Source organism: Sesamum indicum, linkage group LG3 (assembly GCF_026168435.1).
Source record: "Sesamum indicum cultivar Baizhima isolate 11 linkage group LG3, ASM2616843v1, whole genome shotgun sequence".
Lineage (NCBI taxonomy): Eukaryota > Viridiplantae > Streptophyta > Magnoliopsida > Lamiales > Pedaliaceae > Sesamum > Sesamum indicum.
Window position 1 is genome coordinate 4,732,383 of NC_142659.1, and position 72,089 is coordinate 4,804,471.

General features: G+C 31.2%; 4 protein-coding genes and 1 pseudogene across 5 annotated transcripts; 3 read left to right on the top strand and 2 right to left on the bottom strand.

Moving 5' to 3' along the window:
* Positions 1–812: 812 nt before the first annotated feature.
* On the top strand, positions 813–2,228 carry LOC148788609 (putative late blight resistance protein homolog R1B-11). Its single transcript, XM_088878055.1, has 3 exons — positions 813–1,033; positions 1,149–1,272; positions 1,674–2,228. The coding sequence occupies exons 1-3, from the start codon at positions 813–815 to the stop codon at positions 2,226–2,228; spliced, it is 900 nt and encodes a 299-aa protein (XP_088734181.1).
* A 15,762-nt stretch (positions 2,229–17,990) lies between these two features.
* Positions 17,991–24,233, top strand: LOC105157434 (uncharacterized; annotated as a pseudogene). The gene is made up of 2 exons (XR_016064940.1): positions 17,991–19,878; positions 20,275–24,233. The product of XR_016064940.1 is annotated as an uncharacterized LOC105157434 (transcript).
* On the bottom strand, positions 21,281–24,062 carry LOC105157435 (putative late blight resistance protein homolog R1A-10). The gene has a single exon (XM_011073844.3). The coding sequence runs from the start codon at positions 24,060–24,062 to the stop codon at positions 21,417–21,419; it is 2,646 nt and encodes an 881-aa protein (XP_011072146.1). The 3' UTR covers positions 21,281–21,416.
* Positions 24,234–33,956: 9,723 nt separating the features above from the next.
* Positions 33,957–36,774, top strand: LOC105157437 (putative late blight resistance protein homolog R1A-3). The gene has a single exon (XM_011073845.3). It carries the CDS (start codon positions 34,047–34,049, stop codon positions 36,663–36,665), a length of 2,619 nt encoding a protein of 872 aa, XP_011072147.1. The 5' UTR covers positions 33,957–34,046; the 3' UTR covers positions 36,666–36,774.
* Positions 36,775–62,622: 25,848 nt separating this feature from the next.
* Positions 62,623–65,484, bottom strand: LOC148788610 (late blight resistance protein R1-A-like). The gene has a single exon (XM_088878244.1). The coding sequence runs from the start codon at positions 65,365–65,367 to the stop codon at positions 62,791–62,793; it is 2,577 nt and encodes an 858-aa protein (XP_088734370.1). The 5' UTR covers positions 65,368–65,484; the 3' UTR covers positions 62,623–62,790.
* Positions 65,485–72,089: the final 6,605 nt, after the last annotated feature.

Below are 72,089 nucleotides of genomic sequence, written 5' to 3' on the forward strand. Positions count from 1 at the left end.
TACATCACTTACTAGATCAAAATACTCTGATGATGTAATATCACTAGAAACATTTATGAAAATTCAAAGATTTAACGTATTGAGAAATTTCCTAACTTACATATAAATAAGAATTAGTTAGATCAATTCTTATGTTAAAATAGTATCGAAAAACTTAAAACTCGATTAGAGTCTGATGCAAGCGATTTTAGCACGGATCCAATGAGCTTGGGTTTTAAGCAACGGGCTTAGACCAACTAATAAAGAATTCGAGAAATAGAAAATACAAAAGAACATGTTAGCACTCTAACGCCCAAATTAGTATTAGTTTTAAAAAAAAAAGTAAAGTTAAATGATAATACATGATGAAAGATTGAAGTGTAATGAGTGAAGGTAAGAGTGAAATTTGTGTTCAGCAGTGCAGAAATAATGTAGCAGAGTATAGCCAAAGTTCAGTTATATCCATATATCCCTTAAAAAGAATATAGAATTGAAATAATTTTGTAAATATTTTAGCATACAAACTTATTTCAATGGAATTTTACCAATCTCTTTGTTTATATTATAAAATGTGATGCGTACCAGATTTTTTACGACACTATAACGGTCGAAGAATTTTCAAGAAAATTCTAAAATTATTAGAAGACCATCCTTTGGCAATTGTTGTAATTGGTGGGCTTCTAGCAAAATCTAATAATACTCGAGAATATTGGGAGTTTGTTGCAAAGAATGTAACCTCATTTGTCAATTCTGGAGATGATGAGTATTGTTTAAATATATTGTCATTGAGTTACAACAGCTTACCAATTCATCTTAAACCATGTTTTCTTTATATGAGAGTTTTTCCTGAAGATGCTGGGATTGAAGCCTTTGAACTGATAAAATTATGGATTTGTGAGGGGTTTCTAAAACCAAGACAAGGTGAAAGCTTGAAAGAAGCTGCAAAGGAATACATGAAGGATCTTGCTGACAGAAATCTGATTTTGATCCATGAATGGACGCATACTGGGAAAATAAAAAGCATGTGGCATTCACGATATTCTAAGAGAGCTATGTTTTAGAGAATCTAAGAAAGAATATCTTATCCGTGTCCCTAAAGCACAAAAGATTCATGTTTCAGTATCGAATGACGGTGATGTCCGCTTTCTGTGTGGTCATTGGGTGAACAGACATAATAAGATACAACTTCAAGAAGTTGGTGTTGCCTCGCGATCATCAACAGTTGCGAGTCCATCAGTGTGCGAGGCGTGTAGTAATATGTATCAAAATCTTAATAAATTAAGATGGGTGAAGGTATTCAAATTGGTACATGATGAATTCTATGTAACATCTCTACTACACACAAAATTACGGTACCTTAAGGTTGAAGGATATCATGAGCATATCAAGGAGAATCCAAAAGTTATAGTTCCCGGTACAATTTCCTTACTTTAGAATCTACAGATTTTGGATCTAAATTATTTAGAAACAACATCGTTGTCTGAAGTTTGGGAGATGACAAAACTTAGGGATCTCAGGGTTTATAATGGCAGCTTTCTGATCCAGTGGAGGGGCAAGATTCCACTATTTTGGAAAACCTAAGTACAGTTTCGATACGTGAGTTTTTTTGTAGCGAGGAGATTGTTAAAAGAATTCCAAATTTTGAGAAATTAAGTGTTGATTGGTCATGCTCTGGTGATTATTCTCTCGTGCAGCTCAATAAGCTTGAATCACTCTCTTTATGCTTCGGTATTTCTGGTTTGGAGGACATAGGCTTCCCAACTTCACTGAAGAAGTTGAGTTTGTGGAGTTGCAATTTTCCTTGGGAAAAGATGACGATAATTGGCTCTACATTTCCCAATCTTGAAGTACTTAAATTGTATAATGCATTCGAAGGGGCAGTGTGGAGTCCAATCGAAGGGGAATTTCTTCGGCTCAAAGTGTTGATCATTAAGAATAGTTATTTGGAGCAGTGGGGAGCAGAGGATATCCATTTTCTAAATCTGCATAGGTTGAATCTAGAATTCATGGATGAACTGAAAGAGATCCCTTTAAGCATTGGAGATAGATATACACTACAATTCATTCATTTGATAGGGTGCAGTGTCTCTGCCATGAATTCGGCGGTAGAAATAGTGAAGGACCAAAAGGAGAAAGGAAATAAGAGTCTTCAAGTTTATGTAAATGGAAAACAAGTCGACGAAGAACAAGTTTTTTTAGACTCCGATGAAGAACAAGTTTTCTCCGACTCCGATGAAGAACAAAGTTAAAAATTTTCTTATAGCCACTAGAAATCAAATATGGCGTTGTCCTATTGTCCATGACATTTGAGTTGTAATGAAATTACTTTAGGATTTCTTTTCGCATTTTATTTTTAATTACAAAGCTTGTACAATTAACTATATTTGTCGTCGTATTGTATTGTATGTGACATTTGAGTTGTGATGAAATTGCTCCACAATTGAAGTTTTTGTAATTTTTTTTTAACTATATTCTACATTTATATTTTGTCACCCTTATATACTGGATAGTTAATGAAGTTAAGTCAAAAATAAATTATTATTTATTCGAATCTTAATAGATATTTATATCCAAATGTCTACTCAAATATTAATCTAAAGAAAAAATCTAATTAATTTAATCAAAAAAATATATTTGAAAAAATGTTACCACAAGAAATATTATCATAATGAAAAGGATAAATTTATTCCTACTTAAAGAATATTTCTGATTTATTTGTTTATCAGCTTTTATTAATATATAAATTCAATATAGTTAACTCATTAATTATTTATTATGTTTTTGTTACTGAGTTGAACTCCCCCAATTTGTTAATTTGTTAGTTTATTCATACAAAAAAAAAATTATTTCTGGTTTAATCTATCGTTAATATGCACTACAAAAAAAAAAAAAAAAACAGACCTATAGCAATGGCTTTTTACAATGAATTTCATGAAAAATTTGTGGCAAAACAAATTTACTACGGACTTTTGCAATGGATTCATCCATTGCTATAGGTACCACTTCTATATAGCAATGATTTTTTTCGGCCATTGCAAAAATTTTTTCTCGGTTGTTAAAAAGTTTGACTTTTCATATTTTGCAACGATTTTTGTAATGGTATATTCGTAGCAAAATTGATGGTCATTTCCTTGCAAAATTATTTTTTGTTTGCAACAATAAAGTCAATGTAATATTGCAACGCATTTTTCCTAACAACAGTCTGTTGCAAATGTTATTTTGACATAATCCATTGCACAATAATTTTCATTTACAATGACATTTGCAACATAAGCCGTTCCAATATCGCAATGATTTTTTGCAACGACATTCCATAACAAATTTTGCGACAAAATATTATTTGCAATAGAAGTCATCACAAAATTGCAATGTATTTTTTTTTAATGACAATCCGATGCAAATCTTTTTTCTTTGCAACGATATTTGCAATGAAAGTCATTGTATTTATTTTCGCAAATATGATAAATATTTAAGCAAAACTAAATATATTAAAATAATTCAACATGATTCACAAAATAAAAGTGTTAAATGTTAAAGTATACATAACTAAAGAGAGAGATCATATTCATTTTTATAATCCCAACGCATGGTCATGTTTTGCCGAAGCACAAGTGGACTTTCTTACTCCTCCAATAGCCTTCCACCATAGCTGTTGGTTGTTAATCGATGTGCTCGATGATGACTTCAGGAGACTTTGAGAAGCAATGTTGCGATCATCACTCAACTTTTGAAATTTTTCCTATACAATTTAAAAAATAATATAATTTTAACAAATAAATTGACAACAATATAAACTATTTACTTGAAGGTTGAACAAGTGGTGGGGTAGATGATGATGTAACTCTATGACCTCTACCTCCCCCGATGCTCCTCGTACCATATCTACATGAACATAGTTAACTAAATTAAATTAATTTACTTGAAAATTTTACACCGAGAGTTAACTAAGAAAAGAAATGAATTAAAAGAAAATTTTAAGTATTAAAAAATTGGTAGAACAAAAAGTTTCTTCAATAATACTAGAGATAAATCATAAATTAATTTCTAGTTTAAATTCGATTTGATTAGACATTATAGTAATTTTTTTAATTAAAATGATGAATTATTATTCTTTTTCAATCAATCAATTACAATCATCAAATACCAAATATTTATATCTAATCAATAATTGCTATTAAAGTATAATTTTGTAAAATTAAAATGATAAATTAATAAAAAAATATTTAAATAAAAAAATATAAAAATAGATATAATTCTGATCACAAAATATAATTTAGGCCGAAAAGACATAAGTAGTCAAAGTTTAACAATCAACCATATAATTGTCCCAAAAGAAAATCAGACTTTGAAGCTGTGGCGTAGAGAAGACCAACAAATTCATTCAGCTGTGTGTGGGTTCTCAGCTTGTGCAATCATTGTCCTTCTGTCGGATATTACATTTTTAATTTGATTTTGATCCTCCAACTTTCAATTATTATTTATTATGCATTAGACAATTTTTATTATTATTTTTATTTTTTTTATTATAGGTTGGTGAAATAATACCTTCAAGATCTGAAAATAAACAAAATACAGGACAAAGTGAAGGTATTGTATCACATGGACATCGACATAGACCCAATAGCGGAGCTCAGATCCCAGATCATCCAAGTAAAAGGACAAAAGTGACAGTGGTGAACAATCGATAATTTCAAAGCTTTTAAAATTGAGCTTAATATATTCATAAATAATGTTAGCTCTATTTCTTAGTTTTATATATTTTTTAAACTTATTCCGTCAAAATAGATTTATTGAAAGTGGTGTTACACGAAACCTCACAAATTATATTAAAGGCATTTTCACTGAGGCATGACCAAGATGACACGCAGTGCCAAAAGCATCTAAAGATTTATTGTGGGAGAACTTCAAGGTAATAAATACTATTTATAGTTAATCCAATTTATTCATTGTTAAATTATATGGACATACTTTTGTAATTATTTAATGTGATTCACTGTTTTGAAATGTGATAGTTGAGGTATTGGTGGGATAATCCAACCGACGAGGAAATGAGGAAGGTGTAGAATGAAAATGCGAGTAATCGATTCAAAGAAATGATGTACAAAGCTAAGCAAAAAGCATTGAATGATGCTCATAAACAGTTAGGTAGAGAACCAGAGATGAGTGATATGATTGATAGAGGTCCTTATTGGTTGAATAATCAATTATGAAATGATCTAGTTCAGAAGTATTAGGCCTCAGAAGATTATTTAGGAAAATGGCGAACTGCTAGAAAAAATCGTTTGACTGAAAAAGATGGTTCGATACCAAAACACACTGGTAATTCTATTCCTGTAGGGGCACATAGGCAAAAAGTGGTAAGTTTTAAGTATAAAATTTTTAGATATCTTTTATGCAATTTATTGACATGTGAATTAATATTGTTTTGTAAACTATAGGAAAAGGAACTTGGTAGAGAAGTGACTGATCTTGAGCTATTTCAAAGATGTCATAGAAAGAACAAAGGAATTGGGAAGTTCATTGACAACAAATCCAAAAGAATTAGTGTACGTATAATATTTCATTGGATTTAAATATTGGTTAGTATATATGTTGAGAAATTTTGTTACACTTTATTGACATATATGTTCCTTTATATCTAATGTACTTGCACATGAAGAATACCTTGCAAAAACGAGTTGTACTGATGTTTCTTCACAGTCTTCATTCGATATCTCAACTTGATATGATATCACTAGAGGTCCTTCTGACACTTATATGGATTTGGATGTAGCTCCTCATCTACAAGTTCAAGTTCAGTCAGTTCTACTCTTAAAACATCTGACGAGAAGATTAATGAGTTAACAAAAGCTGTGGAGGACATGCGCTCTAATGCTACAAAGATGGAAGAAGAATTTTCAAGACAAGAAGAAAAAAATATAAAATTGCTTAAAATTGCTCTTGAAGAAGCTCGAAAGAGGGAGGAAGAGGCTCGGAAGAGGGAGGCAGACCTACAAGAATTAGTACGAAAATTACTTCAAGATGTGGGATACACAAACCATCAATTTGCTAGTGGGTCTGGACAATAGGAGCAACAACATTTCAGGAAAGATAATTAGTTTATTTTTTTTGTTGGTTGATTATGACTTAGTTTATGTTGATTTGGGTTATACTTTGACTTATGTTTGTTGACTTGGGAGTGCAATACATTCATATTATTTTGTAGTATTTGGATGAAACAATAACATCAATTACAGTAAAACCTCTATAAATTAATAAACTTGGGACCATGAAATTTTATTAATTTAGAGAGATATTAAATTATCGATAAATTAATATTTTATTAATTAAAAGAGAGACTTTTTAAATTCAGCAAATTTAGTACATATGTATTGAAAATAAATAAATTCATATATGTTTCATTGATTATATTCATGCAACAATGAACTATTATATTCATAGACACATGTATCAATTCATTGGAATTACTTAAATATACATGTTTATATTAATTCATTGCACTTAAATAACTATTATAACCAATTAAATATATTCATGAATGATGAATGAAACATATACTACATAAATCTCAATATGATAATAAAATAGTTCATAACACCCAACCATGTCTTCTCATCTAAAAGGCATCGCAAAATCATCCATGAATGATCAAATGCATAAAGCATTACAAATTTCATATTTTAGTAAATTATCATAATATTTATAATTGTAATATTTATGAATTATTAATTTAGAGTTTTAATGGGACCTAATATTTATAAAGGAATTTTCTGAAAAATTATTATTTTATTATCTTATCGAATTTGATGATTTTTTACAAAGGCCCAAGTCGGGACCGGAGGATTTTATTATTTTAGAGAGTTTATTAATTTATAGAGTATTAATTTATAGAGGTTTTACTGTATATTAGTGTTGTTGTATTATGAGTATCCTTTTTGTTAATATTTATTGTTCTTGTTTGAAAAATTCAGATTTTGGTATTGATGGAATGTATTTGATGGTATAATGAACACGATATTAATTTGGGTATAGAAATTAAAAAATCTACCAAAAAATAAAAAAAATTAAAGACGGATTAAAGAGACGGAAAATTTTGAAAGTTTAGAGGCCGAATCAAAGACGGATTAGAGACTGAAACTTGTAAGGATTTAGAGACGGAACATTTTCTGTATTTCAGAGACGGAATTAACAAACAAATACTTTACCTTTAGAGACGGAAAGTTCTTTTTTAATTGACGGAATCAGAGACGGATTACGCTTAAACTTTCTCTTGTTTGTCGACAAAATCAGCAACGAAAATATTCAGTCTTAGAAATAGAGACGGAATATTTCCGTTGCTAATATTTAGCCATGGGGCTTTCAGCCACGAACATCGGCTATGGATTTTTCGTCCGTAATTTGTTTTAGAGACGAAAATCCTAATTTCATAATGGAAATTTCCGTCTCTGATACCCTATTTTCTTATAGTGCCCTAAATTAATCATATAAATCAATCTTGGTACTCAATGTTTCGATCTCGTCAATTTTGGTCCTTAAATTTTCTTAAAATGATCAAGGTCAATCTTTTCCATTAGTTTACCGTTTAAACGAACGAAAAGGTTGTTTGAAGGAAAGAAATGGCGGTAAAGGTAGAATAAAAGGTTATTTCTACTATGAGATAATTTGAATTTGATCCCTAAATGAGTCACTAAATCAATTTTAGTACCCGATGATCCTCTTTTGTCAATGGCATCTACAGTCTCTCTAGTAGTTTATACTAACAGGGATGACTGCCTTTAATTGTTTTACAAAAACTTGAAAATCAAAATTGATCAAATCATAATATGGGTTATTAGAACTGATTATGGGATTAAAATTATCCCAAAAAATATTTAAATATTTACAAATTTTGGATTATTTTGAAGTGGGTCAAGATGAGTGAAATTCTATTTACATACATACACATTAAAAATATTCATTTTAAATATTATGAACATGTGTTTTTATATGTGTGAGCATATATGTAAATATTAAACATGATTGTATGAGCATTTGTAGCAAATTTAGTATTGAAGAACTGAGATAGTGTAAAGAAATATTGGGTGATGGCAGAAACCGGCAGCTCGCAGTTTGTGATGGCACGCTCTGCCATTTCTGGTACTTGCGGTGTGATGTGTCCCTGGAGCTGGAATCTGGAGCTGAGGTGGAGCTGGAACTCAACCGTTACGTTCTGCTGCTTGAAGGAGAAGCAGAACTTCCTGAGACGATCCGAACAAACATTTGGAAAGAGGTTGATAAGCTTGATAGGATCGCATTTTGTGCTTATTTCATATAATATTTTAGCTTATTTTGTGACCAAATGCTCCTAATTAAATATTATTTTGCAGCATTAGGACAAAAGAAATGGAAAATGAAGAAAAGCACCAAAATGGAAATTCAAACAAGACTCAAACTCAATTTTTGGCAAGAGTTTGGAGCTGCTTGGACTACCTCTGATGGAGGAAGAGTTTAACTAAGATTATAATTTTATCTCTATAAGTCTTTTAGTTCAACTAGGAATCTACTTCTAATCCTAGTAGAACTAGGTATCTAGCTATTATAAATAGGTGATGTAATGCACTTTAAGAGACAACTTTTGAACTCTTCTATTTCTCTACGTTTTTATAATATTTTCTTATTTTGCTTTTCATGCGTTCTTCCATTAGCATGTCTAGCTAATTCCCTTATTTCGGTTGAAGACTTGGTGAATGCTTAAACCCAACGAGTTGTGAGATCTAATTTATGGTTTCTACTTTTATTCATATTGGTATTTGTGTTGTTCTTTGTGCTTTTATTACAAATAATCTGATTCATTATCAAGAATATTTGTCTAGCCAATTGAACTTGCAAATCCGTAATTGTTTGTTTAGTTCAATAACTAGTGGTAACACAACATAATTGATTATGTAGAAGTTTTCGATTATGTTGTGGGGAATGCACAATCTAACTTAAATAAATCCTCGTAGGAATTTATTGGTTAGAATTGGGCCTTTCTAATTCTTAATGCTGTTGGTAAATTAAATTTTGAGTACGTTCCCAAGGTTGTTTACTGATTAGGGATTTAGTCAATGGACGTTCCTTGACTATCCACAAGGTAAGGAAAGGTGAGGTTGTTAGGTCGTACCAATGGCCATAACCAATTTATTAAATTATGAATAATTGTTATCTTTGCATATATGATCAACCGTGGAATTAAGCATGATTAAACTCTTCTCTTATATTTATCTCTTCTAATTTTATTAGCTTTTTTAGTTTTACTCTTCTTCACAATCAAAACTCTCCTTAATTATTTTCGTTTTTGAAGGAATTAATTTAAAACCAATCTCTGTGGATTCGACCCTACTCACACATCTACAAAAGTGTTCATAAGAATTATTTTTGGTGGATTCGACACTCATCAAAGCAATTCCTGGAAGGTAGAAGCAATTGACCTAAGAGCCTGATCGAAATATGTCTGGTAACTTGGGTGGGGTGAGAGAACTTGACAACAACCAGGTTCCAAGTTTACATTCTCAAGAGCCTCCAAATTGCTGGCCTCTGCCGGTGGTGATCTTGATAAGTATTGCAATTACGCTTCCCATCATCATAAGGTCAAACGACTGTTGCGCGCGGGGTAAGTGAAGGCCTATCCTTTGTAAATCTTATAGAGAAAACTCCGGACGCAAATAGAGAACTGGTGCGCATTAGGAACGCAGCAAATGCCATCTGGCTGGGAGTAATGTTGAGTAAAACTCCAAAATCTGATGTCGAGTCAGTTGCACTGGCCTCAAAAGTATTTGATAACTTCAGCATGCCATCTAACAATCATCACCGTTCTTCGGATTTGTGTAATCACCATTGTAATTGATCGTCTCGATTCAAATTTTTTAGGTACCATCGTTGAAGCCTTGATTATGTCGTACTAGAGGATGCAAGATGAGACTCAACTGGAGCTCAACTTGAGCCAAGTTTCTTGACGAGCCAAGCTCGAGCTTAATTGTCTAGGTAAAGGCTGATGAGCTGGCTTGCAAGCTATTTTTAACATTTTAATATATATATATATATATTTTATTTTAAGTATAGTTATATATTTAAAATTATATCAAGTTCATGTTCAATATTTCTTATATATTAAAATTATATTTAATCACTGTCTTATATTTTAATTTTAGATAATAATGGAATATGATATTTATATTATCTATACTACAAAAAAAATCATTTTATTAGAACAATTTTTTTTCTTAAATTTGTAACGCTTTTTCTTTTGGTATATAACGGCTAGGCCTGTAGCTAAACAAGGCGTTACAAAGTGTTTGAAATGATTTTTGGAACGACCTAGGTTTCTATTTGTAACTGTTTTTGGCATTTTCTTTGTAACAACCTGACAATTATATATTTTATTGGTGTATTACAAAAGCCGTTACAAATGCAGTTATAAAAATTTATTATTTTTAAATATATTTTAATATTAATTTTATTTAAATTTGTTTAATATATTTTAAAATTTATTTTATTTAATGTATTTTAAAATTTATTTTTGTAAAATTAATTAAATAAATTCATATAAAATACACATAATATAACAAAAAAAAAATAATTCAATTACAAAATTAAAATATTATTACAAAATTGTATATTTACAAAATACCCAAAAAACTATCCTAATCTAAATTATTATACCCAGTGGCCGTGTGTTCGTTGTTGCCGTCGGGTTCTGGAGAATCCACTGGAGGCTCGGGCGCTAAATTTTTTTAATGAAATTAATAATATGATTTGAAATACTTACCATCTTCGCTTGTGTGGCCTAATGGATGACGACCCCCTGAGGTAAACGGTCGCAACTGCTTTCGAATTTGCTGCCCAGTTGACCTTATTTTTGGTCAATTGTGCCTGAAATTCTAAGCTCGACCAGAATTCCAGGAACTGGCGCCAAATGTCCTCAGCCAGCCACAGTGATCGGGCCAATTGGTTCTGAGCGTCAGCAAACCGCTTTTGTAGGAACTTCCCTGCCTGCGATTTGACAAGTTTGAACATGCTCTCGTCGTTGTAGTCCCACTAATGTGACATCTGAAAATTGACAAATAAAAAATATAAATTTTAATTAAAAATAAATAATATTATACTTAGCTTCAACTTTTGGAACCAAAATAGCTGGTATTCCTGTCAGATATGCAATATGTTGGTCTAGGGATGCGGATAATGCAGTTTGATCGCATTATTGATGGCCGTGTGAAAATTGCAGTCGGACCTGAAAATAATAATTGAATATTAAAATTAATTCAAAATAAAAAATATTAAATTAATTAACTAAATTATTATATGTACCTCGCATCTCAGAGGCTGATATAAGGCCTCTAGGCCTGTGGGGGAAATAACGGCACTAGTAGTGGTGGTGGTGGTGCATCCCACGGTTGGGCTGGAGACTGTGGACTACTGGTCCCCGCCGCATCTGACCCTACTGCGCCATTCTCAGCGAGAATCCAGGTATTGGGACACAGCCTCTGATAATGGGGCCGCTGGAGCAGCTGTAGATGGCTCATCCCAAGAAGGCTGGGAGGGGCTTTGCTGCAGGCATGACCACGGCTTCGGCCACGCCCTCGTCTTAGGGGAGGTGGCGCACCAATGTCATTATCTAATGTCAAACTTTTTAAAATTTGATTATTATTACAATGTTAATATTTCAAAAAATTTTAACATTAAAAAAGTATAATTGCATTGTAGTCCATAATTTTGTAATAATTTTATTAAAATTCCTATTTTTCAAAAATTGCATTAAGGTCTTCTAATTTCCTAAAAATTATATTGTAGTCCATAATTTTTTAATAATTTTATTAAGATTCCTAATTTCCAAAAACAACATTAAGGTCCTCTAATATCCACAAAATTTCATTTACGTGCGTAATTTTTCTAAAAATTGGATTTGCAGTTCATAATTTTGTAATAATTTTATTAAAATTCCTATTTTCAAAAATTACATTAAGGTCTTCTAATTTCCTAAAATAATATTTCATCCATAATTTTTTAATAATTCAATTAAAATTCCTATTCCCTATAAATTGTAATAAGGTCCTCTAACTTCCTAAAAATTTCATTTTGGTGCATATTTTTCCTAAAATGAGACTAAAACCCAACAATTATCCTAAACCCTTGTCATTTTTTCATAAAATGAGACTAAAACCCAACAATTATCCTAAGTTCTTGTCATTTTTCTTAAAATGAGAATAAAACCCAACAATAATCCTAAAATATAAATACTAAGGTCATGTTTACTTTCCCCAACTTCGTATCCCCCCTTCGGATTAATTTCGGATTGTCAGAGGATAGTGTCGGATGGGATGGAGTGCTCATACGTTTACTTCCCGGATAAGAGTGGCAATATATCCTTACATTTATGTTTTCTAATTTTTATATTTTTTTTAATTTTCTGAATTATACTAAATTTACATTATGCTATACTTTTTCCTAAAATTCATAATTGTCCTACAAATTGCATTCAGGTCAATATTTTTCATAAAATTACCGAAATCACATAGTTCAAAAAATTCCAAAACAATTTCAAAAATTATGAAAATTTTCCATTTTTCTTAAATTACATAAATCACCAACATAATTACAGAAAATTAACAACATATTTTTGGAAAAACTTAAATCATCTATCGCTTAGATAGCGTTGCATATATGTTTTTTTAAAATATAAAAATGAACCAGCAGTGCAGGTGCTTAGTAATTGCCAGTAGATTTTTGTGAATTAACAAAGCAACAATTTGCCACATAATTCATTCGGATAATATTAATTATGTTATATTTTTATTTTTATTTGATAGGTCATGTGAGAGAGTTGACATAATATGGATGGAGTAAACGGACCCGTTCTATTTGCGAATTAAAATCAAACTTAAATTTCAAATTTAAAAGACAGACAATATTAATTTATATGGTGTGATGCCGTGTGTGGTAACATTTATGTGTGTCACATCACATAAATTGACTATTAGAAAATTGTAAATATTTTGTGAGGGAGGTGGTACTCAAATCAACATAAAAAAATATTTAAAAAATAATAGACAAATTACAAAATAATAATTGACCTACCAATAAAACCATATATTAACTTTACAATTAATAAAGATTTGAATCGATGATTTGAAATTAATAGGGTTGTAACATAATTTTGTAATTTTTAGATATTTCATAATTTTGAATCTTTTGATATCAAATCTTGCGAAAATTGTCGAGATTGATTATATGCTCCTGGCTGTTTTGATATATTTATCCTTTATGTTTCTAGGAAATGCAAAAGACTCCTGTAACTTTTTGATATTCTAAAAGTTTGATCGTTCCACTACGAATTTTGTGAAAGTTTTTGGAATGAACCATGTGCCACATGATTTATTTATTTTTTATTTTTCATCCATATTAGCAAAAGTGAACCAATTATATTATTATTTAATTTTACTACAATGGGATAAAAGAAATAAACATGAGTTTAAATTCAAATGAGTATCTGTATATCGATAAAGAGACACAAAAAAAAAAAATTTTAATTCTTGATCACAAAAATGCATGTTACAATTATTAATCATTCACAAAAAATAAATATGAAATATCAACAATTTTAATTTCATCATTGTGTTATTATTAATGGCAAAAATTACACATAATATTGTCACAATACATAATAATTAATGATATATTTGCAGTGAATTTATCACTTGACCGTACATATATGTCTCATTAATTCTTTAACTGGACAAATTCTATAATAATAATAATAATAATAATTTTAATAATAATATAATTAGTTATAAAATTAAAACTATCAATTGATTTTATACTAACTTTCGTGACATGTCATCCATGCATGCATATAATAAGTAATCTTACACACTTTAAAATATATTATAAATTAAAATAAAATATATAACTCAATAAACCAGCTTCAATAAAAATATATTATGACACAAAAAATACAAACACATAAAATTATAGAGTAAAAATTTGTAAAATTATAAAACTAATTATTATTTTAGAAATAATTATAGATTAAGAAAAAATTATTATTTTATATAATAAAAATTTTAATTAAAAAAAAGCCCTGCCATAAATTATATACAATTAGGCCATGTGTTGGATTTCAAATTTATTGAAATGTATAAATTTATATATTCATTTATTCAAATTTATTAAATTTATTAATAATTTATAAAAAATCATAAAATTGAAAATTTAGAAACGGATTTAATAATATTAAAGAAATGTACAAATTTAATAAAAATCCGATACGCACAGACAACAGTGAAGACAAACACCAGACCTCACATAAAATTTATTGAGGTGGTGTGGAACTACTTGCTTTGCCATAGCTATGTTCAAGAATAAAGTTGAAGAATCTCATTTCCAGCAGAACAAAGGTATCTGAAACTTTCTTGCATCTATTGATATGTATTTGTGCTCAATGATTGTGTTGAATGCTTATGGATTTCTCAATAATTTAGATAACGGGCCATTGCATTCAGATGGTTTTTAAAGCTTTCTTGGATCTTACTATCATGATTTTTAAGTTCTCTTGATCTTTGATGCGTATGGTGTTGGTGCTCTCCTTGACACTTTCTATTGTTTATTTATTCCACCCCTTTTGTTGAATTAGACCTGCTTTCAAGAATCCGATCAAAGAGGTATATACATATATGATATGCAATCTTATTAAGCGAGTGTATGTTAAATCATGGTTCCTTCACTTTGATCAGGTTATATATGGTTCTTGATTTTTCTTTTGTTTGCTTATTGTTTTCTGGATGAAACTTCCACAACTCAGTGTCATTGTCTTAGATTCATCGTAACCTCGATAACCTCTATTAGATTCTTTATAATGTTGATTGGGTTGAGGTTCTTGTGGATTTTCATTTATATGCAAATCCGATTTGAGTTTCATTACTGCAATGACCATGGACGAAGTTCTTTTCCAAAGATTGTTTCTTGGCCATCATGAACATTCTGTTTTCTTTCAATAGTTCAATGACTTTTTTGATTGTTTCGGATTCTCATCAAGATGATCTTTTTTCCCATACATTTCTTGCTTTTGCTCTTTGATGAAATTCCCCCCATCTCATTTGACATGTGTTGTTAATCTGATTTACAGAGAGGTAGTTTAAGCAGAAGAATGTGGGAGCAGAAAGGAAGAATCGTCGTGCACTAGGTGACATAGGAAATGTGGTTACCCGTTGGTGGGGCGAGGGGAAGCAGCTTCCTCAGGTTTCTCGACCGGTTACGAGGTATTGAACAAATTCTTTCATCCTAACTGAAAGTGAATGAACAGATTGAACTCTGAATATGATCTATTGCGTGCTAATTATGTGTTGTGTTCTTATTTTATTCAAGAGTTTTGTGCTCAGTTACTGGCTAATGAACAGGCTGCAGCAGCTGAAAACAACAAGGTCCGGTACTTGAATTTGCAATCTTGTTTGTTTCAGTCATTCTTATTGATGAACACGCCCTTATTGATGATGTTTTGTTGTTCGATGAAATACAGGCTGCAAATGCCAATGGAGCCATTGTGGTCGGTGGAGCTCTGCCGGAAAAGAGAGCTGCCGTGCTCAGAAAAAAGCACCAACTCTTACTTTGCCTCTCACTGCTAGAAGCAAGGTCAATACAATTAACCTTCCAAGCCTTCTGTAATATCCAGGTGTAGTTTTCCCTTCTTATTTGATCTTTCATTTGCAGGCTGCATCCAGAGGTGCAAATAGTCGTCATTGATGCTGCTGACGTGAATTGTTGAATATGTTGATGAGATCTACAAGTCAGTTGAGGTATATAAACTCTTGAAACTCCTCATTTTAGTGCAAATTTGGTAACTTCTTTTGTTTTATAACGTCGTTTGCAAAGCACAATTTTGTATTTCTTGTTGATCTAGAACGCCCCCAAAAATTATAATACATAATTGATTGATTAATTGATAAATTTTAGTAAATAATTTATAGGTCATAATTGAAATATAATAAATTGGAGTGCATTATAATATTTGGGGATGACTTATATTTCGAACATATTACAGTTTCATCTTTTTAATTTATAATTTAATTTTGTTTTTTTTTTTCCGTCTTTCATTTTTGTTTTCTTACAAGAAGGAACACATTTATTTAGTCATATTTATCTGTATGATTATACTTAATTTGATATTTAAGTTTTATTTCAATTAAATGTGTATTCTTTTGTATCTTTTTATACACCAATTTTTTTATATATATTATAGTTTCATCGATTAAATTTTATTGTTCTTTTCTAGATTATTTTTTTTGTGTCTACTAATGATGTTTTAGAGAATGAAAAGAATGACATTATATTTTAGCTTTTATGTAATTAGTTTCTTGAAGTATCTAAATATATATATATACTAAATATTGTATATGATCAATATATGCTTTGTAATATAAGTATATTTCAATGTATTTTGAGCTCTTTTTTCTTTGAATTTTATTTTCTTTTGTATATTTTAATTTAATTGAACATTTTGTAGTCATGTGTTAAATTAATAATAATACAGAGGTTAATTGTATTTTTTAATTTATATTTATTGATTAATTTTTTTAACTACGTTCATTTGTAGCAAAATTTTTATAAAAGAATTTTGAACTTTGAGATATTTTAATCTTTACTTTGATTAAAAATTTTATGATGACTTGCTTGATTTAATTTTTGTACAAGAAGAAATAGATTTATTTGGTGTTAATATTTTAACATTCATTTGTTTAATTTACTTAATACTTTTTTAGTATTTATTTCTATTTAAATTTAAACTCTTTTGTATCTTTATACACTATTTTTTATTATGTATTATAGTTTAATCCATCAATAATTTTCTATAGTTTAATTTATTGGTCTTTCTCATATTTTGTTATTTTTTTGTTTTTCTACTAAAAGGAACATATTTATTTAGGCTTTTTAACATGTTTATTTAATATTAATAAGTATATATATCCGGTTTAATATTTATTTGTCGAAAGAAAAATAGTGGGCCTATGGACTCTACTCCAAAAGTGCAACATGCAAAAAGTCAACGTTCTAATCCTTTTGACCACAAAACTTGGCAATTATTCTTGCCGAGGAATATGTGTGAAATCACGCTTTGTTGGCTCACATACTGCAACTTTTGCTTATCTGAGTTACTGATTGGATGATTTGTTTTTGTGTTCTCTCTCTCTCTCTCTCTCTCTCTCTCTCTCTCTCTCTCTCTCGACTTCTCATGACAGTACATCAAAATATGACAGTCACAGTAATATGGCCTTCAAGAAACTGACTACTCTACACCTAAAGTAGTTTCTAGCTATCCAGTTTCTAATGTCATAATACATTGGGGTTGATGCTGTCTAGAAATTATGATAATTGGTTTTGAGTTTAGGATCTACAAATGCTGATTTTGCTTCTGTTCTTTCCTCCTTTCTTTTTGTATGAGAGAAGAAATTTAACATGATTTTGGTTCTCTAAGGGTGATATTGATATATCTTCCCAAAATAGATCATAGGAGAACAGGATCTGATAGATTATTCTCTCTCTTTTTAAGAATTTACTCTGCGGCACAGCAATCCAGCAAAAGCTACACAATTGCTGTCTGCAAAGCTTGATTGTTGTTACATATTGGAGGTCCAAAATGGGATGTGAGAGGTCTATATCATAATGGCTTATGACTTTATGACTCTTATTCGTGCTGATTTTGACTTCACCAATTAGATTCTTGAAGCATTTTTTTGGAAATTTTTATCATAATTTAAAGAAAATTGACTTTAATTTTTATCATTAAAGGCTGTTGGTTTGACAGACTGACTTACCTTGCATGGCCCATGTGAACTGGGACAACAGTGTGAATATGTTTTTTTCAATTGTCGATTGAATGTTCCTTCTTTAGGTTTTTGTTCTTGCTGAAATTTCAAAATTCTTGGTCTGGATACTTAAGTGAGTGCTACAGCTTTGGATATGGATAAAGAGTGACAGGTGGGTTTCAGATGACACTTTTTGGAGCCTGACATAAACTGAATACACATAGTACTTCAAATTTTACAGTTGTCAACTTGGGAAAGCATTATCTGGGCTTTTAAAGGCAACATCTTTATCTGGGCTTTTAAAGGAGTGACTGAGAATCTTTCTCCAGTTTGGTCTCATTTCACTAGGAAACAAGTTTACCACAACCTGCATAATGCATCCGGATACTTATCTTGAGCAGGTACCCTCTTTTCACCATTAACATAGCGCTGGCAGCATTCGAGCAGGAAATATGGTTATAACTAGCTGCATTAGTTTCCTGTAAAACTTCCTCTCACAAAATGTACTTCTTGGAAGTCAAGAAGGTTCTTTGCAACTATGGGACATTAGCACAATGAAAAAAGTTAACGATCTGCTGTTGTGTTTCTTCTCCAGCACTAGATGTTGTTGCTGTTGGCTGTTCTGATGGAAAGATTCATGTTCACAACATTCTTCGTGATATTGAGATTGTTAGTTTCTGTGACTGCATTATCTTTCAGCACAGATGGGCAGCCTCTTTTAGCGTCTGGTGGTTCATCTGGTGTCATAACTATATGGAATCTTGAGACAAAGAGATTTCACTCTGTCATTAAAGAGGCTCATGATTGCTCTGTAGTTTCTCTTCATTTTTTTGCGCGCGAGCCATCAGCAGACAACTCCATAAAAATGTGGATTTTTGACACTAGTGAGGGGGATCCTCCTCGTCTCCTACGTTTTAGAAGTGGGCATAGTGCTCCTCCTCTGTGTATCAGATTCTATGCCAATGGAAGACACATCCTTTCTGCTGGCCAGGATCGTGCCTTTCGGCTGTTCTCTGTTATACAGGATCAGCAGAGTAGAGAAAGTCAAGGAAGCAGAAATAAAACTTAAGCCCGTAATTGCATTTGATGTTGCTGAAATCAGGGAGCGCGATTGGTGCAATGTAGTTACATGCCACGTGGATACTGCCCAAGCTTATGTCTGGAGGCTTCAAAATTTTGTGATCGGCGAGCACATTCTATCACCACACCCAGAGGATCCAACACCAGTTAAGGCCTGTGCGATCAGTGCATGTGGCAATTTTGCAGTATTAGGACTGCAGGTGGTTGGATTGAGCGATTTAATCTTCAATCAGGAATTAGTCGAGGCATGTCAGAAAGAAAACCCTGTGCTCATGATGTAGAAGTGGTTGGTGTTGCTTGTGTCTCAACCAATACCATCATGATAAGTGCTGGTTCCTGTGGAGATGTAAAAGTTTGGGATTTTAAGGGACGTATCCAGATGGCAAATAGATTGTGCATTAGTTATTCGTTATTCGTTTGGTTATTCGTTTGTTCGATGTTGTTGCACTAAGAATGGTTCGGAAATTTGAAGGTCATTCGGATCGTATAACAGACGTATGCTTTAGTGAGGATGGAAAATGGCTTTTGACATCCAGCATGGATGGGACTCCCAGAATTTGGGATGTAATCCTAGCTAGACAAATAGATGCTGTACATGTTGATGTGTCTGTGACCGCATTGTCTCTATCACCAAATATGGATGTCTTAGCAACTACTCATGTGGACCAGAATGGGGTTTACCTGTGGGTTAATCAGGGAATGTTTTCCGCCCCTGGTAAAGCTGATTCCTGTGGGAGTGGCAGGGAAATTGTGAGTGTCAATTTGCCCACTGTCTCATCAGTGGAAAAATCTTTAGCTAACAGTTTTGAGGAGGCTAAAGTAAACCCTGAAGAAGCCGAAGATGCTCATCACTTCCCAGTTTCAGATCAACAAATACCCGATCTTGTCACACTTTTTCCCTGTTGCCCAAAAGTCATTGGCAGTATTATAAAAGCCAGGAACAAGCCAGGCCATCCATCGGTTGATCGACGACGTGTCCGCGGAGGTCGATAGACTAGCGGAGCAGGTGAGTCAAAATGCTGCGTACGTAGTTATGGAGTATAAAGTATTATATAGCTTGTTGGCCTGTGGGTAATAATAGTGGTAATAAAGAAGGGAAAGGTGGGTGGGAAAATGTCTAACTCAAATTGGGTCTGAACCAATTATGATTGACAACCAAACCTTGGGTAAGAATTTTCTATCAGCGTCGCTATCGTTCCGCTGGCAACCATGGCGTCCCAATAGTTCATCTGGATTCTACACTCAATCGAAGGTACAAGAAATTTTATGACGAATCGATCGAAATTGTATTATAATTATTATCTAACAGGAAGTTTGCCTGAGTTTCTTGAGGGAACAGAGAATTGTGGTGTTGATAGTCCTTTGCCTAGCTAATTATGTGTCGTGTTCTTATTTTATTCAGGAGCTAATGAACAGGCTGCAGCAGCTGAAAACAACAAGGTCTGGTTCTTGAATATGCAATCTTGTTTGTTTCAGTCATTCTTATTGATGAACAGGCCAATATATTTTAAAAATAATGTACTCTATGAATTCAATTATAATTATTTTCATAATTTATTATCGATATTGTTTATATAATATAAATATATAACTACACCAATAAATTATGTGTAGTATTTAGTAATCTAATGGATATTTCCTATATCATGACTGGTTATGTTACTATTAAATTAATATTAAACATAGTTTGACGATATTTATTCTTACCATTAAATGAAATTATTGTGGACACACTTCGTACCACTTTAAATTTACGAACGATTAATAAAAATATTTATGTCATTATTGTTATATATATAATTTCATATTTTTTTTAGAGATAAATACATTTACATCTCTTAAATATGCCACCTTCATCATCTACCCCTAATTAATTGAAGAAATCTTCACTTACCCTCTATCTTTATGATAAACTTTTAAATAAAATAAAAATCGACAAAATACCATTAAATATTAATAATACATTCACTTTATATTCTCTATAGTAAAATATATTAAACAATTTAACTTCAAATATTATTGACTTGTATATAAGTATATAAATTTGTATTTGTGCATTAAAATTGATTTAATGTTTATAACAAAAATATTACAAGTAGTCGTTGATCTTACTGTATTGGTGCGCAAATGTCAAGTGCTGTAATTTGGGAGGGTAATGAGGTAATTTTCTTACCCAGTTAGAGTAACTATATATATTTCATTTCTTACTCTGATCCTAAGTCCAATACATTAGTCATGTCAATTGATAGCAAATATGTAGACCTAGACCCATTTTAATAGTTATTACCGTAATCGTACCTAATGATTTTTTTTGGTATAGGTACAACTTATACCTTAAAATATCTTTGAGTAGGGGTGTAAATGACATTTTCTCTTTTCAATCAAAAATAAATGTTGACAATAAAATGTAAAATGAAATAGTTGGTACAATGACAATATCATTTTGCTTTTTGACACTCATTCACCAGACATGTGCAGACGACTTTGAAGACAAACAGGAGAGCTCCCATAAGATTAATTTAGGTGGTGTGGGACAATAAGCGGCTAGGAACTACCAACTTGATAATACCTTTCTCCATCTATATAAAGTTGAAGAATCTCATTTCCATAGCTATGTTGTTCCTCCACTATTTGCTTTGCCAAATTGATGACAGAATCGGTACAATGTGTCAAATAAATGGAATGGAGTGTGGTTATATCTCCAAGAATTGTAGGGATCTCCTCCAACTTCTGCATGTCATCTAGAGAGAGGATCTCAAGATTAGGAAAGTGGATATTTTCTGCCCTCCATCGTTCCAGGTGATCATTGTGAGAAATATCCAAGAATTTGAGTCGAGGAAAGTCGCCTTCAACTTCATTCCACTCGTGCCCCTCGAAGCAATTAAATTTCAATACAAGCTTCTCAAGATTAGGCAATAAGGAACCAAGAGTCATCATCTTTTCCCAAGGAATATTACAACTATCTAACCACAACTTCTTAAGCGAAGTTGGGAAGGTGAGATTCTCCAATGGAAGATTATCTGGTCGAAGATCATCAACTTCGATAGAAAGTGATTCGAGTTTTTGCAGACGGACAAGATTGTAGAGACAATAGTACGTCCATTCCATGTTGTTCTCTTCATAGTAAATACCTAGTTTCTTCAGATTTGGTATTCTTCTTAGGACATCCTCTGTACACCTGAAATCTCTCATACAGTAAAGCGCATGTAGGTTTTCCATAATAACGAAATCTTGAGTAGCCGCTTCCTTGGGCAAAGCAAAATGAGCTGAACCGATAAAATGCCTAAGCTGTGGCATATCCCATATTTCATGTCCCACACTAGTTAGCGGTACCTTGAGAGAGCGGGTATAGAAAAGTTTAAAAGTCTCTTGATTCCAAAGTAAAGCTATTGTAGATGGAGACAAATCGTACTCAGTTATAGGCTTCGTCTTAAGATACCGCAAGCTAGTTGGGTGCAGAGTTTCTTGTTCAACAGAATACATATACCTTCTCATTCTTGCCCTCACCACTCTCGCTTTCTTAAGACTTCGATACTTATTTTTGCAGGTGCTACAGACCAAAACACTCGCAAGAGATGTCAGTTGTGAAGCATCATGCACTTCATTTAGATCTATCCTTTGGAGTGAGGTCCTAAGGCCACACAAGAAGCACTTGTCCTTCTTCTCATCATCAACACCAACACATTGCACTTTTGGGGCATAAAAGAAATGTTCTTTTTCATATTCTCTCAAACATAAATCTCTTAAAAGATCATGGATTCCACATCTTTTTAATTTCCCATCAAACCCAAATTCAAGACTCAAAAATAGATTTCTATCAATAAGGTCTCTTAAGTATTTCTTTGCTACCTCTTCCAAGCTTTTACCTCTTATTGGTTTTAGAAATCCTTCAGCAATCCATAATTTGGTTAGTTTGGAAACACGAATCTTAGAATCTTCAGGAAAAACACTCATATAGAGAAAACATGGTTTAAGATGAACGGACAAATTGTTATAGCTCAAAGACAATATCTGTAGACACCCCTCATAATCTTTTGAATTACGAAAAGTGCTTACATTTTTTGCGATAGACTCCCAATATTCTCGTGTCATGTTGGAGTTTGCAAGCAGCTTGCTGAGTACAACAATTGTTAGTGGAAGTCCATTGCAACTCTTTACAATGTTCTTACCAATTTCCGCCAATTCCGGATATGGACAATCTTTTTGTGCAAAGGTTTCTTGACAAAACAAATTCCAACTTTTTTCCTCATTTAGAAAATCTAACGAATAAGATTCCTGAGAGCCTAAAGAAATCGCCAAGCTTGACTCCCTAGTAGTCAGCATAACTCGACTTCCTTTTCCGTTATTTGGAAAGAACAACTTTAAATCATTCCAAGCCTCTACACTCCATACATCATCCATAACTATCAAATATCTTTCCCCGAATAAACTTTGGTACAATCGTTGTCCTAATTCGGCCTCAGTTTGACTACTCTCTTGCTTTTTTCCATTATGAAGAAGGGATGAAAGAATTTCCTGTACACTATATTCTTGAGATATTGTAAGCCAAATTCGTTTAGGAAAGTAGTGCACAGTATATGGATGATCAAAAATATTTTGAGCTAAAGTAGTCTTACCAATGCCTCCCATCCCTACAATGGAGAGGATCTGGAGATTAGGTTCACCTCTGGTGAGCTTATCCACGATTCGATCCATGTGTTCGTCAAATCCCACCACAGTAGTCTTGTTGCCACTTGAAGGAAGCACTTTTGGTGATTTGACAGGAACAGACACTATGCACTGCTCTTCTTGGGCGTCGATTGCCCATTCTTCTTTCACCATCTTCGTCAACTCTTTTGTGAGGGAATCCAACTTTCCAGTGACTTTGTCTATATCTTGAGAGAAAGATGAGAGGGCTGCCATACAATGACTTTCTTCCTCAGATCTAAAGCGAAGCTGATCCACTATATGGCGGTCAACAACTTCTTCTGCATCTGCAGCAGCATCAGCAATTTGCCTCCCCACAACTCCAATTTCTTCACTTATTCTTTGGGAATGAGCTTCGAGAAAGTCTAGCAAGAACTGAACAGTCTCCTGCAGGCTCTGAATTCGATTTGTGTCGACATGAAGTCGACGGAGACGAGCAGGAAGCTGGAGATTGTCAAGGACATGTGAGAGGGAACGCAAAGTTGCATAAGCTGCTACTGCCATCTCTCTGATCAAGAATTGCTGCTCTGAATTTGATTTGCTGCTCCTTAAATCGGAATCCGGGTAGGTGGGCTGGATCAAGAATTGAAAATTAATTAGTCGTCTTTGGTCAATTACTACACATTAATGCAATGTAAGTAACTTTATTTAATATTCAACAGAGCTTAAGAATAATATTAGCTTAATCACATAATTTAATGTAGCAAGAATTTGATTAGTTGTGTGTGAATCTTTTGACTTTCTCTTGTATTGCAAATTCAAAACATATTCATTAGAACTGAGGAGTTATAATAATTCAAAAATATATATTTTTTTTTTTCTTGAAAACAGGTATAATGTGAAACAAAGAAAAAAGTCAAAAGATTCTCTGGAGTTAATGGATCCAAAAACCAGTATTCTAATTAAAATGGATTAAACTAATAAATATTCTTATTCATTTTATACGTTTTTTTTTTTTTGACGGAAGATAAATTGCATTAAAAAGTAAAGATAATGCATATAAAAAAATTATAATGGCGTTGTCGAAGCCATCCTTCAAATTCAATAAACTGCTATTACTTATATAGAATTAATCCGATCTACAATGTGCTAATAATTTATTAAGTCTGGGCTCGTTTTATATTTTTAACAATTTTGTAAATTTTTCGAAAATCTATTTCGGTCTTATGAAGAGATTGAAATGAAAATTCCTCTCCCAAATTTCTAATTTTCTTTCGATTTACTTTGTCTATATATATATAGATCGGAGAATATAAGAAGTACTAGAAAATGATGTATAATTCATTGACATAAGTGTAGAAGTACAAATGAAGAGAAGATGGCTATATATATTGCAACATTTGCAACGTGAGGATTAATAAATCCACCCACTTATGATTCACTTTTTCAAGCGAAACAGTGAATTAGACCAAGCTTGTCCAAAGGAATTGGGTACTTATTATTCCAAGATGATCCTACAAAACAAATTACTGTTGTAATTTTACTTGAAAAAATTTTTGTTAATAACACTCCCATACTTAAATTAATAGTTGTTTAGAGACGATATTGAAGTTTGTGAGAAAATCATAATAGGGTAGCAAAAGTTGTATCTATAGTATGGGGGACTGGAAATAGCATTTTGGTTCCATTCGCTATGTGATTAGTATTTTTATTCCTATAACTTATAAAAAATTAGCACTTTTAGTCCTTATTCACTTTTTTATAGATTTTTTAACGGCGACAACCACATGTTTGTTAATAAATTTTGGTTGGAGATAAAATTGACTTATTCGTTAGGTATAGAAATAGAAACCTCTCATGATTCCTTGTTAACTTCTACTTCATTTCAAGTTACAACACTGTGGGACGGGTGTGATAGAAAGAGGAGACAAATCCCCCTTTCTTGCCTAATTTTCTTTAATCTTTAATTTTTGCCCTCAACAGTAGTTATATTATCCCTCATAATATTAATTACCAAATTAGAAACTACGTTAACGAATTTGTACCGGTTTTCTCTGGTCGTTACAAAAAAACCATTATAGATCCCATATTTATTTACATTGATCGTATAAAAATTGCTACATTAATATTCGAATATTCAAAATAACACTTTAGTCACAAGAATAAATGATATAAATATTAAATGATAATAATTTTAATATTATAAATTTTTAATTACAAGAATTATACATAAAAATACTATAATATATAATTAGAGATACATTTAAAGTGACAACACAATATAATGACAATCATTATTCATTGTCACTAGATTGTCACTATATATTAGTTAGTAATTAACTTTAAATAGAATTTTATACCACTAGTTGTTACCAATAATAATTTTTATAAAATAATAATTATTATCAAAACTATAAAATTCATAATTATGATAAAATAATTTTTTTATCACTAAATATTTTTATTTAGTGGAAAAATTAATTAATATTCTCACTTGATTTTATTTTGTCTTGGATGATGAGTTCATTTTTGTCCATTGCTTTTGTCACATCGAGCAAGGCAATTACTACTATTTTTTATTTTCAATTTCTATTTTGTTTCTAGGTTTTAATGATATCATTGTGGTCCTATGAGTATATTATATTTTCTCTCGTGTTATCATAATAATAGTGGACAACTTTGCTTGTAAGTAATGTCTAAATACTCTCATACATAATAATATGTTAGTCGAGTCAGTAGCAACTGTGGTTTCATGTGATATAATATATAAATTTAAATAAAAAATTAAAATTTTCCCATTCTAATTTTGAATTATATTTTGTTGAATATAGATGGATTTCATATTCGTTTTGAATGGAGTCATTTGAAATTTTTAATTAACAAAGGGATCTATTTGTTACACGAAAGCAAACCTAAAAAATACTAAATATAATTTTCATGAAAAGAGAAGCATAATTATCCCTGTATACAATACTTACAAATCATCCATATCATCTATTCATCGTTGAGATAGTGTAATGAAAAATATGGCCCAATGACCATTTGTTGGTAGGCCCATTCGGACTAAGGCCAAACCCACTTGGATGCCCACACTCACACCCTACCCGGTAACTCGACCCGACCCTATTTACTTATACTGTTGCCCTAGTTTCTGTCCCTCATTTCTCACTCACTCTGCGCCGACAAGAAACCCTTTTCTCTCTTCTTCTCTTCTTGCGATTCCTCTTCTGTCATGGATTCTCTTTTCCATGTCCATCTCCTATTATTGAGATGGCTTTCCTTAGCCAAATCAATGGCAAAAGGAAAGCCACCTTAGACTTGCCTTCAACGGCTCTTTCTCGCATCTATAAAAGAGGAATTTCTCCTTGTCCGTAAATATACAGTACTGTACTCATTCTCTCTTCTCAAAGCTCTAAAACAGTTCTCTGTGAACATTCTAAGTGAGTTGTGAGTGATCTTTGAGAAAGATCTTGGTGATCGGTTGTTTGTGTGTGAGATCTTTGTGGAGTAACCGTGGGTATTGGCCGTCCTGTTGAGTAGTCTTTGTGACTATTGGATAACTGGAGGAACTGTGGTGATCTTGGCAGCATTCTGAGCCCACTCTCATCTTCACAAGTATTTTCTGATTTTTGTATATTTTTATACTTAATATCTTTTATATTTGGTCTGTATTAAGGAGTTTTGTACTCCAGTTATACCTGTAATAATTGATTAGGTATTTTTTAAAAGAGATATCACTGAGGGATTTCAACCCTACAGTGATATCAAAGCCATCTCTGATCCGACGCTTCCGGTGGTGGTACTCTCTGAAACCCCTCCTCTTTACTTTCTATTGATATCTCTGTTATACTCTTGTCATATCTTATTATTTCTGTTTTACCGCGGTTAAACCCCCTAATATCCCTCTAGGTCGGACCCTCGAGGTCGTCGGGTATCTGGACGGGACTTAGGCTGGTGAGCCTTGGTTCTCGCTATTCCGGTTTCTCGATCTGTTGTGATCCCTAAATTTTTGTGACTTTATTGCAAATCTATGTGATTTCTTGATATTGATCTGTGTGATCTCCTATATATCTGTTGATATATATTCTGTAGTGATCTCATTATTTATCAACTGTTTTTGGAATAACTGTGATCTTTGTGATCTCATATTTTCTGTGAAATCATAAAACCGCTGCTACATATTTTTCTTTAATCTCTGTTGATTATTGTGACCTGATTTATCTGCTGAAATCTCTGATTCCTTCCTTGTGACTTCCTGGTTTACAACTGTTGGTTTTATATCTGCTGTGAGTGTGTGCTTTTCTGTTATTCACCAAAAAGGATCTCTTTTCTGAAATTTGTTTAAAAACTCTTTCTGAAACCTTCTTTAATTTTTTTTTTAAAATGGCCGGGTATAACCTACAACCTTTTGATGGAAAAAGCGATTTCTCAATCTGGCAACAAAAAATGAAGGGAATTTTGATTCAACAAAGAGTTTTTAAAGCCATTGATGGCAACTATCTGGAAAATATTTCTGAAGAAAAGATACAAGAAAATGATGAATTTGCTTACTTCTCGATTATTTTGAATTTGTCTGACACTGTTTTACGTAAAGTTGGAAAACAAAATTCTTCTAAATTGTGGGATAAACTTGAAGAGCTTTATACTGAAACATCTTTGCCTAGTAAATTGTTCTTATTGAAAAAAATTTTTAGATATAAACTTGACTTGTCTAAAATCATTGATGAAAACTTGGATGATTTTACTAAGCTTATACAGGACATTAAACTCACTGGTGACAAAAATATTGATGAATATTCTCCAATTATTTTGTTGAATGCTATTCCTGAATCTTATTCTGATGTTAAAGCTACTATTAAGTATGGTAGAGACACTGTTAATCTTGAAACTGTTGTGAATGGACTTAAAAGTAAGAAAATGGACCTTAGGGCTAATAAACCTAGTCAAAACCAACACGAGGTGAATTCTGTTAGGGGAAGATCTAAGTTTAGAAACTCTAGATATAACAACCGGAGCAAAAGTAGGAGTAAGAGTAGAAATGGAAATCGAAATAAATCTAGACCTAGGGAGAACTCTAATAATGATGACAAAACCAGAGAGAGACGTTGTTATAACTGTGGAATAAAAGGACACTACAATAAGGATTGTAGAAAACCTAGAAAGGATAATCGAGATAGATATGAAGAAAAAGAAAAGGCTAATAACGTTTCTGATGAGAATAATGGTGAAGTTTTTGTTGTGTGCGAAGCAAACTCTGTGAATTCTTTTGATATGCATGAATGGTTGATTGATTCTGGCTGCACATTTCATATGAGTCCTTTCAAAGGTATTTTCACTAATTTGTGATATGAGCATGCTGGTTTTGTTTCTATGGCTAATGAGAAAAGATGTGAAATTGAAGGTCTTGGTGACATTTCTTTGTGTTTTAAAGATGGCTATAAAATGACTTTGAAAAATGTCAGATATGTTCCTGATTTGAGCCATAATCTTATTTCTTGTGCCGCATTAGACGAAGATGGTCTTGAGGGTAGATGGGGTAAAGGCCTCATGAAAATCATGAAGGGCTCATTAGTTGTTTTCAAAGCTGAACGTAAGCGTAATCTTTATATATGCACTGTTTCTTATGATAATCTTGCTGCATCTGTTTCTCAATGTGATTCAACTACTTTATGGCATACGAGACTTGGTCATATCAGTCAAAAGGGTCTTGATTTTTTAAGAAAAGATGGTATCTTGAATGAGAACATTGAGAAACTGAAATTTTGTGATGATTGTGTTCTTGGTAAACATCATAAAGTGCATTTCCCTGCTTCACCCTCCCCAAATCCCTCCATGTCTACTTGCATTCTTGATTATGTGCATGCTGATGTTTGGGGACCTTCGAATGTGCCTACTCATGGTGGTAATCGATATTTCTTATCTATTATAGATAATTTTCTAGAAAAGTTTTCATCTTCTTAATGAAGCACAAATCTGAAGTGTTTGAAAAGTTTGAAAAATGGAGAGTTTTAGTTGAAAACCAAACTGAAAAAAGGTTGAAATCTCTTCGTACTGATAATGGTTTGGAATTTTGTAATCAAATTTTTTCTGAAATGTGTGATAAATATGGCATAAAAAGGTATAAAACCAACCCCTATACCCCCCAACAAAATGGAATTGCTGAAAGAATGAATCGCACATTGCTTGATAAAGATGCTTACTTGTAAGTTCTGGTTTGTCAAAAACGTTTTGGGGTGAGGCTGTTCTTACTGCTGCACATTTGATAAATATGTCCCCTTCTGTGCCATTACTTGGAAAAACCCCTGAATATATTTGGACTAATAAAATTCCTCATTTATCTGCGTTACGTGTTTTTGGATGTGCTGCATTTGTTCATCAATCTGTTGATAAATTAGAACCTAGGGCCATAAAATGTGTTTTTTATTGGTTATCCTGTGGTGGTTAAGGGATATAGACTTTGGGTACGTAGTCAACCCGGTTTTAAGGTTTTAATCAGTAGAGATGTTACTTTTAATGAAAACGAAATGCCTTGCTTAGAGAAAACTCAAACCCTAGAAAAAGAGAAAACTTTTAATAAGATGGAGAACAACTTAGGGGATAACCAACAAGAGGGAGAGTTAGAAAACACTTTAGAAACTGTACCTGAAAATGAGACTGAAAATGCAGAAAATCCTGAACCAAACCCATTAGAAAACTACCAACTTGCTAGGGACAGAAATAGAAGGCAAATTAGGACTCCTATGAAACTTAGAGACTTTGAAACTGCCCTAAATACCAAAATGACTGAACCTACTAGCATAGATGAGGCTTTAAAATCCAAACAGTGGCTTTGTGCCATGAAAGATGAAATGAAGTCGTTAAAAGAACACAAAACCTGGATTTTAGTTCCAAAACCAAAATATGCCTCCATAGTAGATTGCAAGTGGATTTATAAAATCAAACAAAAAAATCCTATTAAATACAAGGCTAGGTTGGTAGCTAAGGGGTTCACACAAAAAGAGGGGATAGATTACAATGAGATTTTTTCTCCTGTCGTTAAATATACAACTGCTTCGCTTTATCCTTGCTCTCACTGCACATTACAACTGGGAACTCAAACAAATGGATGTTAAAACTGCTCTTCTACATGGTGATTTGGATGAGAATATTTATATGAACCAACCTGCTGGTTTTGTTGATGAATCCAAGCCTGAATTTGTGTGTTTGCTGAAAAAAATCACTATATGATCTAAAACAATCTCCTAGACAGTGGAATAAGAAATTTGACTCATTCATGCATTCTTTGAAATTCAATAGGAGTCATTATGATCATTGCCTTTACTTTAAGCATGTGCATGATTCACCCATCTTTCTAGTTCTCTATGTTGACGACATGCTTATTGCTAGCCCAAATTCTCATCTCATTAGTGATTTACAAAAACAACTTTGTAATGTTTTTAAAATGAAAGATCTTGGAAATACAAAGCAAATTCTTGGCATGAAAATCTCTAGAAATAGAGAAAAATCTTCCATTCTTCTAAACTAAAAATCCTACATCTTGTCTGTTTTGAAAAAGTTTTCCATGGAAAATGCAAAACTTGTATCGGTACCTCTAGCTGCACATTTTCAACTTTCAAAAGACCTATCCCCCAAAACTGAGTTTGAAAAAGCCAAGATGAAAAAGGTACCTTATTCTAATGTTATTGGTTCTATCATGTATCTCATGGTTTGCACAAGGCCTCATATTGCATATGCCATAGTTGTCTTAGTAAGTACATGTCTAACCCCGGTACACCTCATTGGGAAGCATTGAAATGTTTGCTTAGATATTTGCGTGGTTCTGTTGACATTGGCATCACTTTTTCTAAAAATTCTGATTATACTCAACTTGTTGGATATGTGGACTCTAATTATGCAAATGATCGCGATAGTCGTAAGTCCACTACTTCTTATGTGTTTACCTTGTGTGGTGCATGCATTAGTTGGAAATCCCAACTACAACACATAGTTGCTTTCTCAACCACTGAAGCGGAATACATTGCTACAAACCGAAGCTTTCAAAGAAGCCATTTGGCTTGATGGTCTTATCAAAGAAATTGGTTTTTCAAAAGAAAAGTTAGTTGTTTTTTCGGACAGTCAGTCTTCTATACAACTTTGTAAAAACCCTATTTTTCATGATCGTACAAAACATATTGATATTAGATTCCATTTCATCCGGGACATTGTGGGTAAAGATATTATAAAACTAGAAAAGATCAAAACAGAGGATAACCCCGCTGATATGGGAACCAAAAGCCTCCCTGTGCAAAAATTCACTGCTTGTTTAAAAATCTTGAGATTAATCCCTGACTAACTTCTCTATTGTCCTAGTTGGTCTTTCTTGCAGGTACAAGCTGGGAGGGCCTCCAGATATGATGATGATTGCCAAGATCCACTATACTCCGGACCAAGTTCCTTTTAGGATCATTGGTCCAAGGTGGAGTATGTAATGAAAAATATGGCCCAATGACCATTTGTTGGTAGGCCTATTCGAACTAAGGCCCAAACCCACTTGGATGCTCTCACTCACACCCTACCCGGTAACTCGACCCGACCCTATTTACTTATACTGCTGCCCTAGTTTTTGTCCCTCATTTCTCACTCACTCTACGCCAACAAGAAACCCTTTTCTCTCTTCTTCTCTTCTTGCGATTCCTCTTCTGTCATGGATTCTCTTTTCCATGTCCATCTCCTATTATTGAGATGGCTTTCCTTAGCCAAATCAATGGCAAAAGGAAAGCCACCGTAGACTTGCCTTCAACGGCTCTTTCTCGCATCTATAAAAGAGGAATTTCTCCTTGTCCGTAAATATACAGTACTGTACTCATTCTCTCTTCTCAAAGCTCTAAAACAGTTCTATGTGAACATCTTAAGTGAGTTGTGACTGATCTTTGAGAAAGATCTCGGTGATCGGTTGTTTGTGTGTGAGATCTTTGTGGAGTAACCGTGGGTATTGGCCGTCCTATTGAGTAGTCTTTGTGACTATTGGATAACTGGAGGAACTGTGGTGATCTTGGCAGCATTCTGAGCCCACTCTCATCTTCACAAGTATTTTTTATTTTTGTATATTTTTATACTTAATATCGTTTATATTTGGTCTGTGTTAAGGAGTTTTGTACTCCAGTTATACCTGTAATAGTTGATTAGGTATTTTTGAAAAGAGATATCACTGAGAGATTTCAACCCTACAGATAGCATTACGTATATGTTTTTTTAGAAAATCATAAAGAAAAAAGAAGTACGTTATTACTAAGAGAACCAGCATTGCACGTGCTTATTGATTGCCAGCAGATTTATGTGAATTAACAAAAAGCAGCAACTTGCCACATAATTTATTCGGATAATATTAATTATGTTATATTTTTATTGTTATTTGATAAGTCATGTAAGAGAGCTGACATATATGGATGGAGTCAACGGACCCGTTCTATTTGCAGATCAAAATCAAACTTAAATTTCAAATTCAAAAGATAGAAATATTAATTTATACGGTGCGGTGCCTGCATGCTAACATTTTTGTGTGTAATTTTTTTTAACTATATTCTATATTTATATTTTGTCACCCTTATATACTGGGTAGTTAATGAAATTAAGTCGAAACTAAATTATTATTTATTCAAATCTTAATAGATATTTATATCCAAATCTCTACTCAAATATTAATCTAAAGAAAAAGTCTAATTAATTTAATCAAAAAAATATATTTGAAAAAGTGTTACCATAAGAAATATTATTAAAATGAAAAGGATAAATTTATTCCTATTAAAAGAATATTTCTGGTTTATTCCTACAAAAAAAAAAAATTCTGGTTTATTTATTTATCAGCTTTTATTAATATATAATTTTAACACAGTTAACTCATTTACTATTTATTACTGAGTTGATCCCCCAAATTTTTTAACTTATTCATACCAAAAAAATATTTCTGGTTTAGTCTACAATTAATATGTTAATATAAAATTATTTTACACTCTTACTTTTAATTATTATCATTTTAATATTTATTTTTAGCATATAGTGCCTTTTCTTATTTTTGTAATATTAGTTATATGTACTCAAAATATTAAACAAAGATTAAAATATGATATTATTACATGTTACAGTATCGCATGTAACAGTGATCAGATAAGAAATAACTACTAAACATTTGAAATTAGAAGTGATAAAATTAATAATGAGCAAACGTATTAATTGTATATAACTAATTTACAAGTAATATACAAATACATTCCCTTGTTTCAATGGATAGGTTTTAGCTTTCCCAGCTTAAGTGACCGTTGTGAAGTGTGCTGCTGAACGTCAAAAAAAAAAAAAAAAAAAATTAAGAAGTTGGCATGAAACATTGCACCTCACGTGACATGTCGACCAATGTTCTGTCTGAAAAAATATAGTTCAAGGAAAAACACACAATTATTGTCTGGGATTTATATATAGTCAAAGCTTCTTTCTTTACTTTCACTTCACTTGCGCAAACAACAATCATATATACACATCTTGTATTTTTTCTTCTTTGAACTCGCAGCAATTCAGATGGCAGTAGCAGCTTATGCATCTTTGGTTTCTCTTGGGCATGTTCTGGACAATGTCCAGCACCCTGCTCGTCGTCATCGGCTTCATCTAGATACAGATCAAATTCAAAGCTTGCAGGAAAAGGTGGAGTTCTTGCAAGGGTTTCTCGAACTTCATTCCCAGAGAATAAGCCCAGAAATGGAACATCTCGCGAAGCAACTTGCCGTTGTTGCTGATGAAGCAGATGATATCATTGACTTCCACGTGGTGAATCAACTCGGTGAAAGATCTCAAGATCAAAGTCTTCATATGCTCGCCCTCTCATCTTTCTGTGAAGATATGGACAAAATCATCGAGAAGCTTTATTCCATCACCGAAAAGCTGATGATGGTTAAAGAAGAATGGGTCGACGTCAAAGAACAACAGCCTATAGTTTCGGTGTCTGTGGGTTCTACTGAGGTTCCTTCCGGTGACAAGAATACTATGGTGGGATTTGACGAACGCTTGCTTCAGGTCGTGGATGAGCTTACTAGAGATGAATCTGATCTTCGGATCCTCCCAATCGTCGGGATGGGAGGCATTGGTAAGACAACTCTAGCTCGAAATGCTTTTGATTATGCATATATCGTCAATCGCTTTGATATGCGCATTTGGTTTTCAATATCTCAACAATATAGTGTTCGAGAAATTCTTCTAAAGTATCTCCTACATTGCAAAAATATCAAAAAAAGTGCAGCTAATGAAGTAGACCTAGCTGAACTAGGAGAACGTATGCACAAACTTTTATTTGGTAAAAGGTATTTGATTGTTTTAGATGATTTGTGGAGTATCAAAGCTTGGGAAGATTTCAAATCATCTTTTCCAGATAATAGGAATGGAAGTCGAATATTGGTGACTACAAGGCTGTTGGATGTGGCTCGTCCTTTAGGTTTTGATAATCATTATTTAACATTGAACCTTTTAGACGAGGATAAAAGTTGGGATCTACTATGTGAAAAAGTCTTTCAGCAACAGAGTTGCCCACACCAAGAATTGGAAGAAATTGGTAGGAAAATTGCGAAAGGGTGTCGCGGACTTCCTTTGGCAATTGTAACAATTGGTGGACTTCTTTCAAAATCCAATAGAACAACAGAATATTGGAAGTTTGTTGAAGATAATGTAACCTCATTCGTCAGATCTGGATATGATGAGTCTTGTTTAAAAATATTGTCTTTGAGTTACAAAAGCTTGCCTCTTCATCTTAAACCATGCTTTCTTTATATGAGAGTTTTTCCTGAAGATGATACAATCAAAGCGTCCGAGCTAATCAAATTATGGATCAGTGAGGGGTTTCTAAAACCTGTAGAAGGTAAAAGCCTGGAAGAAGTTGCAAAGGAATACTTGAAGGATCTTACCGATAGGAATCTAATTTTGATTAGTAAATGGACGCGCAGCGGCAGAATAAAAACATGCAGCATTCATGACATCCTAAGGGAGCTATGTTTTAGGGAATCTAACAGAGAACAGCTTATCCGTGTCCCTAAAACACAATACATTTCTTTTCCTGGAAGACCCAAAGAAAGTCATGATTGTTTCCTGTGTAGTCACAAGCTGGGCAGGCAGATTAAGATAAAACAAGTTTTTGGTGGAGTTGCCAGTCCATCTGTATGCGAGGCCTGTAATAATGTGTATCCAAATCTGAATAGCTTAAGATGGGTGAAGGTACTTGAACTGATTTATATTCAATCATTCACATTTCCCCACCACACAAAATTGCGGTGCCTTGAGGTTAACGACTATTGTTGCCATGATGAATATTGGGTTACAGGAAAACTTCTACTTGCTAGTACGATTTCTCTACTTTGGAATCTACAGATTTTGGATGTCCATTTAGTTTATGAATTTTATGACGAGTTAGTTGTGCCATCTGAAGTTTGGGAGATACCGAAACTGAGGCATCTCAAGCTTGGAGTTCATAGATTACCTGATCCACTAACTAATCAGTTGGAGGGACAAGATTCAGCTGTCCTGGAAAATCTAACTACTCTTTCATCAGGAGCTTTTAAGTGTTCTGAGGAGGTTGTTAAAAGAGTCCCAAATTTGAGGGAACTACAAGCTAATTATATGGATTTCCCTCGGGATAATCGCTACTCTCTTAACAATCTTGCGCACCTTGATAAACTTGAATCACTCTACGTTGCGTACTATTCTCACTTGGAGAACATAGCCTTCCCGACTTCACTTAAGAAGTTGGATTTGTCCTTCTGCGCTATTTCTTGGGACAAGATGACGATAATTGGTTCTTCGTTGCCCAATCTTGAAGTGTTTAAACTATATGATGCCACCTCTGGGCAAGTGTGGAATCCGATTGAAGGGGAATTTCTTCGGCTGAAAACGTTGTTCATTTGGAATTGTTATTTGGTACGATGGGGAGCAGAGGATGTCCATTTTCCAAATCTCCAGAGCCTTTCTCTCGAAAAGGTTCGTAAATTGGAGGAAATCCCGTTAAGCATTGGAGATATAAACACACTACAATCCATTCATTTGGATAATTGCAGTGAGTCTGTCATCAATTCGGCAATGGAAATACTGAATGTCCAAAGGGAAAATGGAAATGAGAGCCTTTATGTTTATGTAGATGGAAAACAAGTTACTGTTTAATTCCTAGGCATTGTATATATATGTGTGACATCTGAGTTGTGATAAAATAATTCTGGGATTTCTTGTAATATGATTTCTATTTGGGTAAATTATATTTTGTCATTCGAAATATGCTTGTTTTTATATTTTACCATCGAAACTTTTTTTTTTTCGTGTCAACTCACCATCTCAACTTTATAAAATTTACATTTTGCCATATACGACCATCTTTTTGTTGATTTTTCTTTCGGAGAATTATCAAATATTGTGTATATGTGGAAAATTCACATTACATAACATTTAAACATTACATGAGCACTGCATGGGATGTTTTTTCGACAAAAAAATTGATTGAAAAACAGTTATAAATTATAGTTCGAATGACAAAAAATAATTGACTCTTTCTATTTTTGTTAGACAACTTGTATGCAGAGGGACTATGCAACTGCACTAGAAATTAGAGTTACTCATTTAGGGGAGCCAATTATTATTTACCAGACAAAAAACAATATAATATGGTCATAAATTGTTTGTTTCTGCATGATTTAGTGATCAGTTATTTTATGGTCCGAGATTATTATATTTTTGGATATCACAATAAGGATCGTGCTATATACTGAAAATATTAGTATTGTTTTGATCCTCCTTTAATTTTTTAGGAATGTTCAAATTAATTTCATTTCTTAGTTAATAAATTGTAAAGTTTGATATTTTCCGTAAGTTTAAAATAGAAAATATAATACAAAAAATTTTAATTTTTGTAAAAAAAATTGGGTTAAACAAAATATTTAGAATTCTAAAGTTAGAAAAATTTTAATTTACATAAATTTAAGCATTAAGAAAATGAATATATTAAAAAATAATTTGAGTTTAATATAAAAATTAGATTTCTCAGTATAAGGAGTTCAAAAAAATTTCGTTAAAAGAAAGAAAAGGGTAGGGAGTTTAATGCTTAAATCCTTTGATTGAGACATTCCTTGATCGAGATGCACACCCCTTGATCGAGATGTTTATTGCTTAAATCATTTTGATCGAGATGAACACCTCTTGATCGAGACGTTTATTGCTTAAATTACTTTGATTTTTTCTATTTTTCACGCTTCCATGCACCCCGATTCGAGCCGAACCACTTCCTTCAAAAATAAGAAAAACTAACACCAAAAGATAAATAAATATTAAAATTTTATCAAGAGAAGCGTAAAAAAAAAGAAGTAGAGATTATAATTAAATAACTCTCAAACATTGTGAAAAAATAATATATCAAAAACAAATAAAATAATGAAAAAAGAAAACAATAGTCCAATAGGAAAAGAGTGAAAAGACAAATAAATATTAAAATTTAATAAACAAAATACATGAATAAGGAGTAGAAATTATTAATTACATATTCAAAGAGCACAATAATAATAAATATATTAAAAATAAATAAAATAATATCATGAAAAAATATTAGACCTCACTTCAACTATCGAAGACTAATGAAAAGATGCATATGAACTAACTTTTGATATTGTGAATTGATTGAACTGCATCAAAGGAAGTGATGTAGAGTAGAATTACTAATGTATTCTCAATTTTTATGTGAAGAGTAGTTCTAAACTATAAAAAAAAATTCAAAAATCGTCCGATACCCATCGATAAGTTTCAGCAAAGACAATAATATACTCAAAAGATCATCATGTCCGCACAAATTCGTCAAAGTTGTATGAATTGGGACAGAAAGTTGTTTGTAATATTTAAACATATAGAAAAATAATAATAATGTCTTTGATTATTCATATCTATGAATTCCCTCATTTCTATGAAAGTTGATATACGTTTTCATTGAGCAAGTTTCTGTTTCATTCTGTTTATCCTCAGTTTTTGTTTAATAGCACTTTATTGGGATTTTTTTCCAAATATCTAATTCTAGTGCTTTATGATTAAAATTTCCTGTTATAATTGATCTTAGTTTTCTCTAATCGTATTGACTTCCTTTTTCAAATGTTTTAGATCAGAGATAAAAATTTAAAATTGAATTCATGATTTTTGGAAACGTCCATTTTTGGAGGAGGTTTGGATTTTTAAGAAAATCGGATTAGAGACCGAATATTTTCTGCATTTCAGAGACGGAATTAGAGACAGAAATTAACAAACAAATATTTTACCTTTAGAGACGGATTAGAGACGGAAAATTCTTTTTTTATCATGGAATCAGAGACGGATTACCTACGGAAATCAGAGACGGATTACAGTTAAGTTTCCTTCTTTTTTTGTCGACAGAATTATTAGCGACGGGGCTTTTCCGCCACGGATTTTCCCGTCTCTAATTTGTTTTAGAGACGGAAATCCTACTTTCAGATACAAAAATTCCGTCTCTGATACCCTGTTTTCTTGTAGTGTTCATTTGAAATTAATTTTTGGAGTTTATAAAAATAGGTTTCTTTATTGTTGAGATTTCGGATTTTCTTAATAATATCTAAGGTTAACAAATATTGATTGGTTATGATAGTTATTCTTTTATTGCAAGCCAAAAAATAGAAATAGCTAGCGTAATAACATTAATATTTTTAAGGATGTATGTAATTTTTCAATAGTAATTACGCTAGAAATAGCTAGCGTAATATATATATATTAATTACTAAGAGTGATTTATAAATAAATAAGAGAATTAATGTAATTATCCTAAAAATTTAAGCAGTGTCCAACTCACAAGAATTTCGTACCCTGCGGCCGGCCTTCTGAAAAATTGCCGCATGGGCGGCTGGGCAAAGGCTTCGGCCGTTGGCGTTCCTTTTGAGCTAAATGATAAATCGGCCTTCTCCTTCTCCTTTTGAGAATTACTAATGTATTGATGAGGTAGTGATTTGAGGTGAGGAAAAAACAGAAAAGTTACCATTGACACACCAAAAGTGTTTGATGTCTTCTTTTTGAAGATAGAATATTTTAGTGGATTGATTTATGTCTAGTTCTTGTCAATTTTGTAAAGTAGATGTTGTGGTATTTAGAGAAGGTTAAGAGTGTCAGTATCTTTGAGTACTTGCCCAAACAACAATCACACACTCAAATGGCTGTAGCTGCTTATGCATCTTTGGGTTCTCTCACTGATGTTCTCGACAATGTTCAACATCCTGCTCGTCGTCATCAGCTTCATCTGGACAAGGAACAGATCCCCAGCTTGCACCAAAAAGTTCTGTTCTTGCAGCACTTTCTTGAACTTCATTCCCGAAGAATTAGCCCAGAAATGGAAGATCTGGCCAGGCAACTAGTTGTTGTTGCCGATGAAGTAGACAATATCATTGACTTCCACGTGGTGAATCAACTTCGTGAAAGATCTCAAGATAAAACTCATCATATCGCTGCTCTATCATCCTTCCATCAAGATATCGACAAAATTATCAAAAAGATTGATTCCATCACTGAAAAGTTGATGATGATGGTTCAAGAGGAACGGGTTGACATCCAAGAACCGCCTCCTATAGTTTCTGCGTCTATGGGTTCTATCGTACCTTCTTCCCGTGAGAAGAATACTATGGTGGGATTTGATGAACGCTTGTTTCAGGTCGTGGATGAGCTTACTAGAGATGAATCTGAGCTTCGGATCCTCCCAATTGGCGGGATGGTAGGCATTGGTAAGACAACTCTAGCTCAAAATGCTTTTAACCATCGACTTATTATGGATCACTTTGATATACGCATTTGGTTTACAATATCTCAACAATATAGCATTCGAGATGTTCTTCTAAAGTACCTTATAAATGCCAAAATAATAGAAGCAAGTGATGCAGGTGAACTAGACCAAGCTAAATTAGGAGAATGCTTTCACAAACTTTTATTTGGTAAAAGGTATTTGATTGTTATGGATGATTTGTGGTGTATCAAAGCATGGGAAGATTTTAAAATGTACTTCTCAGATAGTACGAATCGAAGTCGAATTTTGGTGACTACTAGGTTGTTGGATGTTGCTCGTCCTTTAGGCTTTGGCAATCATTATTTCACAGTTAACCTTTTAGACAACGAAAAAAGTTGGGATTTATTATGTGATAAAGCTGTTGCACGAAAAAGTTGCCCTTACCCAGAGTTGGAAGAAATTTGAAGGAATATTGCTAGATGTTGTCGCGGGCTTCCCTTGGCAATTGTTGTAATTGGTGGGCTCCTTGCAAAATCCAACAATACACGAGAATATTGGGAGTTTGTAGCAAAGAATGTAACCTCATTTGTTAGTTATGGAGTTGATGAGTATTGTTTGAATATATTGTCTTTGACTTACAACAGCTTGTCGATTCATCTTAAACGATGTTTTCTTTAAATGAGAGTTTTTCCTGAAGATGATGAGGTTGAAGTCTCTGATCTCATTAAATTATGGATTTGTGAGGGGTTTCTAAAATCAGTAGGAGGTAAAAGCTTGAAAGAAGCTGCAAAGGAATACTTGAAGGATCTTGCTGATAGAAATCTGATTTTGATTCGTGAATGGACGCGTAGTTAGAAAATAAAAGCATGTGGCATTCATGATATTCTAAGAGAGCTATATTTTAGAGAATCTAAAAGAGAGCATCTTATCTATGTCCCTAAAGCACAAAAGATTCATGTTTTAGTACCAATCAGTGATGATACTTGCTTTCTGTGTGGTCATTGTGGGGAGAGCAATACGATACATCTTCAAGAAGTTTGTGTTGGCTCCCAATCAACAAAAGTTGTGAGTCCATCAGTGTGCGAGGCTTGTAGTAATATGTATCAAAAATTTAATAAATTAAGATGGGTATCGATACATGATCAATCTGATGTAAGATATCTGCTACACACAAAGTTGCGATACCTTGATGTTGAAGAAGATGATCGGTTCAACAAGAACCGATCAGTTATAGTTCCCAAAAAAATTTTCATACTTTGGAATCTACAGATTTTGGATCTAAATTATTTAAAAACAACGTCGTTGTCTGAAGTTTGGGAGATGCCAAAACTTAGGGATCTTCAGGTAAATACTTATATAAAAGAAATGTTAAATGACATAAAAAATAAATTTTGATTAATATTATATATAAAATTATAAATTATAAAAATAAAATTATTATTTCATATAGTATAAATTTCAATGAAAAGAAAATCCTTCCATTCTAATTTTGAATTATATTTTGTTTAATATTGATGGATTTCAAATTTTTCTTGAATGGAGTCATTTGAAATTTAATCTTCAAATTTTTTTTTTAAATTCAAATATATCAATCCAAACTTACATATATTACGTAAACTGTCAAATTCAATTCGATTAGTACATAAATAATAAAATATAGTTAAAAATATCATATTACTCAAATTTGACTCATGTTTGATCCAATTAAAGTTCATTTGAGTTCGATCAATCAAGAAACAAAACAAATTCGAACTCGATTATTGAAGCCCGATAATAATTCGATGAGTTAGACTTCGAGTAAATTAGAATAATAATGTGTTCAGTTCGACTTAAATCATTTATGACCGTAAACTTATGAGTTGGATTTATAAGATATGTCCATACACTCTTGGTCCACGTGGTATCAATACCTTTGCAAAAAGGTTAAATGCAGTTTATTCCTCTATGATATAGAAAAAATTCAAAATACTTTCTTGTAAAATAAAAAAAAGTTAGCAAATTGTTCCTCGATAGTTTTCAAAATAGTGTAAAAAAACACCCCCTCACGTGTTTTATGTACTACATACACTTTTTTTTCAAATTTTTTAAAGTTTGAGAAACAAAATTTTAATCTTTCAAGTAAATGATATGTATTTTTCTGCCAAATTTAGTATCTTTTTTTTTTTTTTCTCTCTCTCTTCTGTTACTTGATATATTGTGCATTTGTCTTTCTCATAATAGCTAAATTCATGGTATAGTATACATATATTTAATCAATTTAATATCTTAGTGTAATTGCCACTAAAATAATTAACAATCACTTTTATTTTAAATATTTCCTATTCGAACTTACGTCAAATTTGACTAAAAAAAAGTCATCTATGTGGGTTCTATTACGACTAAATTAAATTATTATTAAAATTGAAACAATCAATTAATATTTTTCCTCTATTTCTTCTATGTTAATTATATTTTACAATAAATTTTGAATTTTGTCACAATATTAATTTGAAATATTATTGCATGAAATGTTATTATTTAATATCAAATAGTTATTATGAAATGTCTTATGTCTTTATCAAATAGTTTTCTTAGAATTTTAATCTTTTATAACTAAAGGTTTGCATTGCATAAGGACTACTCTAAGTCTTACTTGCTTCATTTTAATTTCTGTATTTATTTATAATCTTATTTTATTATTCATGGATAGCCTTATAGGCTAACCAATTCATGTGTTGATTCCTAACTGTTAATTACACTAGCATGAATTTGGCATCATGAATAATTAGGACTCATCAAACATATAGGTTGGATAATAATAACTGGCCTTGACATAAAAATTATGTTCTAAATATATGGCTCCAGGTAAGACCCCGGTCATAGCCGTGTTGAAAGCGTTTTTAGGGGCAGTTTGGAGTATTGTATTTGGATATAATTTTATGAAAAGTTGCAGGTTATTCATTATCTTGTAAAATTATCCTATCCCCGCCTTACTTATGATCCTAGTGTGAATGGTATTAGAGCCATGGTAGTAGTAATTAATATGTTATGGATCAACACATGACTTTATTCATGAATTACATGAACATAATTAATAAGAATTCTAATATTAAAAATATTAAAAATGAGGAATATGACATACCTCAGAATATTGATCTATTAAATAGATGGACAATTCTAAAAGTTGAACCAAGATTAATATATCAATTAGGAACTTCTGAAAGATTAGGTTTAAAACAAGTAGTAAAAACTACTGAAGAATCTATCTGATTAGATAATAATGAAATGATAATAAAATTATTATCTGAAAAAGAAATTAGTCATTATAGACAAACACATAACTTCCTTCATATAGGACTTGTACAAATTGCATTTAAACCTTTAACTTTGGAAGGTTTACCAGAAAGCTTTATTGCTGCCTTAAGAGATGGTAGGAATTTAAATTGGAAACAATCCCTTATGGGTATCATACAATCTATTCTGGCACATGGACCAGCTTATTTTAATGTATATCCAAATTTACAGTGATCTTTATCTGATATTAATATATTAGATGCTCTGACATTAAATGTTAAAACTCATGGTTATGATTATATGCCTGGAACAGAAGTAATATGTATCTGTTATAGAATATATTATAAGCCTTTATTTACATTAAATCCACAATGTAAAAGGATTGATAAATAAAAAAATGAAACTATATTAATTGAAACCAACTTCAGTAATTCAAATATTACTACAAGAAGACCCATTAAATGGGAAGAAATAACTTTTCCAGAAAACTGAATAATTGAACAAGCTGTACCTAAAAGGCCAAAATACATGATCATAATAATATTATAGATATTCTTCAAAATAATGAAGGAACTGTAAATATTAAATTTCAAACAAATACGAAATCATTACTATTTCAGAAATGTAACACGATGAGATCTTACATATCACCTATAGATTATAGGGTAGAATCTCCTATGCCTTCTAGAGCCTCTACTTCTCAAATAAGAGATTCAGAAATATTCACCCCTGTTACAGAAAAACTATACATTAATAGACAAAATATTGTAAGAGAAGCTAATAATCAAACTCAGGATAATAATGAGTTAGAACCGACTATGTCAGAAATGGAGTTTATATTTAATGAATTATAGTTCTATTATAGATTTTAGTCCTGGCTCTCTAGCAAGAAAAATTATTTCAGAAGAATTTAAAGATGTAGGATATAGCCAATTCAGAGAATGATTTTTTCCAAAGCTTTGATAAGCAAGAAATGTTATATTTTCAAGATGAATTTTATAAGATTTGCAAAGAAAAAAATGCTTTAATTCCTCTTGTGACATGGTTTATTGATACATATGTCAAAAACTATATTTCTGTTATATAAAGAAATTATAATTTAGAATCAGGAAAAGTTTATCAAGGTCTTTACCCTCCACAACAGGCTTTTTATTTTGAAAAGAATGGAAAAATTCATAATTTTTCAGCCTTTTCTAAATTAATAGAAACAGACACTCTTACAGTAACTTGTAAACATATTAATAATATGTTTGAACAACAAAATCATACGAATTTATTCCTTAATATTTTGGGAGAACATATTCAATCCATTCATAATAAAATTGAAATGATTATTAAAGCAATAAATAATATAAAATCAGTTATAATAGAAACAAAATCTGAAGAAAAGGAAACATCTCCTAGCTTTCAGCCTCCTCCAGTTATATCTGATTTCAAAATAAGACCAATCCATGAATTAGAAAAAATTCTTGAAGAAAAATTCAGTAAATTGAGTATAAAAACTCTTGATAAAGAATTACAATATGAGTTGATAGAAAATACTGATCATAAACAAGTTTTTAAAAACCAAATTAATAAAATCACTAGTAAATGGCCTGATAAACCTATTCAGAGTAAATTCTATTATAATAGACCAACACCTATGGATGTTTTACATGAAGAATATACTGATACAATAGATATTAGTTATTCAGGTAATAAGATTTATGAATGGAACATTGATGGATATTCTAATAAACAGATTTATAACACGGTACATAGAATGCTTATGTATTCCACTATTTGTAAAAATAGTAATAATTCAGATAAAACTATTGCAACAATGATTATTGCTGGATTCACTGGACAACTTAAAGGCTGGTGGGATAATTATCTATCTCAAGAAGATAAAGATAGTATTATCAATACTGTTAAACAAGAAAATAATAATTTAGTTGAAAATGTAGTTTATATACTTGCTGTCAATAGTATTGAACACTTTACAGGAATATTTAGTGATAATAGTGATACCATTAGAACTTTATTATAAAATTTAAGGTGTAAACACTTTCAGACTTTAGATGGTATAAAGATACTTTCTTAAGTAGAGTAATGGAATTACCGGAATGTAATAATATACACTGGAAATCAAAATTTATTGATGGTCTGCATAGTCTATTTGCAGAATGGATTAGGAAAAAACTAAAAAAAGATCAGATTAATATTCCATATGAAAATTCTACTTATGGAGCTCTAATAGACTTGTATTCAAGAAGGGTTAGCTTTGTGTAATGAAATAAAGCTTAATCAACAAATATAAAGACAGAACCTTGATGAAAGGAAACAATTAGGACAATTTTGTCAACAATTTGGTTTAGAAAACCCTACTACTAGTAAGGATCATAAAATTAATAAGCACTATAAATCAAAACACAGAAAATATTCTTAGAAACATATAGAAAAAAAGAATAAAAGAAAAGAAGAAAAATCTCAAAGAAAACCGAAATAGTCGAAAAATAAAAATAGATATTGCAAGATTTGTAAAAAATTTGGTCATACTGCAAAATACTGTTGGACTAAAAAGAAGATTAATAATCTTGAAATATTAGATAATATAAAGAATATAATAATACAAACTTTACAAGAGTCAGAATCTGAAAATACAGAAACAAAATCAATAAGTACTTCTGAATCAGAAGAAGAAGAAATATTAAATATATTAGGTAATGAAAATATTTCAGAATCAAGTTCAGAATGCGAACCTTGTAGCCTAGGACTAGCCTGTCCTAAAGAATTAAATAATATTAATAATAAGAATGATATTGAAAAATCTGAATTGTATAAATTACTTTCTCAATTCTCAGAAATGAAAATTAATGTTCTTATTTCAAATCATGCTTTTGAATTATTAAAAGCAATTAAAGATCCGAAATTAAGGATGCAAATTATTGATGAAATTAATACTGAATCCAGTACTTCCACTTCTTTTAATCCAGAAGAAGACTTAAATGAAAAAATTATAAATCCAAAAAGATCATCTAATATGAATGAGGTAATGAACCAACTTAGAAGTAAATATCAACACAAAGAAGATAATATATCTCTTCAAAATTTATATAAAGTAACAAACAATTTAAAAGAAGAAATTAAAATATTGAAAGATAAAAATATTATTCAGGAATCTAGGATTTCTGACTTAGAAAATATTTCTAGATTAGAAAATATATCGCAAAATGATAATAAACTAAAAATAGATGAACATAGTATTTTCTCTGAAAACTTTTTATCTACTATAGAAATGGTTATATCCCAAAAATGGTATATAAAAATATCTCTTCTGATTGATAATCATTATACAAAATCATTTACAACTCTTGTTGATAGTGGCGCTGATTTAAATGTTATTCAGGAAGGATTAATAGCAACTAGATATTTTCATAAAACTAGTCATACTTTATGGCATGCTGGAGGTGATAAACTCCAAATACAGTATAAAATTCCTAAAGCTTTTGTTGTATTGATAATAAATGTATTTCTCAAAGTTTTATTTTTGCTAAGAATATTACTAACCAAGTAATACTTGGGACTCCATTTTTACATAATATTTATCCAATAAAAAAGATTGATAGTAAAGGAATTATAGGAACATTCCAAAATGATGATATATTTCTTGAATTTATTATTGAACCATTTAGTAAAATATTGCATAATATTTATGATAATATTAAAGCAAAACAGAATCAAATTAATTTCTTAAAACAAGAAATAAACATAATAACAATTGAAGAACAATTGAAGAATCCTAAATTAGAGGATAAAATTAGTCTATTCAAAAATCAATTCTCTTTAGAAATTTGTAATGATCATCCTAATGCTTTTTGGGATAGGAAAAAACATATAGTTTCTTTACCTTATGAAGATTTTTTTGATGAAAAGAATATACCTAGTAAGGCGAGGCCTTGTCAGATGAATTCTGAATATTTAGAATTATGTAAAAAAAGAAATTGAATCCCTTTTACAAAAAGGATTAATAAGTCCTTCTCAATCATTGTACTGCTTTTTATGTTAATAAACATTCTGAAATTAAAATAGGTATTCCAAGATTAGTTATAAATTATAAACCCCTTAATAAGGCATTAAAATGGATCAGGCATCCTATTCCTAATAAAAAAGATCTACTCAATAGACTTTATGATAGTTTAGTATTTTCTAAATTTGATTTAAAATTAAGATATTGGCAAATACAAATTAATAAATCTGATAGATATAAAACTGCATTCAATGTTTCTATTGGACATTATGAATGGAATGTTATGCCATTTGGTCTGAAAAATGCTCCTTCTGAATTTTAGGAAATTATGAATGATATTTTTACTCCTTATAGTACTTTTATAATAGTATACATTGATGACATATTAGTTTATTGAAAAACTATTGAGATGCATTTTAAACACTTTTAAATATATTTAAATGTTTAATTATACAAAATGGTTTAGTAATTTCTAAGTCAAAAATGAAATTATTTCAGACAAGAATAAGATTTCTAGCTCATATTATTGAAAAAGGAAATATTATTCCCATTAATAGAAGTATTGATTTTGCGGATAAATTTCCAAATAAAATAACTGAAAAAACTCAGTTACAAAGATTTTTAGGAAGTCTAAATTATATTGCTCCTTATTACAAAAATTTAATAGAAGATACGGCTATCTTATAAAATTATATCCAAATACAATACTCCAAACTGCCCCTAAAAATGCCTTCAACACGGCTATGAGCGGGGTCTTACCAGGAGCCATATATTTAGAATATAATTTTTATATCAAGGCCAGTTATTATTATCCAACCTATATGTTTGATGAGTCCTAATTATTCATGATGCCAAATTCATGCTAGTGTAATTAACAGTTAGGAATCAACACATGAATTGGTTAGCCTATAAGGCTATCCATGAACAACAAAATAAGATTATAAATAAATACAGAAATTAAAATGAAGCAAGTAAGACTTACAGTAGTCCTTATGCAATTGCAAACTTTTATAGATACATAAATTTACAATAAAGAAGGGGTGCTCAACACATGAGCAAGAGAGAGAGAAAAGAGAGAGAGAGTTTTTCTGGTTCTGCCCTCTGAATGTCTAAACATCTACATGTATAAAATGCAGAGGAGCCTACCCCTAGAGAGGCCTAACCCTACCAGCTACAGTAAAAACCGTGTATTACACAGTATAAAGCCGATATTTTCGGGATGATAATTCAAAAAGTGCTACAGTACCACAATAATAGAACTAAAAGTCAAAAAGTGAATAGTGAAAAACCGAGATTCTCGGCCTTCTGTCTGCTTTGACGTCATTGATTACGTCATCTTCTTAATTGCTTCATTAATTGCGTCATTTGACTGCTGATAATTATGCAATGATGTCTTCTTTAATCAGACTTTTTTATTATACGTGCTTGGCTTGAGGAAGATTCTTCCATGTCTTTTTTGTGAATTTTTCTACCAAGGTTTCCTTGATAGCTTCAAAAATATCTTCAAAATCAACATCATTAGGATCCTGAGCATCATGCATGAATTCGGATGCCATAGTGGAATCTGATTTGGTGGATTCATTATCCTCCCCAAAATGAGCCATGAGATCCTTTTTCATTTCTTCGACATATGCAGTAACCATTTGTTCTTTAGTCAGAAATTCTGACTTCATTTTGAACTTCCTCGAGATATGATCAAAAGGAGATGGAGTATCAATATCTTCTTTATGATTTTCATAAAGGCTTATTCTCGTTTGAAGAAGATCCATTGTCTCTTTTCCAAATATTTCTTTTGTGTTAGGATCAAACTTCATCATTTTATCCCACAATTTAATATGGGATATTCTGTATAGGCAAGGAATTCCTGTATCAGTATGACTGATTTCTGGAGTCCATTTCCAAATCCAGGGTATTGAAAATTCAATGAAAAAGAAACATGAGGCTACACCCTCAATGAACAATTTAGCTTCTTGTTTTTTTAAAAGCTGAGGTGAAATATCCACCCATTTGTCAAAAAAGAATTTTATTTTTTTGATAAAATATTTGGAGTAGAACCAAAACAATAAAACCAGTGTATAAACCAGTGTGGTATATCAATATTATATACATTGGCACAAACTTTTATAAACCAAGAATGTTTGCGCTTATCATTTTCATAATTTAATACCTTTATAAAAGCATCGCAGTAATCCCAGTAATTATATTTTACTGCTGATTTATTAATAAAAATTTCTCTATCTTTCATGGGAGAAATTTCCCAATCTTCCAAAGGTATAACCTTTTTAATAATCATTTTGCTGAAATTATAAGTTTCTTTATTAGTGCTCGTAAAATGTGATATTTCACATGAGCCATTTTGAACAAGTATTTGTTCATAAAAATATCTGGACTTATAAGTCCTTGCTGGTAAGGATGAATTATCCAAATACCTTTGTATTAAGATTTATGGATCATTTTTTCATTTTAAATCTTTTTCTTCTAAAAGAAATATAATTTCTTTATGTTGAGTTTTTGAAAATCCAATATTATTGGATTCAGATTCTTCGTCACCAATTATTTTGGCATATGAGGGACTATCATTTTCTTCATTTTGAGTCTGTTGACCCTTTTTGTATTCCAAGAATACCTGATATTCAGGATCTTGTGTTAAATCCATAGTTATAAGCTTTTGTTTTCCATTTTGAGATATAATCTCAGGTGCTTTTCCTCGACCACCTCTTTCTCTATAAGAGGAAGATTCTCGACCTCGGAAAGTCATGCCTGTCATTTATTAAAATATTCCCGAGTCAAGAAATCTGGAAGACTATTATCTTCTTCTTTTTTATAAATTATTTCAAAATCAAATGGGGCTAATTGAGCCTGCCATCTTGCAAACATTTGTTTAGAAACATCATGTTTAAAATTCTTTTGAAACATAAATTTGGCTGCTTTGCAATCTGCCATAATAAAAAAATTTTGATTATATAAATCATCTTGAAATTTTAAAACACATTTGACTATAACTAGAATTTCTTTTGCTATAGTTGCATAATTTTTTTGGGAATCATTCCATTTTCCTGAATGGAATCTAACAAGATATACTTGTTTTGTTCTAGGATTTATCTAGGTTAATATTCCTCGAAACCCTATATCAGATGCGTCAGTTTCTATAATCTTTTTCCAATCTGGATTACTTAACATTAAACAAGGAAGTGTTTTAACTTTAGATTTTATTCTTTTAACAGCTTCTGTATGGTCAATTGTCCATGGCTTAGGATTCTTTTTTAGTCTATCATATAAGATAGCCGTATCTTCTATTAAATTTTTGTAATAAGGAGCAATATAATTTAGACTTCCTAAAAATCTTTGTAACTGAGTTTTTTCAGTTATTTCATTTGGAAATTTATTCGCAAAATCAATACTTCTATTAATAGGAATAATATTTTTTTTTCAATAATATGACCTAGAAATCTTATTCTTGTCTGAAATAATTCCATTTTTGACTTAGAAATTACTAAACCATTTTGTATAATTAAACATTTAAATATATTTAAATGTTTAAAATGCATCTCAATAGTTTTTGAATAAACTAATATGTCATCAATGTATACTATTATAAAAGAACTATAAGGAGTAAAAATATCATTCATAACTTTTTGGAATTCAAAAGGAGCATTTTTCAGACCAAATGGCATTTCATTCCATTCATAATGTCCAATAGGAACATTAAATGCATTTTTATATCTATCAGATTCATTAATTTGTATTTGCCAATATCCTGATTTTAAATCAAATTTAGAAAATACTAAACTATCATAAAGTCTATAGAGTAGATCTTTTTTATTAGGAATAGGATGCATAATCCATTTTAATACCTTATTAGGGGGTTTATAATTTATAACTAATCTTGGAATACCTCTTTCAATTTCAGAATGTTTATTAACATAAAAAGCAGTACATGACCATGAGGATTGAGAAGGACTTATTAATCCTTTTTATAAAAGGGATTCAATTTTTTTTTTACATAATTCTAAATATTCAGAATTCATCTGACAAGGCCTCGCCTTAGTAGGTATATTCTTTTCATCAAAAGAATCTTCATAAGGTAAAGAAACTATATGTTTTTTCCTATCCCAAAAAGCATTAGGATGATCATTACAAATTTCTAAAGAGAATTGATTTTTTAATTGACTAATTTTATCCTGTAATTTAGGATTCTTCAATTGTTCTTCAATTGTTATTATGCTTATTTATTGTTTTAAGAAATTAATTTGATTCTATTTTGTTTTAATATTATCATAAATATTATGCAACATTTTACTAAATGGTTCAATAATAAATTCAAGAAATATATCATCATTTTGGAATGTTTCTATAATTCCTTTACTATCAATCTTTTTTTATTGGATAAATATTATGTAAAAATGGAGGGACAAGTATTACTTGGTTAGTAATATTCTTAGCAAGAATAAAACTTTGAGAAATACATTTATTATCAATACAGACAAGTATTACTTGGTTAGTAATATTATGAACATGTGTTTTTATATGTGTGAGCATATATGAAAATGTTAAAAATGATTGTATGAACATTTGTACTTATATATATAAGAACAATATATATATGTGGTTTTTTCAAAAATGGATATGCATACACAAGTTAATCCCAAATGTCCTTATAAATTTTTATGCAATATACTTTTGTGTATAATAACATATATTTAAATTATTGCAATTCAGCAAAATTTCAATTAAAATTAATTAGATAAAAATTTATGATGACAAATACACAATAAATACTAAAAAATAAAATATCAGATAAGTTAATTAGTAACTAACTAACCAAATGAATGTCGACTCATTTTAAAAAATAGATACATATATCTTCACTAATTTAAATACTTTTTAATAAAAATGACCAACTATAGGTAATTAAATCTTACACATTTGACATACATTATTGTTTTGATTTTTTTCTTGAAGTGAATATAATTTGAAAATAGATGTGCTTGATCATTTATTAATATATACACTTGAACTCTTTTTCATTTTCTTGAAATGAATATAACTGGAAATAGATGTGGAAATAATTTTTCTTGAAATGGATATAACTTGAAGTGAATACAATAATCTATTTTTAAGGGAAAATTAGGGGTAATTGCAAAATTGGTTCCGTAATTGAGGGAGTGGCGGTCTTGGTCTTGTAACTTTAGGACTTGCAATTTTAGTTCCTTAAATTTAAAAAAGGTCGCAATTTTAACCCTCCCCACGAATCTGGACGATTTTTGAACAGTTTTATACTTTCCTAGCTTTAAAATGAGCAATTTAGTCAATTTTCAATTATTTTGCATTCTAATGCATTTATTTATTTACACATGTCCCAATTAGAATGGTATCAGACCCTAGATTTATCAAAAAATATTTATTCATATTATATTTAGACATTATTTATCCAGCAATGGAGGAGACTCTTTGAGAGAAAATGGAACTGAATGGAAGTTCGAGTTATAATGAAAATAGGGAATATTTCCATATTCTGAAAATGCAAAGAAGGAATTTTTCATGGAAATTCTTGTCAAATGTTAACCGGTCCCAAGGAATTGACCCAAATCTTCTTACTCCAGATGAAGAATAAGAATGGTTGAGAATTTCAAGTTCGACAGATACTACCAGGAAACGCGGTGAGGCGTTTACACTCCACTGAAGTCCATGGTACAATCCCAACTAAGAGAAGCAGAACAAGTAAATTTCTGCATAGTTACTGTTCTCATAATTATAATTAAACGAACCGACGGGAAAAAACTCGAGCTGGATACTTAGAAGATCTCCCAAGATCTGAGAGAAATACAAAAGACTGTTCAAAACTATGGACATATGTTAATTAATATATCTATGAAAATAGAAACCTTGAACCAAAAGGTGGAGGAGATCCTAAAGATCCTTCCCGATCTATACAAGGACCTTACAGATCTAAAGAGAAATCAAAAGGAAGTGCCAAAATCTAGACAGGAGCTAATCAGAGACACCCTTGGAACAGTACCACTTTTATATTAGAAGGAGAAGGCCACGGAGATTCTAAAGCTGAAGGCCAGAGAAGTATCTGATCATCGTATCAATTAGATCTATAAAGTAATGGAGGTGGTGAGAGCAGATCTATCACATTTACAAGAATTGACAGAATCCTTTTTCCAACTCGGGATTGTGGATTTAATCAATATTCAAACCAATAAAATCACTTCAACACTACCACCGCCAGACGAAAGTACATATTCCAATGATCCTCCATAGGATCATCAAATGAGAGAAAGTGTGGATTTCCACACCAACGCCACCCCAACGTTCGTACGAACCAGGCTAAAAGCAAATCTAGGAAGAAATCCAAAAAGAGTGCCTGAAAATACGCATCGGATAAGAACCATGCTCCAGCCCTTGCATTACGACGCTATACTTAACCTGGACGTTATCAATTTTCGAAATACTGAAAAATTGATAGATACATGGGTTGCAGCCATCAAGATAGCAACAACTACCTTAGAACTCGACAAGAAAAAATTCATAAAATTTGTGGAGTTAAGTTTGAAGGTATCTGTAAAGATCGAATGAGATAATACCTCAGAATATTCCAATCTAGCATCCTTGCCGGAGATTCAAAAGGCGCGATAGCAGACTCACTAGGAAGGCTTATTAAGATACAGTTCATCGGAAATGGTTACTTTGAAAGAAGCAGAGCAGAAAAAGCTAGAGAATACGCAAAAGCTCTTTCCAGTCTTGAATTAAGGAGTATTTGCACAGTAAATGAATACATCTACTGATTTCGCAAAGATTTCTTTCAGAGTGGAGTAGCAACAGAAGTAACAGTTCCAATGTTCTTTGTAAAGATATACAGTCCATTAAGAGAAATATTGATCCAGTAATACAAAGTATATGAAGGACAACTAAATTCAGTTACAAGGATGATGTCTTTCCTTAAAGACAAACTAAAGGATTTATATTATCAAGTATCTATTCAAAAAAACATGAATAGTTCATTATCATGTTTATGAGTTTTATAAATTTTAATTTTCAGTTTCTTTCTCTCAACTTTTTCCTTTAGTTTCATATTACCTAGTCAATTAATTTTTTCCATGTATCGTGATATGTCATTTTAATTTTGAATTTCTACAAAAAGTTTGAGAATTTTATTTTTTAATTTTACAAGTGTTAGTAAATTATATGTATTATTCCTCCAAATGTAGTATCTTTTTTTTTTCTTTCTTATGTTACTGATGTGCAACTGCTTTTCTTTTAATAGTTAAATTCATGGTATAACGTACATATATTTAATCAATTTAATATCTTAGTGTAATTGCCATTAAAATAAATAACAGTCAATTTTGTTTAAAATATTTTCTGTTCGAACTTACGTCAAATTTGACTAAAAAAAGGTCATCTATATGGGTTCTTTTACGATTAAACTAAATTATTATTAAAATTGAAACAATCAATTAATATTTTTCTTCTATTTCTTCTATGTTAATTATATTTTACAATAAATATAGAACTAAATTATATATAATATATTTATATAAAATTAAAAGTTGTATAATATATTTTATATAGAAATTATATATATAGAGAGAGAGAGAAAAATAGGAAAGTGGTAGTAACAGGTAATGTTTTCGCTCTTGCCGTACAGATTTCACAGTTACCTTAGAAATTTAGGGGTATTTATAATTTTTCAAACAATAAGAAAATAATCTTAATTATGCCAAACTTCAGGGGATATAGTTGTAATTTACCCTATAATTTCAATAATTTTCCTAATTAATCATTGTTTTCTAAAAGTTGTACTAAATCCCACGAATTTTCCTAAATTTCCTAAACTTACATAAATTTACTAAAATCCAAAAAGTTGAAAGAAATATAGAAAACTCACATGACCATTGGAAAATGCATTTTCATAACAAAAAAATAAGGAAAACTTACAAAAAAATTTAAAAAGTTTCTGAAAATTTTCAGAAAATTACGGAAAAATGAGAAGAATAAAAAAACTACTCATAATTTTCAGAAAATTGCAGAAAAATGAAAGCAAAATTCTGAATTTCTTTTTAGAAAAATAGAATAATGTACTTTCACAATCATACTCATCTCCATCATAATTTTCAAACATAAAAAGTAAGAATCAAACCCATCTCATCATCATCATATTTCATGCTCATCCGCATCATCATAATTTTCATATAATTTCCGAAAACATTACAACAAAGTAAGGGGCACATCTCCTCAATGAGTTTAGAAACATTGAAAGAAACGTATAACAAAATAATTTTGATATAATTTAAGAAAATCCAACAAATCATCCCCATAACCATTTCAGAAAATGCAACAAATTAATCTAAAATAATTTTCAAAAAAAAAAAAGAGAAATATGATTTATATATAAAAACTTTTGGAACAAATAGCTGTTTCAAAAATAGTAACAAAAATACTCGACGTTGTTTTAACATCAAAACAATGATATTTATATATAGGCGCATATTTAACCATTCCAATACCCACCTGAAACGTCGATGCAATAATTTTGCATAATATTTTTAAAATTTTGAAAAACGACATCATTTATGTAAATCGCTTCGTAACCCATTCCAAAATCAACATTTTCGTTTAAAATCCCATCTCATATCACTACAAGAAAACAGGGTATCAGAGACCAAAATTTAGAGACGGAACAAAATCCGTCTTTATCAGAGACGGATTTAGAGACGGAACTCTTATTTATGAAAAATTATTAATAACTTTTATTTTAGAGACGGATTTAGCGACGGATTAATAATTTCGCGAAATTCCGTCTCTATTTCCGTCTCTGATACTATGAAATGGCTGAGAATTGGTTATTTCCGTCTCTGTTTCCGTAGCTAATTTTTTCTTTAATTTAGCCACGGAAATTTCCGTCTCTGATGGTCTAAATAGGATTAAAACACAAAAATAAGAATTTTTTTATTTATTTAATAATAATTAAGTTGTAATTATATGACATGATAATATATATATTTGTATAATTATAATGTATTTTTAATTTTAATTAATTACAATAAAACTAAAAGTAAACTTTTTATTAATTTTTTTTATTTTTTTTATAAATATTTTTATTTTTGAATTTTTTTATATATATTATTTTATATTTAATATTTGATAAATTTTATAATAAAAATTGACCATATATTATAATTATTAATCAATATCATATTTGGATAATAATAAATTATGGTACTTTTATGTCAAAATTTAATCTTTATATAAAAATAAATTTAATCAACAACTTAGTAAATTATATTTTTTTTATAATTAAAATTATTATTTAATATGACATATATAAACTTTATGTTATATTTTAATATATATTTGTATTACGTTATATTTTTCTTAAATTGACAAGTAATTCATTTATAATTTTTTATTATTTATAAATTTATGTCAAAATTTAGTAATTCCTATGAATTAATCTAAAAATAATAATAATAATAATAATAACAACAGCAACAATAATAATGATGATGATGATAGTTGAATAATTCTATTTATTATTTTATTTTATATATAATGAGATTAAAATGTTTAATCAATAATTACGATATCTTAAAATCCAGGCACCTGATTCATACGAAATTTAAATATATACAAGACTATGTCCATGAGATCATATCGGACGGTATGATTTAAAATCACATGGTCTGATTCAACGATACACCTTCTTGAATGATTACTGTTATGTTTCGAGTACGATATCTCGACATCCGTATATCCAATAAGTCTAAAACTTTACCAAATGTATTTTTTTGTAAGTTTTATCATATCTAACGGTCTGGTATGAATTTTGATGGTCAGATTAACCCATGTTGTTCAACAATATATGATGATAGTTATATCAATGTTATACTAATATTTATAAATATATAAATTTTGCAGATTGTGAGCATATATTAATTTCAACTATATCTATGTAAAAATTTTATGATTCATCTCTTTCTCTCTCTTTCTTCCTCGTTCTTTCTTTCTTTTCCATTCCAGCTTCTCCTCTCTCATTTCTTCCCCAAACCCATCTCCATTTCTTCCCCAAACCAATGTCTTAGAACCCTAACTCCAAACTCACGACAACAAGGACGGCACGTCGGCAACGAGGACGGGGACGAGTACGGCTTCCATCTTTCTCCTCTCATTTTTTCTACAAACCCATCTCTTAGAACCCTAGCCCTAAACTCACGGCAACAAGGACGGTAAATTGGCAACAAGGAAGGCGACGAGTACGGCTTCTCCAGGTAATCCTTATTTCTTTATTGTATTTTACTTATTCTTCTTTTTTTTGGGTTTGGGTGTGTTTTGATGAGGAGTACGGCATCCAGTACGGCTTCTCCCTCTGTTTCAGTTTGCAATTTCTGCAGTTTGAGGAATAAGCAACCATAAGAAAAGCTTTGAGTGTGTTTATGTATAAGCAAATGTCTAGTGTATTATTTATGTGTTTAAATTTGTTGTTCTGTTTCCTTTGAAACAAGATAAAGATTATAAACATATATATAGGATACTCTCTGTAAAAGAGAAAAAGAAGGAATTGCTTTTTGTATACTGGAATCTAGGTTGAAACTTCTTTGCTTGCAGTTTCATTTTCTTTCATGATCAGTGATGTATTTAATTTTATTTATTTATTTATTTTTATAAATAGTGATGTATTTTAATTGATTGAACCAATTTCCTTTAAGTTCTTTTCCTACATATTTATATTATGAGGATAAAAGAACCAATGCAAATTGCAAATATTCTGATGACAAATGCTGCACTGGATGAATATGCTTGAGCTCAACTACAGGCCTGCCGTTTTCCTTATTTTTATTCTGCTATATCATTCACTGAAAATGTTATGTTATTCATTAATATTGCTAGTAAAATGTTGTTCTCTAAGGCCAATGAATCTCATATTGCGAGCAGGATAATATTCCATTTGTAACTATGAATAGTAGGTTGATAGTTTGAGAGTGTGAAGGAGACTTCAGAACCAATTCCTCCAACTATTCATTCTCCAGTCCACCCATACGTTTTAGTGCTTCTATCCATAAATTAACCATAAATTGAAATGAAAATCAAATGACCCTTTTATATTGGCTTCCCAAGCACAACAAGTCTATTTCACAAACTTTCCGAGCACCAAAAGAGAGAAACGTGATTGGTGGGCAGTATGCAAAGTAAAGGCTACCGGTAAATTTGACGTCCCATTAGCTGAAGGACAAGACAAGAATATTGAGCAAAGCGTCGATATTGCTTTTCAAGAGGATGAGACATCTGATCCACACCAAATTTTGATTGAAACTGATCGAGATGAGATCAATATTGTTTCGGACGGTGTGGTAGAAGAAGTAGATGCAAATGAATTTGAGGGACTTCAACATGGTGTAGATTTCAATGAAGTCATAATAGAAGATGAAGATCATTGGGAAGGAGAAGAATTCGAACCAGAAGATGATGAGCAAGAAGAAGAATATGATTCAAATGAAAGTGATGAGGATATGGACACTGTTCGTGTAATTTTATTTATTTAATTATTTCATTCTATCGTTTTATATGCATTTTATATCAACATTGTTCATCATAGTAATCTTAATCTTAGAACTTAATAGTTTTTTGTTTCTCTTTGACACAGGATGGTGACTAGAGGACGAGCCAGCGGACGTGGGCGAGGGCGGGGCCGGGGCCGGGGTAGAAGTTTGCAACTTCGAGATGAGAATGAGGAGTTAGTGGGAGATCACTTATCGCAACCTGAAGATAATCCTAGTGAAGAGGTGTGTGGACAAAGTATCTCATCTCGTATTCTTCCAAGAAGTTCGAATAGTGAAACGCAAGTAAGACAATTTTTCACTTTTGTTTTTTTTTTAATATTATTTATTATGCATTAGATAATTTCTGTTATTGTTTTTTTTTTTTTTTTTTGGTTATAGGTTGGTGAAACAATACCTTCAAGACCTGAAAATGAACAAAATACAGGACAAGTGAAGGTACTGTGTCACATGGACGTCGACGGGGACCCAATAGTGGAGTTCAGATCCCAGATTATCTAAGTAAAAGGACAAAAGTGACAGTGGTGAACAATCGGTAATTTCAAAGCTTCTAAATTGAGCTTAATATATTCATAAATAATGTTAGCTCTATTTCTTAATTTTATATATTTTTTAAATTTATTCTGTCAAAATAGATTTATTGAAAGTGGTGTTACGCGAAACCTCACAAATGATATTAAAGGCATTTTCACTGAGGCATGGCCAAGATGGCACGCTGTGCCAAAATCATCTAAAGATTTATTGTGGGAGAAATTCAAGGTAATAAATACTATTTATATTTAATCCAATTTATTCATTGCTAAATTATATAGACATATTTTTGTAATTATTTAATGCGAGTTACTGTTTTGAAATGTGATAGTTGATGTATTGGTGGGATAATCTAACCGACGAGGAAATGAGGAAGGTGTGGAATGAAAATGCGAGTGATCGATTCAAAGAGATGATGTACAAAGCTAAGCAAAAGGCACTGAATGATGCTCACAAACAGTTAGGTAGAGAACCAGAGATGAGTGATATGATTGATAGAGGTCCTTATTGGTTGAATAATCAATTATGGAATGATCTAGTTCAGAAGTATTGGGCCTCAGAAGATTATTTAGGAAAATGTCGAACTGCCTAAAAAAATCGTTTGACTGAAAAATATGGTTCGATAACAAAACACACTGGTGGTTCTATTCCTATAGGGGCACATAGGCAAAAATTGGTAAGTTTTAAGTATATATAAGTTTTTAGATATCTTTTATGCAATTTATTGACATGTGAATTAATATTATTTTGTAAACTATAGGAAAAAGAACTTGGTAGAGAAGTGACTGATCTTGAGCTATTTCAAAGATGTCATAGAAAGAACAAAGGAATTGGGGAGTTTATCTACAACAAATTCAAAACAATTAGTGTAAGTATAATTTGTCATTAGATTTAAATATTGGTTAGTATATATATTCACTGAGAAATTTTATTAGACTTTTATTACATAAATGTTCCTTTTTATCTAATGTACTTGTACAGGAAGAATACCTTGTAAAAACGGGTTGTACTGATGTTTCTTCACAGTCTTCTTTCGATATCTCAACTTGGTATGATATCACTGGAGGTCCTTCTAAAGGACGCTTATATGGATTTGGATGTAGCTCCTCATCTACAAGTTCAAGTTCAGTTAGTTCTACTGTTAAAGTATCTGACCAAAAGATTAATGAGTTAACAAAAGCTGTGGAGGATTTTTCAAGACGGGAAGAAGAAAATAGAAAGTTTTTTGAAAATGCTCTTGAAGAAGCTCGAAAGAGGGAGGAAGAGGCTCGGAAGAGGGAGGCAGACCTACAAGAATTAGTTCGAAAACTAATTCAAGAGGTGGGATACACAAACCATCAATTTCCTGGTGGGTCTGGACAGCAGGAGCAACAACATTCCAGGAAAGATAATTAGTTTATTTTTTTCTCTTTGTTGTTCATGACTTAGTGTATGTTGCTTTCAGTTGTACTTTGACTTATGTTTGTTGACTTGTGACTGCAGACATTGATATTATTTTATAGTATTTGGATGATGACATTAATTATATTAGTCTTGTTGTATTATGAGTATCTTTTTTGTTAATATTCTTTGTTCTTGTTTGGGAAATTTAAATTTTAGTATTGATGGAATGTATTTGATGATATAATGACCAGGATATTAATTTGGATATAGAAATTAAAAAAATATATTCAAAAAAAACCAAAAAAAAATTAGAGACGGATTTGAGACGGAAAATTTGAAAAATTAGAGGCTGAAATAGAGACGGAAATTTGTAATGTTTTAGAGACGGATTAGAGACGGAACATTTTCTCCATTTTAGAGACGGAAAATAGCAAACAAATACTTTACCTTTAGAGACGATTAGAGACGGAAAGTTCTTTTATTTATCGACGGAATCAGAGACGGATTACACTTCAACTTTCTTCTGCTTTGTCGACGGAATTAGCTACGGAATTTTCCGTCTCAGGATTAGAGACGGAATGGTTCCGTCGCTAATAATTTAGCCACGGGGCTTTCAGCCACGAACTTCGGCGACGGTTTTTTCCGTCGCTAATTTGCTTTAGAGACGGAAATCCGACTTTCAGAGACGGAAATTTCCGTCTCTGATACCTGTTTTTCTTGTAGTGATATATATGTAATAAATAATTATTCTTAAAATATTAAAAAAATATCCATTCTGTACACATTAATGTTACATATAAGTAATTAATTTGTGGAGTAACACAAACAAGTATGTAAAAAAATTTTAATTGTCCTAAATATATGTTCACAAAATAAAATAATTTCATATATTCATAATTGTAAGCCTTGTATGGATGTTATTGTCATCCTATATTATTGTATTGTACCGCTCAATCAGACCATTCGATTTTAAATATCGTGAGATATGATCACTGACAAAATCAATCTTACATGCGATGCAGTTTGGAAAAAATCTGTTATACGGTTGTAGATATATCATATCCGAAATGTATGATTTCTTTGAGACTGGTGCATCGTTCAATCAGACCATTAGATATGATGAAATAGATACAATCATATATTTATCAAAATTTGGTATAAATCCGGCTAACTAATATTGAGATATCATACCCGAAATATAAGATTAATAAGTTTATCGAATTTTGTAATAGGTTTTAATGCAAATTTTGCAACGAATTTTTAATTTAATTTTGTAACTTGGTAGTTTTTTTACGGCCGTTCAAAATTTAATTTTCCATCAATGTTTTAAATTTTGGACTATAAATACACATTGGAATAGTTTTTGTGATGGATATGATAAAACAATCCACGACAAAATTAAACTTCCCCCAAATATTTAATTTTTTGTCAAATACATTTAAGTTTGATGAGGAATTTTTAATTCAAACAATTTAGGCAATTGATTATGGTCTATATATATTTTTTTCTTTATATCAAATTAACTCAAATATACTTTTCTATAAATAACCTTTAAGTATGAAATACATGAAAAAAATAAATCTTATGGGTATTAATAATTACGGGGTGTCATTCACCAAAAAAATATATCAATTATTATATGACCCTTCAATGACCATAATAAAACAATTGTTTGTTGTCGTGCAATAAACTGCAGCACATATAACCAATAAATTCTAAAAATAGTTTGGGCATTTGATGTAGCTACTCTTCTTATATAAACTGTAAAGGGAAATAGTATTATTGAGTAACATTGACTACTTGTTCTCCTCCTACATAAAGTTGGAGGGTCTCATTTCCGAAGCTTTGTTGTTCCTCCAATATTTGCTTTGCCGAATTGACGGAAGAATCGCTGCAATACGAGAGATGAATTGAGAGGAGCGTGGGTATATCTCCAATACCCAAAGGGATCTCCTCCAAGCAAAACATATTATAAAGATGAAGTCTCTCAAGATTGGGGAAGTGTATACTTTCTGCTCTCCACCGCTCTAGGTCATTGTACCATATGATTAGCACTTTCAATCGAGGAAATTGCCCATCAACTGGACTCCACTCAGGTCCCGTGAATGCATTATAGTACAATGTAAGCTTTTCAAGATTGGGCAAAACAGAACCAAAAATCGTCATCTCCTCCCAAGGAATACAGCAATTTGACAAACTCAATTTCTTGAGTGAAGTGGGGAAGGTGATGTTTGCCAATAGCGACACATTTTCCTCTAAAAGAAAAAGTGATTCCAGTTTCTGTAAGTAAGCAAGATTTTCTAGACAACCGCTGCCTTTTTTAATGTAAACAATTCCCAGTTTCTTAAGATTTGGAAGTCTATCAAGGACATCAATTGTACACCTAAAATCTCGAAAATCAGCAAGCGTCTGTAGGTTCTCCATGATCACTGAATCCTGGGTAACTATTGGGTGAGGTAAAACAATATCTCCACTTCCAATTAGATGCCTAAGTTGTGGCATATCCCAGATTTCAGACGGGAGTACTCCGGAGGAAAGACTCAAAGTTAAAGTTTGTAGGTTCCACAGCAAAGATATTGTAGACGGAGATTCAAATTCCGTCTTAAGGTAGCACAATTTAGTGGGATGCAGAAATTCCATATCGTCCACATAGGCTTTCACCCTCAATAATCTCAATCTAACCAGATTCGGATACATAATCCGACAGCCGTCGCACACTGAAAGGCTTGCAAGTGATGTCGACTGTGAGGTAACCTGAACTTCAGGAAGATCCATCCTTTGATCTTCATCGAGCTGAGAACTACATAGGAAACAAAGGCAAATTTCCCACCGGGGCTCAAAAAAATCAATACGTTGCGCTTTTGGTACACAAATCAAACATTCTTTTTGAGATTGTCTCAAGCATAGGTCCCTTAGAAGATCATGAATCCTGCATGTTTTAGCTTTCTTCCCTCCATAATTCCATTTATGAACCAAAATCAGATTCCTGTCAATAAGATTTCTCAAGTATTCCTCTGCAACCTCTTCCAAGGTTTTAGCTCTCGATGGTTTCAAAAATCCTTCGGCAACCCATAATTTTATTAGCTCGGAGGCTTTAATCTCGTCATCTTCAGGAAACATCCGCATATAGAGAAAACATGGTTTAAGATGAATAGGTAAGTTATCGTAACTCAAAGACAATATTTTTAAACAACGGTCATTGTATTCTAAGTTAGAAAATGAGTTTATACTTTTGGCTACTGACTCCCAGTGCTCCAGTATCCTGTTGGAATTTGCAAGCAATCCACCAATCACAACAATTGCTAAAGGAAGTCCATTGCACTTCTTTGCTATAGTTTTACCAATTTCTTTCAATTCCGGATATGGACAATTGTCTTCTCCAAAGGCTTTTTGACAAAGCAAATTCCAACTCTTATCCTCATCTAGAAAATCCATCACATAAGGGCTATGAGAACCTAAAGAAATTGCGACATTTGAAATCCTAGTGGTCACCAGTATTCGACTTCCATTCCTATTATTTGGAAAAAACAAACTTAAATCATCCCAAGCACTGATATTCCACATATCATCCATGACAATCAAATATCTTCTACCAAATAAACTTTTATGCAATCTTTGTCCTAATTCAGCCAAAGTTTCTCTACTTTCTTGGTCTTTTCCATCATTAAGAAGGCGCGCAAGAATTTCCCGAGCACTATATTTTTGAGATATTGTAAACCAAATACGTTTATCAAAGTGGTTCACAACATATGAATTGTCAAAAGTACTTTTAGCTAGAGTAGTCTTACCAATACCTCCCATCCCAGTTATTGGGATGATTTGGAGATCAGGTTCATTTCTAGTGAGCTCGTCCATGACTCGAACCAAGTGCTCATCAAATCCGACCATGGTACTACTCTTGCCACTGGAAGTAAATGCTGTGGATGAACTATCAGGCACAGATACTGCGGGTTGTTGTTTTGAGACATGGGTGCAGTCCTCTTGGATCATCCCCAACTCGTTCATGATGGAGTCAATCTTTTGGATTACTTTGTGTATATCTTGATAGAAAGATGAGAGGGCGGCCATATCCTGACTTTCATCCCGACATCCCTCACCAAGTTGATATACGACATGTAAGTCAATGACATCTTCTGCTTCATCAGCAAGAATAGCGATCTGTCTTGCCAGATCTTCCATTTCTAGGCTTATTCTCCCAGAATCAACTTCAAGAAATTCCAGCAAGAACTGAACTTTTTGCTGCAAGGTTTGAAGTTGGTTGGAGTCAAGATGAAGGCGAGTCCGGCGAGCAGGGTGCTGGATATTCTCCAAGACATGGGAAAGAGAAAGTAGAGAGGCATAAGCTGCTACTGCCATTCTGATCTTTGTTGCAATTGCTCTACGAGATTACAGACAATGTGAATGATTATGGTTTGTGCAAGCCAGCTAGCAACTTGGCCCTGATAATAAAATGCATTTTTGCAACAATTGTGATTAATTAATTTGTGAAATTGAAGAGCACCGTTTTCGAAGTTATAAATCTTGATTAGGTGTAGTGTGAAACGACGAAAAAGTCAGAAGATTCCCTCGAAAATGGATCCAATTACCAGCTCTAATCTAAATTTGTCGTTACATTACGCGAATAGTTGACTAGCCTTTGAGCTTTTGAGATACAAAATAATGCTGTTGTGACATAGAACATTAATACGTATCATCTCAAGTTGTAACCAGTAAAGTCTACACTAAAGAAGGAAATGAAAAAATATAAATAAATAAATAAAAGTAATTTGTTTTGATGCAATATTAAGTGCGACAATTGCATAATTAATTTCAGAAAAAATAATTATAATGTTCAAATTCAAAATTTTATGTAATTGATTATATTATATATAGATTAGAACTACCTGAATAAATTGACTTTAAATATGTAAACTAAAAGAGAAGTAAATTGGCAGAAAAAAAAGTTGATAAGTTTTATATCAAAATACATAAGTAATTTACTATAACTTACACAATTAAAACATCTATTTTTCTTAAAACTTTTCATAAAAATCAAAATTAAAACTATATATCTCAATAATTGCATGAAAATATTTTAGTTAGTAATATAAAAACAAACAAAAGTAGATAGATATACAGAAAGATAATAGAATCAATAAAGTTCTAAAATGTTGCTATGAAATAATATATATTTATTCAGGACATTTCTTAAAGAAAATTTAATAAATTGCAAGTATTTGTAAATCACATAATAATTATTATATTAGTACTTAATAAATAAAAAGTAATTATTAATTATAATTTTCAAACCAATTCAAAGTTTGCAAAATATTAATCGCGCGCAACGCCTTGCTAGTATCTATAAAAGTATGAATGCGCTTAAAAGCTTCTTTCGTTTTTTGATTTGACTAAATTAACCCTCTAATATTATTTTGCTAAGGATAAAAATATAAAATAATATAATTATTAATTTCTATTAATTGCTTTTGTATTACATTTATTTATTCTTATTAATTACTTTTCACATTATTCATATTTATTCCTATTAATTATTTTTCATATTACATTTATTTACTCATATTAATTTCTTTTTAATATTATATTCATATTATATATACTTACAAGATAATACCCTTATGATATAACTTGAAATGACTAAAATAATTCGAGAAAAAATTAAAAAAATTTAATGCATTAAGAAATAGCATGGTATAAATAAAATTTAGTTACATCACTACATTGTCATGTTAAAGTAAGTTAAAAAACAACCAAAAATAAATTAAATAAATTATCATGTAAATCAAATATTTCAATTGAAAGATTAAACGGGGATAAATTAAATCACTTTTCCTATAAAGTACAACACTTTTTCCAATAAGATGGACTAAAAAGTAATTTGAATATTTGAGGTGTAACTATTATTTGTTATATATATAATTTGTTATTCGTGTATGATATAATATGTCAGCATATGATTTAATCTTTTCAAGAATGTACGACAACAATTATTCTTCGTAAAAATTATAGAAATATGTAAAAGCTACTTTCTAAATCATCACTGCTATACATAAACATTAGCTATATTATTATAAAAGGTGTGAATAGTTCAATATCTCAGAAATTTTGTATTAGTTTTATTTTTATAGTTACTAATAAGATTATAATACATATTATAAAAATAATTATTAATTAGATCATTTAATAAGTTGTTAAAATATAAGAATGATCAATTTTGTATCTATCAGTGTGCGAGACGTGTAGTAATATGTATCAAAATCTTAATAAATTAAGATGGGTGAAGGTATTCAAATTGGAAAATGATGAATCCCATGTAAAATGTCCGCTACCCACAAAGTTGCGGTACGTTAAGGTTAAAGAATCTGGTATGCTCAAGGAGAACCAAACACTTATAGTTCCCGGTACAATTTTCTTACTTTGGAATCTACATATTTTGGATCTAAATTATTTAGAAACAACGTCATTGTCTGAAATTTGGGAGATGCCAGAACTTAGGGATCTTAGGGTTTGTAATGACAGCTTTCCTGATCGAGTGGAGGGACAAGATTTCACTATTCTGGAAAGGCTAAGTACACTTACAATAGATGAGTTCTTTTGGAGCAAGGAGGTTGTTAAAAGAGTTTCAAATTTGAAGAAATTAAGTTTTTGTGGGTGGTTATCTGGTGATGATTCCCTGGCTCAACTCAATAAGCCTGAATCACTCTCTTTATGGTTAGGTAATTCTCGGTTGGAGGACATAGGCTTCCCAACTTCACTGAAGAAGTTGACTTTGTGGTTTGGCGAAATTCCTTGGGAAAAGATGACGATAATTGGTTCTTCATTGCCCAATCTTGAAGTACTTTATTTGCATAATGCATTTGAAGGGGCAGAGTGGAGTCCAAGTGAAGGAGAATTTCTTCAGCTAAAAGCATTGGTCATTCGCAGTGAGGAATTGGAGCATTGGGGAGCAGAGGATATCCAATTTCCAAATCTGCATGGGCTGTATCTAGAAGAAATGAGGAATTTGAAAGAGATCCCTTTAAGCATTGGAGATATATATACACTACAATCCATTGATTTGATAGGGTGCAGTGTCTCTGCTATGAATTCGGCAGTAGAAATATTGAAGGACCCAAAGGAGAAAGGAAATGAGAGTCTTCAAGTTTATGTAAATGGGAAACAAGTCCATGAAGAGCAAGTTTTCTAGACTCTAATGAAGAACAATTTTTTTTCCGACTCCAATGAAGAACAAAGTTAAAAGTTTCCTTATAGCCACTAGAAATCAAATATTCGTCGTCGTACCGTATTGTATGTGACATTTGAGTTGTGATTGAACTGCCCCATAATTGGAGTTTCATAATTTTTTTAAACTATATTCTATATTTATTTTTTCACTCCTTATATATGAATAGTTAATGTAATTAAGTCAAAAATAAATTATTATTTATTCGAATCTTAATAGATATTTATATCCAAATGTCTATTCAAATATTAATCCAAACGAAAAGTCTAATTAATTTAATCAAAAAAATATATTTGAAAATATGTTACCACAAAAAATATTATCATAATGAAAAGGGTAAATTTATTCCTACCAAAAGAATATTTCTGGTTTATTTATTTATCAGCTTTTATTAATATATAAATTCAATATAGTTAACTCATTAACTATTTATTATGTTTTTGTTACTCCCCCAATTTGTTAAGTTGTTAGTTTATACCTACAACAAAAAAAAATTCTGGTCTAGTCTATAATTAATATGCACTACAAAAAAAAAAATCAGATTTATAGCAATGGATTTCATGAAAAATTTATGGCAAAATATATTTGCTACGGACTTTTGCAACAAAACAATATCCGTTGCTATAAGTACCACTGCTATATATCAACGATCTTTTCGGCCGTTGCAAAATTTTGCGATGATGTTTTCTCCGTTGTTAAGAAGTTTGACTTTTCATCTTTGCAATGTTATTTGCAATGGAATATTCGTGGCAAAGTTGATGGTTATTTCATTGCAAAATTATTTTTTGTTTGCAGTAATAAAGTCATTTAATATTGCAACGCATATTTTCCCAACAACAGTCTGTTGCAAGTGCAAATTTTTTTTCTTTGCAACGATAATTGCAACGAAAGTCATTTTATTTTTTTCCATAATTTTGAAATTTAATATTTAATAATAAAATTATATTTGATTTAACTTTAATAATCTATAATTCAAATATAATAAATATTTAAGCAAAACTGCATATATTAAAATAATTCAACATGATTCACAAAATAAAAGTGTTAAATGCTAAAGTATACACAGCTAAAAAGGGAGATCATATTCATTTTCATTATCTTATTTTCCTAGCGCGTGGTCTTATTTTCCCGAAGCACAAGTGGACTTTCTCACTCCTCCAATAGCCTCCAACAATAGCTGTTGATTGTTAATCGATGTGCTCAATGATGACTTTAAGAGACTTTGAGAAACAATGCTGCGATCATCACTCAACTTTTGAAAATTTTCCTACACAATTTAATAAATAATATAATTTTAGCAAATAAATTGACAACAATTTAAACTATTTACTTGAAGGTTGAACAAAGCGGCCGGATAGATGATGATGTAACTCTATGACCTCTACCTCCCTCAGATCCTCCTCGTACCATAATCGACATGAATATAGTTAACTAAGTTAAATAAAAAAGTAAAATTATTTAATATTCAAATATATATGTTATTTTGTGTTAAAAAAATTCAAAAAGTAATATTAATTGTAGAGTTTATATTGTGTTTGAAATTTATTTTTTTCCAATTAAATTTAATATTATTAATATTAATCAACAAAAATAATAGGGATTATTAATAGGAGTTATGATAAAAATTAATATCAATCGTAACAAAATACATTTTGTTTAAATAGTATTCATCATCCTCATCGTCATTTTCCAGAATAATATACAACCAGCTTTAAATGTGCCAATTTTCTCAATAGGTAAATTCAACTCTTTTATCAACTTTTTCGTACTATAATAATGATTGGGTAACATGTGATCCCGTGGCAGCATCTCGTTTATTACTTATAAATACTAATCATGACAACTCTGTGGTAAATTATATTCACATTTGATGTTCACTAACCTTGCCACTGCAAACAACTAAGAGTGAGTTTCGCTCTCACTGTATAATAGGTGATCTGAAGCATGAGGACATCAAAAAACTTTTTTAGATAATACTTCTAAATTATCAGTATCATTAGAACTCGAACCAGCCTTGTTGCTTGTGATTCATTGAATACATCTCCCTTTGGACGAAATTTAGGATCAGCTGCATCAAATACCATTCTTTGATCCTAATTTATCTGCTCATAATTATTCTAACTTGTTGTTTGATCTTCAAAGTTGTTAGTCGACATTGGATGTTCATAATCCATGTGTAGAGGCTCACCATGAGATGCCCAGTTGTAGTAACTTTTCACAAATCCTTTTCTACAGAGATCATATACCATCTCCTCTGTGAATTTGAACTTACCACTTCTATAGTTACTAATGGACATCGAATTTTCTCCCAATCTACAAAATCATGTTTTTTTTTTCCCAATTTATAAACTCAGACACCCCATCGAAAAATTCTTTTCTAATACCAATATTATCAGATAGATTCTTCTCATATATCCACTTTCTCAATTTTCTCAACATCTTATTTAAATCCAACAAATATTTATATACATTCATTAACACACAGATGTAAACAAACTAAAAATTTCAAGATTTAAATTATTATATATAAATAAACTAGTAAAATTTTTGGTATTAACCTTAATGAAAGTCAGCTAAATGTTCAGACGTGTGACTAGTTGCACTGACATGACATCCAACAAATTTATACAAAAAATAGATCAAAATACTGGTTGAGTGGAAGGAGGGAAGAGGGGGAATTGATTATAGACGCTTATAAAAATGAGTATTAAGTAGAATAGAGGTTTTTTATTTTATTTTTGCAACGAATTCTGCCACGGACTTTGCAATGGATTTGGCCACAAAGACAAAATTTTGTTGCAAATTCCATGACTACAGCATTTATGTACGGATTGCTACGGACAACATTCGTTGTTAAATCCATTGCTAATACAATCGTATAGTAATTAATGACTTCAGTTGTAACATACGAATCTCTACAATTTCATAGGTCGTTGCAAAAGTTATTTTAAAATCAGCAAATTTGCAACAACCATTTATACGTCGCTAAGTCTGTTGTAAAATAAACAATGGACATTAAGTATAAAAACCGTTACAATGCCATCAATAATTGTTACAAATAATGTTTGTTGCAAAGGTCGCGTCAATATTGCAATGAAATTTGCCACGTGGCAAAAGGGTATGTGGTAAGTTATGGCAAAGTTCGTGGCAACAAAATCATTACTTTGCAACGACTTGACTCCATTGCAATAGTCGTTGTGAATTATTTGCTACGTATACAATAAACAACACCATTGCAATGTTGCAATTGACTGCAATCCTTTGAAAAATTTCATTGCGAATTTGCAACGGAAAGTGCTAATGGCAATATTTTGCCACGAAATTGCAATGACTTATGACAATTGTGAGTTGGCCATAATTTGCAAAGTATAATTATAACAACTTATCCGTTGCAAAGTTTATTATTATTTTGCGATGGATTTTGTCATGGAAATTCAAAAAAAATTGCAACTCTATTGCAAAATCATGACAAAAATCATTTTAAATTTGCAACGGACATATCCGTTGTAAGAATTCCATCGCTATAAGACTATTTTTGTTTGTAGTGATGTTAATATACAATTTTACACTCTTACTTTTAATTTTTATCATTTTAATATTTATTTTTATCTTATAGTGTCTTTTCTTATTTTTGTAATTTAATTATATGTCATTATATTTCTTACTTTGTTGTTTCTAATGAATATCTTTATGCTTCTTAGTGTTTTTAAAATTGATGTGGTTAGAAGGATTAAAATTATTCTAAACACAAACTTAAAGGGCAAGAGTTGACGTCCAAGAACCACAACCTATAGTTTCTGTGTCTTGGATTTGATGAACCGTTGCTTCCGGTTGTGGATGGTCTTACTAAAGATGAATC

Coding starts and splice junctions, on each gene's coding strand:
- LOC148788609 (XM_088878055.1), top strand. CDS start 813: ATGAGAGTTTTTCCTGAAGATGCTGGGATTGAAGCCTTTGAACTGATA. Junction 1,034..1,148: donor CGATATTCTAAGAGAGCTAT/GTTTTAGAGAAT, acceptor TTGGGTGAACAG/ACATAATAAGATACAACTTC. Junction 1,273..1,673: donor ATAAATTAAGATGGGTGAAG/GTATTCAAATTG, acceptor TCTCTCGTGCAG/CTCAATAAGCTTGAATCACT.
- LOC105157435 (XM_011073844.3), bottom strand. CDS start 24,062: ATGGCAGTAGCAGCTTATGCAACTTTGCGTTCCCTCTCACATGTCCTT.
- LOC105157437 (XM_011073845.3), top strand. CDS start 34,047: ATGGCAGTAGCAGCTTATGCATCTTTGGTTTCTCTTGGGCATGTTCTG.
- LOC148788610 (XM_088878244.1), bottom strand. CDS start 65,367: ATGGCAGTAGCAGCTTATGCCTCTCTACTTTCTCTTTCCCATGTCTTG.